Source organism: Nilaparvata lugens, chromosome 5 (genome assembly GCF_014356525.2).
Source record: "Nilaparvata lugens isolate BPH chromosome 5, ASM1435652v1, whole genome shotgun sequence".
NCBI lineage: Eukaryota > Metazoa > Arthropoda > Insecta > Hemiptera > Delphacidae > Nilaparvata > Nilaparvata lugens.
The window spans coordinates 59313429-59385517 of record NC_052508.1 but is presented as its reverse complement, the minus strand read 5'-3'; the positions used below and the strand labels follow the sequence as shown (position 1 = coordinate 59385517).

General features: G+C 33.5%; 4 protein-coding genes and 3 non-coding genes across 7 annotated transcripts in view; 3 read left to right on the top strand and 4 right to left on the bottom strand.

The window, feature by feature from the left end:
- Positions 1 to 14484: 14484 nt before the first annotated feature.
- Positions 14485 to 22152, bottom strand: LOC111051579 (netrin-1-like). The gene is made up of 2 exons (XM_039428923.1): positions 21508 to 22152; positions 14485 to 15126 (listed from the first exon to the last, which is right to left on the bottom strand). The coding sequence occupies exons 1-2, from the start codon at positions 22054 to 22056 to the stop codon at positions 14485 to 14487; spliced, it is 1191 nt and encodes a 396-aa protein (XP_039284857.1). The 5' UTR covers positions 22057 to 22152.
- Positions 22153 to 26129: 3977 nt separating this feature from the next.
- LOC111061863 (cilia- and flagella-associated protein 70) lies at positions 26130 to 38654 on the bottom strand. The gene is made up of 11 exons (XM_039428922.1): positions 38536 to 38654; positions 37656 to 37826; positions 36743 to 36943; positions 36253 to 36386; positions 32783 to 32955; positions 31370 to 31770; positions 30694 to 30849; positions 29396 to 29532; positions 28807 to 28927; positions 27391 to 27540; positions 26130 to 26317 (listed from the first exon to the last, which is right to left on the bottom strand). The coding sequence occupies exons 2-11, from the start codon at positions 37791 to 37793 to the stop codon at positions 26198 to 26200; spliced, it is 1731 nt and encodes a 576-aa protein (XP_039284856.1). The 5' UTR covers positions 37794 to 37826; positions 38536 to 38654; the 3' UTR covers positions 26130 to 26197.
- Positions 38655 to 39363: 709 nt separating this feature from the next.
- Positions 39364 to 53550, bottom strand: LOC111058094 (cilia- and flagella-associated protein 70-like). The gene is made up of 10 exons (XM_039429563.1): positions 53326 to 53550; positions 52046 to 52226; positions 50971 to 51126; positions 47952 to 48199; positions 46630 to 46754; positions 45737 to 45892; positions 43561 to 43703; positions 41878 to 42074; positions 40715 to 40857; positions 39364 to 39508 (listed from the first exon to the last, which is right to left on the bottom strand). Exons 1-10 carry the CDS (start codon positions 53440 to 53442, stop codon positions 39364 to 39366), a joined length of 1611 nt encoding a protein of 536 aa, XP_039285497.1. The 5' UTR covers positions 53443 to 53550.
- On the bottom strand, positions 43937 to 44055 carry LOC120351726. The gene has a single exon (XR_005571500.1). It is a non-coding gene; the product is annotated as a 5S ribosomal RNA (ribosomal RNA).
- On the top strand, positions 45146 to 45264 carry LOC120351715. The gene has a single exon (XR_005571491.1). It is a non-coding gene; the product is annotated as a 5S ribosomal RNA (ribosomal RNA).
- On the top strand, positions 49884 to 50002 carry LOC120351716. Its single transcript, XR_005571492.1, has one exon. It is a non-coding gene; the product is annotated as a 5S ribosomal RNA (ribosomal RNA).
- A 4615-nt stretch (positions 53551 to 58165) lies between the features above and the next one.
- The window catches only part of LOC111052297 (chitin deacetylase 1), a 47041-nt gene continuing 33117 nt past the window's right edge, over positions 58166 to 72089 (top strand). Inside the window, exon 1 of the mRNA XM_039428921.1 lies at positions 58166 to 58411. Within this exon, the coding sequence (XP_039284855.1) occupies positions 58348 to 58411 (64 nt within the window). The 5' untranslated portion in view covers positions 58166 to 58347. The remainder of the gene's footprint in view (positions 58412 to 72089) is intronic.

Sequence of the window (72089 nt, the reverse complement as noted above, 5' to 3'; positions counted from 1 at the left end):
CCATTGAAGCAATGCAGGTAGTTCGGAATCAATCTCACTTTAGTTCACCGTATTATATCAGCAGCTACACCCACACTTATGTCAGTCATGATCTCACGTGTGAAGGAATAAGCTATCAGTCGACTCTCTTATTAGTCAACCCCTCCCACTTCCTAGTAATCTCTTCATCCCTAATCCTTCTCTTCCTCTTCTTCCTGCTTCTCCAAGTATTCTTCCTCTCCAGCATTGTACTACATTCGTAGCAACAATTGTTATGACACGCTCCAGTGATTACGGGATCAGGAGTGAAAGAGAGAGAACGAAAAAGAGATAACAAGAGAGAGTGTGAGAGAGAGAGAGAGGAGAGAGAAAGAGATGAATAGAGGGGGACATGATAAAAAAAGGAAAAATGTTAACTGTACCACATCGTGTCTACAGCTCACACCAAACGTTATTCAGGATAACATCTTTATTTCCTTTATGATGCAGCATATCGTTTAACATAGAATATAGTGATATTCTGTTCAAACTTTCATCATTCCACATTGATAACATCAACGTTTCTCATTTAACCGATGCTGACAATTCGTAGTGAATCTTACAAGAGTAGTTCCCAAATAACTAGGCAGCAATCAGGTGAAGATGTAACGTATCTTCCTGTATTTTCTATACACTGTCTAATTTATGTGAATCAATCTATAAAGCGCATCGAGTTACAATCAATAATTATACGGTAAATTGAGATAGATAACTTATCATCATAATTGTATGTAACATGTATACAGTTAAATTATGGAAATTCTATGAGTAGTATGTAATTATGTTTCACCTAAACTGTGAGTAGAGATTATTGGTGTGAAAGACTTGTAAAATATTAGTGAGATCGAAGATTGATAGAGCAATATAATTGAGTGAAAGTGGTAACTTTACTGATAGATGAACTGTTAAAACTGGATAGAGGAATTGTATTGAAGATAATTCTTGAAAACTGAGCTATACTTGGAAATATTTCTTGTAGAGTTTCACCCAATTCTATGGTTAGTTTTCAAATATCAGACTTGAGGAATGATGCTTTTGGATGAAATCGTTCTGTGTTCAATGATAAATTTCACTTGACAGAAAAAATAAATGATTAATTGTATGAAAATTCATTTTTGAAGTAAACTACGGTTGACTTAAATATTATTATGCTAACGGAGCCTCTATATTATTTTGATGTTTATTCACACCGTTATATTCTCACCGGTCACAGCCTATTGAATTCTTGAAAAGCACGCTGCCTGTTGTAAATCGTGGAATATTGTAAAGCATTTTGAAAACTCTAAGCAAAATTTATATAAAGCATTTTTCATGGTTGATGTACGTAACTTATGCATGGAGAATGGTTCTTGATGTTGGACTATAGAATTAAATATGAAGTAAAAACTCGTATAAAGTCATTCAACTCTGCCTCTAGTATTGCTTGCCTCTCTTAATTATTTGAATGACAGAATGATGATTATTTTCAATTGTCATACATGCAGGCATAGCTTAGATTATTTGTCTCTGATTTCAACTACTATACTACGAGACTTTACTGAAAATGATATATTTTTTGTATCACTCCCCTCTAACTTGCCTTTTTCTTATTTTCTATGCGAATAGCTAAGAACTATTTGCTATGTTTTTGTGAGAAAGGAATCAATAAATTTCATTTCATTTTTCACTAGCTAGGAACTAGCTATTCGAATCGAAAATAAGCAAAAGGCGAGTTGAAAGGGTTTTTGATTCAATATTGTGATATTTTAGCTCTCAGTATCTTTCAGAGGTCTTCATCATTTTTATCATAATAAATTTCAAATTCATTTGAAAAAATTTCCAATAAAACTCTAGAAGGCCTAGAAGTATCACGAATTTATTGAAAATTTACATACATGTTTCAATTCCTATGATGGCATCTTCAGTGTTTCGACACCATAAGTAGTGTTGAAGCAAATATGTAAATTTTCAATAATTACTTAATAATAAAAACAATATTTCTAGACAATATTTTAGTGTTTTATCATGGATAATTATCACTAAATCTCACTAACAACAGTATCTGAAGGATTTTCTTTCGATGTCTGAACACTCCCATAAGAATCAACGCCTGACTGGGCTAAATCTATGAAAAATCAACCCTTCAGTATGCATAATACTGAATTTTCCTACAGAAAACAAAATCCATACACCCAGATTCCCAAATAAATTTCCACCACCACTCGATTTTCGAACATTTAGTCAATCCTTCGATTCAACCGACAACCTGCACTCACTGAGATTCAATACTTTGAACTGTATTCCTCGCATGTTACATCGGTGCAACCCCTTTAACCAATGCTGACAGTGTTAAGTGAAATGAGTGTAGTAATTATCGGAATCGGTTTCTGATTTGGGAGGCAGTGATTTGTCACTACAAACAATACTTTTCACGCAGATCATTTCGGCTCCAACCTTTTTCTTTTTCCCAGGAGAGAAGTCGGCAATACAAGTTGCTGTTGTAGCGATTTGTGGCCTAAAGAGAGAGCCTGTGCGTGAGTGAGTCGAAGGAATAGAGAGGGAAAGAGAGAGGGAGTGATAGACAAAGGGTGATAGAGAATATGTGTTTTCTCATCTTAGAAAATGCGTGTGACTCCCCTGGCTAGGCTGCAGTGATTGATGTCCTTCCGAAATTTACAATATCTTCTTCCTATATCGCCTTTTCCTAAAAATCTCTTACTTCTCCTTCTTCTTCTTTTTCTTCTTCTTCTCCTTCATTTTCTTCTTCTTTGATACCGTATTCTTTCTTGTCTTCATCACTGTCTTCTTTCTAGTCTTCTCTGATGAAATTTCTCTCACATGATTCCTCCTTCTAGTTTTTATCCTCATCTTCTTATATTATTTTTTCCACTAATCCTTTTCCTTCTCTACATTCAACTTCTTCCTGTCTCTTTCCATCTCCCTTGCCATTCTCTGGAGTTTCTTATCTTCTTCATCCGTTTTTGCCTTCCATGTTCTACCTCACTACCGTTCTCATTCTTCTTATTGATTATACTCTTCAAACATTCTTTTCTTCCTTCTCTCCTTCCATTTTCCTGTCCCTTCTCGTTTGAGACTTCTTCATCCCTTTCCTTGTTACCATCCTCATTTTCTTATTTAAATATTCATTTCCCGATTCTCTTGTTACTCTTCCTAATGAAAAAACAGGCTGTAAACTCCATCGATCTATCTGTCACCCAGTCCTATGTATAACTCTCATTCGCTGTTCCACCAGTCACTTTTTCTGTCTTTATCTTCTCCCCTATCCTCTTCCTTCTGTCTTCTTTTCATCTTAATTCTCATATTTTCAAATGGAAAATGGGGAAAATATGAGAATTAAGATGAAAAGAAGGCAGAAGGAAGAGGATAGGGAAGAAGATAAAGACAGAAAAAGTGACTGGTGGAACAGCGAATGAGAGTTATACATAGGACTGGGTGACAGATAGATCGATGGAGTTTACAGCCTGTTTTTTCATTAGGAAGAGTAACAAGAGAATCGGGAAATGAATATTTAAATAAGAAAATGAGGATGGTAACAAGGAAAGGGATGAAGAAGTCTCAAACGAGAAGGGACAGGAAAATGGAAGGAGAGAAGGAAGAAAAGAATGTTTGAAGAGTATAATCAATAAGAAGAATGAGAACGGTAGTGAGGTAGAACATGGAAGGCAAAAACGGATGAAGAAGATAAGAAACTTCAGAGAATGGCAAGGGAGATGGAAAGAGACAGGAAGAAGTTGAATGTAGAGAAGGAAAAGGATTAGTGGAAAAAATAATATAAGAAGATGAGGATAAAAACTAGAAGGAGGAATCATGTGAGAGAAATTGCATCAGAGAAGACTAGAAAGAAGACAGTGATGAAGACAAGAAAGAATACGGTATCAAAGAAGAAGAAAATGAAGGAGAAGAAGAAGAAAAAGAAGAAGAAGGAGAAGTAAGAGATTTTTAGGAAAAGGCGATATAGGAAGAAGATATTGTAAATTTCGGAAGGACATCAATCACTGCAGCCTAGCCAGGGGAGTCACACGCATTTTCTAAGATGAGAAAACACATATTCTCTATCACCCTTTGTCCGTCGCTCCCTCTCTCTCTCTCCCTTCGACTCACTCACGCACAGGCTCTCTCTTTAGACCACAAATCGCTACAACAGCAACTTGTATTGCCGACTTCTCTCCTGGGAAAAAGAAAAAGGTTGGAGCCGAAACGATCTGCGTGAAAAGTATTGTTTGTAGTGACAAATCACTGCCTCCCAAATCAGAAACCGATTCCGATAATTACTACACTCATTTCACTTAACACTGTCAGCATTGGTTAAATGGGAAGCGCCCGATGTAACATGCGAGGAATACAGTTCAAAGTATTGAATCTCAGTGAGTGCAGGTTGTCGGTTGAATCGAAGGATTGACAAAATGTTCGAAAATCGAGTGTTGGTGGAAATTTATTTGGGAATCTGGGTGTATGGATTTATTTTCCTTGGGAAAATTCAGTATTATGCATACTGAAGGGTTGATTTTTCATAGATTTAGCCCAGTCAGGCGTTGATTCTTATGGGAGTGTTCAGACATCGAAAGAAAATCCTTCAGATACTGTTGTTAGTGAGATTTAGTGATATTTATCCAAAATAGAACACTAGAATGTTGTTTAGAAATATCACTAATTATTGGAAATTTACATAAATTTTCCAACACCTGTGGTGTCGAAGCACTGAAGATGACATCAAAGGCCTTTGATGTCATCTTCAGTGCTTCGACACCACAGGTGTTGGAAAATTTATTTAAATTTCCAATAATTAGTGTTGTTTCAATGTGTTAGTGTTGCAACTTTATTTGTCTTTTGTTTGTCGCTCGCACACGCATTTAGCAGCCGTATAATTCTTTATCCCGGCCACGCATCGCTTCATTCGTCCCTCTGTGACTAATGTGATTGTTTTAGTTCTGAACTTTTGCTTCTCTTCTCGAGACTGGGTGGCTATTCGCCGTGAAAAATAGGAGGAGGAAATCGAGGAAAGAGGAAAAGAAGACGTAGAAGTGAAGTAGACGTAAAGGAGAAGAAGGGGAAAAAGAAAAGGAAAGGAAGGGTTGTAAGGAGGAGGAGGAGGAGGAAGAGGATGATGATGTGATGAGGAAGAGGAAGAGGAGGAGGGGTAAGGAGGAGCATGAGGAGGAGGATGAGGAAGAGGAGGTGGAGGAGGAGTATGAGGAAGACAGAGTAACTGGAAATACAGGAGGGTGAAAAAGATGAGGAATCGAAATAAATGGAATGTGTAGAAGCATGAAGAACAGAATAAAAGTGAATAGGAAGAGATGAAAGATAGGATAACTTGAGGGGTTGAGGGAGACAATAGAGCATAATGCACTTGAGCTGAGCTGAGAAAAAATAAAACGTGACGAGAAATGCGTCAAAAAGTGTTCATTAATAACAGTTAAACAGGTGTGACACCTCTGGCTTGGACCCTCTTGTTTTATTATGTTACTTGCAGTTCGGCATCTTTTTGTGTTTAGGTCATAATTTTTCGACACCAACCGACAAGTTTTTTCTCATCCTCTCACTCTTCCACCTCTCCTCACGTGTGGAAGACTTCGTCTTCTTCAACTCGTACTCCTCCATCACAAGTTTTTCTCGAATCAAGCCGACAGGCATTGTATTTCAGCATGTATTTTCGGTTCAAGACATCGCCGAGTGTAATATTGAGAAGGCACTGCAAGTATTGTCTCCTTTTTCTCCTCTTTTCGTTTCTCTCTCTCACACACACCCACCCGCTCTCTCTCACACCCTTTCTCTCTCTTTCTTTGTTTTTTCTCTCTCATGATTGTTTCTCTTCCTTACTATATCTTCGGAGCTCACTTCTTTTAACTTCTTATATATTATCGTATAACTTCTTCATATCTCCACAGCCGAAGTCTATGTTTTGTCTAAAGTTTTGGAAGTCTCGTTCATTCTCTTTCCTCTTTGTCTACTCTTCTCAAACCATTCAATTCATTGTCTTATATATCTCTCTTCTTCCTCAACATTCTTCTCATCAACTTCTCATTCCTCTGCATCACCCCTTTCTCCAGCGTCCCCTCCCCTGATTCTCATTTCCTCTCAATACATCAATCAACATGAGTTTTTTATCTCCTTTCTTGATTAATTCATGCATTACACAACAATCAGCCTATCCATTCTCTCTTGATCTTCTCATTCTCTGCTCCAATCTGAGTTTTCTTCTGATCCTTCCATTTCTCTCATTCATTATACTTGATCTACTAACACTGTTTATTTCTTATGAAGAGTTTAATAGTTACCTATCCTAAAAAGGTAAACGGTACCTATTAAAATTTAACTGAGCGAAGGTCTATAGTGAGTGTCAGCATAGGTTGAATGGGGAGCATAGATATCGTATATGAGATATGCTGACAATTTGGAGTGAATATCACTTTAGAGTACCGGAGGCAGGAACGGAAATCATAATTACAGAAGTTAGACGCTCACGAAAAAGTCAGAAGTTACGCAGCTTTGTTGGTGTGCTTAGGTTGAGGTTCTTAATCACCTGTTAGTGGGAGGAGATTCTATAATTATTATGAGTCCATGAATGGATTTAATGAATGGGAGGATCCACATTGAATTTGAAGAAGTGGGTGATTATTGTTTTAGATTGTAATGCAGGGATAAGATTAGATCACTTCTTATTTGTAGATTACAATATATTCAGGCATTATGAGACTAATAATTCACAATATTTGATAATTTAGCTAAATATTCTTTGCGCTTTCTTATCAAGTATTTTTAATTAGCTTAATTTCTCATAGTTATGATCTGGAGGATTACTGAACTGTATGGAGATGAAATACAATTTGCAAATTTGCACAATTTGAAATGCAATGTGATATTGTAATCATGTACTTATTACAATAATGTAAAATTGTGCTTCAACTAACAAAGCTCGGCGGAGTTCGACAGATAACCGTGCATTCTTGGAAAGGGATATTCAAGAATATAGATCATATAAACACTGAAACATGGAAATGACTTGAACATCTGTGACATAGTCCACTACCTCCGTAAACAAAGCCATAGAGCATTCTGGTGACGTCAGCGCAGGTAGGGTTCCTACACCAATAAAAATTTGTTGATTTCATGTGATCTATATCAGCTAATGTTTTTATTGGTGTAGGAGCCCTACCTGTGCTGACGTCACCATCAACAACCTGTCATGCACTATGGCTTTGTTTACGGAGGGAGTGCGTAGTCCTGGTTGCACAAAAACCGGTTGAAATTTAATCGTGATTAATTGCATGAGAACCAATCACAGAAGCCTTTTTTCGAAAAAAAACCTTCTCTGATTGGCTCTCGTGAAATATGATCACGGTTAAAATTCAACCTGCTTTTGTGCAACCGGGTCATAGAGTTCTTCATTGTTCAGTTGTAGTGTCGTTCTAATTAGAGTTTATGATTTCTCGAATAAATGTTTTGAATAAATTAGTGGTTAACCAAGATTAAAATTTAAAATTCAACCTGCTTTTGTGCAACCGGGCCATAGAGTTCTTCATTGTTCAGTTGTAGTGTCGTTCCCTGAATTTGAAGTTTACAATTTTACAAATAAATTAGTGGTTGTGACAGTTTGAAGTCCTCTTATTAATCAAACATACGCTATCACAAACCCCACTGGACCTATTTCCAAGCTACTTTCGAAACTAAGTGGCTCACTGAACCACACGTTCAAATTAGTCCTAAATCACAATCAATTAGTAACCATTAACACAGCCCAATATAGAGAAAAAATCAATTCCCGTTATAGTGGGACTATTAAACGCTTCACACCTTCAGTGAAATTCACTTTGAATCGTCAGAATTTATCATAGATAACACCAGCGCTTTCCTTAAAACCAATGGTGACAATTCAAAGTCAATCTCACTCCATCGATAATACGTGTTTAATGGCTCGTATTTTATGCCTTGTTGAAAAGATGTGCAGCTATAGTGAGATTCACTTAAAACTGTCAGAATTTCTTATAAACAAAACCAGATCTTAAATTTGAACAATGCTGACTGTTTGAAAACACATTGACATAGTGGATATCCACTTTGAACTGTCAGTATTCTCCAATGATAACACCAAGGCTCACCTTCTAACCAATGCTGACATCCTGCCAAGTGAATCACACTGTAATTCCTGTCGTGAGATTCATTTTATACTGTCAGAATTGGTAGAATGGGAAGCGCTGGTACTACTAATAGGGAATGCTGAAAGATTAAAGTGAATCTGACAATAATATTCCTAATTGTGTCTGTTAATGGTGGCATCTTGCTATTTTATAGCCGTGAACGGGTACTCTTCTTTGGAGCGTTTTTATGATAGCTGCTACAAATTAGTGGAATAAACAATTAGTTGCCAGCCAAAAGCAACAGATGCTGGATTCTTTATCACTTGGTCTTTTCTCTCCGCAAGAGATTGCTTCACTTTTTATCATCACTTTCCTTGATTTCATTTCAAATTTATGCATAATATGGTATAGTCGTTCGTTTCAGTTCTTTAGAGGTTTACTTTCTCTAGTTATTCTTCCTCCTCAGGAATGGTATTTTCTGTTTCATTTCCTTTCCAATCACGAACGATTATCTAGATTATTCTTGGAATGAATAGTTTCTAGTATATAGAGACTATATAGTATACACTATATGGGGCACGTTAAATCGTCAGTCCCGGCTGCCTAAAAAGCAGTCGTTAGGTCATGTCGGAGACTCCGAAATTGATCAGTTGCGATCTGAAAACTATGACACCAGACCTGAGCCAGCCAGGTCACTTGATATTATTATTAGTATAATAGAGATTAAGGCAAGTGAGATTGGTGATTGAATATCAAGAAAGAGTAAAAACTAAAAAAAAAAAAACAATAATTCTGTTAAATAGTATTTATCAAAAACTAACTTGTTAACTGGGTTTACTGAGGATTGGTAATAAATTATAAATGATAAAATGCCTAATAGTTATTATTATTTAGTGAGTTTCAGTGAGGTTTTGATGGTGTGTGACAACCAAAACTAGTTTATCATTTTTTTCCAGACGTTGAAACAATTTGAAGTAGTTTTATCCAGTATGGGTACCTACCCGTCACATATATTATTCTATTACACAAAAAATGCAGAACATTTCTTTGATCTCGAAAAAATATATCATTCATAAAGGTGTTCATTTCTCAACGTTTATTTAACATACATTATTATTTCTCATGAGAATATCGGAATAATTCCATTGTATTCTATGAAGCCTTTTCCACAACTACCATTGCAGGATAATTGAAGTTTGCTGCAATCTAGTGGGATGAGTATCCAAATAAATTGGAAAACTAAACTCTCGACAAGTTCTACCCTGTGTCACTTTGAAGGTATAATTTGGGGGTGTCACTCTGAAACCCTACCACTCTGACAGCTATATAGTGAGATTCATTTTAGACTGTCAGCATTGGTTGAATTGTAAGCATAATGCTATGCGATGTGAGGAATGCTGGCATTATGAAGTGAGAAGTATCTGTTTACAACAGTCATGCAAGCCACCCTTAACTGAGAGCTACCCCTAACCGTGTTTATTACACAGCTGATTGATAGTTTTCAGCCCCGTATAGCGTGCCGATAAAATCGTGTTACAAATAATGTTATTTAGCTCAGCACGATAGTGTTCCACCAAAGCCCCGAGTGTGGGATGACAGATTACTTTGTATTTCGATTAAACGTTTCTCTAATTTGCTTTGATTTGAGGAGCGATGAGAATTGGACCTCTTCGTGACAAGTTCTGCTGAAAATGAAAGATAATCCTCATGAAAATCTTATGAATCAATACAAACTTCATCGTAGACTTGATAGTTACCTCATTCTCATTCATATTCCATGGTGAACACGTTATCGGAAAAACAAATATTTCTATAGTAGTTGACCCAAAATAGAGGCTTAACCGATAGACCACCCAACACATCAATAAACACGGTCATCAAGAATCAAGACCGGTTATTTCGGAAATACTTTTCCGTTTCTTCTGAATAATTAATGCTGAATAGCTTCCACACCATTAATAATGCATGATAGTGATGCACGTTCATAGTAAATCATTATTTCTATAGTCAGATTTATCAACCTATCTGCATTGGTCAAATAGGATCGTATTGATGAGGAATACTGACAGATTGAAGTGAATGTACACTAGCTATCTCACTGCAATATATCACCAACTTGTCAGTTGAGAGATGCCAATACGGGAAGCGTGTGGCGAAATATGATGATGAGTGTGAAAAAGATTGATTTACGACTGTGACTCAGTTATTTGAAAGATCCCAAAAAGCAAATTGTTCGGTTTGTGAGTTTTCCAAGTATTTTGAAATCTTGAAGCCAAGTTTTAAAAGTTTTGCCAACTTCAAAATATTTGGAACTGGAGTAAATGGAGTAAAACCAAGTTCCTAAAAATTAGAGTTAGTAAGTAGGGTGATTAAGTAAGTTAGTTGAGCGATTGTTAGACGGGAAAGTAAAGATATCAAACTACTGGCTCTTCATTACAAATTTCCCGCCAATATCCATTCATCCAATACCATCTATATCTGCGATGTCAATTTGTCTATTTGTCTGCAGTGTCAATTTACCGAGCACCTGTATCTAGAATGGAAATTGATGGAGAACAACGTTATGAAAAGCACTGGCGGCAATGGCTTGCCGTCCTCCTCTTCTTGTATTAAACCGCTCAAGTATAGCATGGGTAGTATATATTATTAGGAGTAAATAAGGAATACCTGAGCTATTCAAGCAATATTACATCGATTAGCATAAAGTGAGTACAGTAATTATTGATTAAGTGAGTAAATAAGATAGGAGATAAGAAGGATGAGTGGTAAGTGGAGGAAAAAGTGGGTACGATAGAAGATCAAGTAATAGTAGATCGTACACTTATAATAATCAAGTTAGCCGAGAAAGTACGAGCTAATAATTAAAAACGATTTTAGAATATTTTTCTATTACTCTTAATTTCCATTACTCTTACAAGTAGAGAGGTCATATTGTGTGAGAATACAATTGATAGTAGACAAATTAATAATAATACTTGGAAGTAGTAGTAGTAGTAGTAGTACAATAGAATTGTGGGAGTTATAGTAAAATAGTATATAATGTAGTAATAGTAGTATAGTAAGCAGTTTTGCAAACGGTTCATGAGTAGTCTTTGACCTTGTTTCCATTTATCTGGGGTATTGTTCTCCAAAGTGAAACGCATTAATTTATTAATAAATTTATCGATCAATGACCTAATAGACGTAGACATAATATCTGCTCATTACGCATGAATAATTTCTAACTCTGATTATTGAATGATATCTGTTCTATCCGGGGTATACTTTGGATTGAGAAACTATGCTATGAATTATGGCACATTAATCCAGTGTAATATCCAAACTATCAGGTAAACTATTAATACTATCTTTTCGTTCAACAAGATTTTTTTAGTTACTAATTTTTTCTTGTTGACAAAAATTTAAATTTGTTATATTGAAACTATACTAAGAACTATATTATAGGAGCTCAAGAGTATCATTCAAAGCTATTATCTGAGTATCTAAAGTGTAGCTTTAGTGGGATTTACTTCGAAGTTTCAGCATTAGTTGGATGGAACGCATAATAATTGTTATACATAAGGAATGCCAGGATTGACTGTTTGGAAAGTTAATTCCAAACAGTAATACTTGGATGAAACGAATTTTCTTTTCATCTCCTGAATTTCTCTCAAAGAAGGCTCCACTCTTGAAGGAGGTCTTCAAGATTCTTGATCTTAAAGAGCCTTCTCTTCGAAGAGGTTCACATAGAATTTATTCTCTATTGCTTTTCTGTTTATCAATTCTACATTACTATCATTTTTTTATCTCATACATAAGTTCTAGTTTGTTCCCTTCGTAGTTGTATTAAGTGGTAGAGTGGACATTATTGTTCAAACTTCGGCACGTCAACAAATTTAATAAAAAGGCATTCTATTTTATTACTCATTGGCGCTACAGCTCATTCAGAGCCTTGACCTCCTTCAAAAAACCTCTCCATTCGTCTCTATCGGCAGCCTTACTTCTCCATCCCCTGACACCCAGCTTCCTAATGTCGTCCTCCACATCTTCCAGCCAACGCTTTCTCGGACGTCCTCTCAGCTTTCTCCCTCCTGGGTTGTTCCTGAAGACCTTTTTTTACAATTCTTGAGTCACTCATCCTCTCAACGTGTCCCAGCCAACTCAAACGCCTCAGTTTGATCTCGTCAACAATTTGACATTTCTGGTACAGATCACGCAGCTCTTGATTTGATCGTATTCGCCTTTCATCATTAACATATACAGGGCCAAATAATATATTTTTCAAAACCTTTCGCTCCCAAATATTTAATAGATCCTCATCCTTAATTTTCAAAACTCATGTCTCTGCTCCATACAAAACAATTGGCTTTATGACTGTCTCATATATTATTTGTATTTTCACTCTCCTGGACAGGGTTTTGGATCTCAAATATTGAGTCAGAGCATAATAGCATCTGTTTGCGGCAGCTAGTTTTGCTTTTATGTCAGTCTCAACATTATTGTCGTCTGTTATGATAGAACCATTCTATTCTATACATAGTGTGTTATGTAGATCCTTATGTGTTATATACCATATTCCTATTCCACTTTTTTACTGTACAACGTTGGTGGGAAATAGCGTGATTGAAGACACGGTACATGTTAAAAATGAACACGCAAAACCCTTGAATGATGCAACCCGATCCATTGACTGTCCCAACCAATCCAAAATCACACATCAAGCAATTTATTTTTACTTGACGCCAGGAAGAAGACAACTTAAAGCAGGGATGTCCGTACATGTTCGGGTATCAAATTCGCACTAACTTTTGAGGGTGCTGTACTATAGTGAGATTTACTTTATATTGTCAGCATTGCTTGAATGGGATTAATTGACTTTTTAGGAGGAATGAGGGAAGTATCAAGTGAATCTCACCAATGCGCTGTTTATATACTACCATACTATGTATACTTATACTGTAATATAGCATAACATAGGGTCCGTCCTATAAATAGCCTACATACTGTAGGTAAAGGTCCACAATTTGTCATATTATATTAAAGAGTTGTTCAGGATATTTAAGGCATTTAGTTTCAACGTTGAGAAGAGCTACATAATCAGTGAGATTTACATGGAAGTAATCGATACATGTGATATGAGAATCGAGACACCTGGCTTGGTGTCGTTATGAATTAAAAGTTGAGAAGAGTGTCGAAAGGACCTTGAATGTGTTCATTCATGATTTTGTGGCAGATTTCCATTTTTGTGAGCTGATCATTCAAAATTGAATCGATGTCAACAAAACATTGAAATCTGATCACACACGTGATTTGTAATGAAATATCGCTATTTTTCATATGCATTCTGAGTATATCTTGTAATCTTAGATGAGAACGATGAAGTGAATCAATTCCATTGGCGATCTTGATCTATATAGAATGGTATCAAGAATTTGTAATCAAAATTTGACGTCGATTGATCACAGACTTAATAATTTATTGCCAAATCCTTGTGTCTTACACGAATTCACTATCCTCGTTCAAAATCTGAATATATACAATAAACCATAAAACATCATTGGCAAGTAGATAAATCATAAGAAAGGGTATGCTGTGCCGCTTTATTCTATACATTCAAACTGGTTGTCCATAAGCTATGGTTCTGTGTCTTCATGCAAGTGACGCTTCAAGTCTAGCCGTTCAGAAACATAGTATCTATCAGGAGGTAGTCAGACGGAATAAGCTAACAATTTCTAGTTTTAAGCAATTTTGAAGCGAATGCTAGAATTCGCACTTCAACCATCAAGAGCAAAATCAAGTTGGAAGACGTCATTGTAACTATAAGAAGACTGAAGTGGAAATGGGCAGGACACGTTTCGCGACTACAAGACGGAACATGGACGAAGAAAGTGACTGAATGGGAGCCATCGTGGAGGAAGAGGAACGTCGGCCGACCAAGAGTGAGATGGAAGGATGACATCGTCGGAATAGCAGGAATCAACTGGATGGTAGCAACCAGAGATCGACAGAGATGGATCAACCTGGGGGAGGCCTATGCTCGGTGACGGGCTTAGTTTCCAAAACAAAACATAAAAAAGACTATTGATTGTTTTAAAGGAAATTGATTTCAAAAGTATTTTGAAGTACTTCAGTAATATAACTTATGTGTGTTTTGGACAAAAATAAAGGCTTTATTTATTTTATTATTATTATTGTATGATCGTATTGTATAGCTAGAACAAGTGACTAGTTGCTAGTCACTAGATTCTAGTTTTAATACAATCGGCCCAATAGGTGACGCTGACAACAGTTCAAATTCCGCCAAATCATCCAATAACATGACAATGAACTTACTGTCTTTGTGTCTTGCACTGCTTCTTCTATGATTCCAGATTCAACTCACTATCAAAATGCAATAATACACTGATCACTAACCTTTGCATTCGTTAGCATCCCGTGCCGTGGCTCGTCCCCAGGGCCTGTCAAAGTGGAACGGCTTGCAGCGTTCACAATCGCGTCCGGCAGTGTTGTGCTTGCAGTCACACACCAACTGTGCACCGGGCCCGGCCGGCAGGCACCGGGAAGCATGTCCGTTGCACTTGCACCGGCCTCCCACGGACAGATCCGACACGGCGTAGTGGTAGGTGATGGGAGCGGGCGCCGTCACAGGCGACTGGGTTGTAGTTGTCTGCATTCTGGGAGCATTATCCAAACTGTTGTCGGGTCCATCGGCGGACAGAACGCTCGCCACGAACTGATCCTCCTCCTCGTCTGTTGTGTTCTCTTTTTCACGGGGGGAGGACGGCTGTGGAGCCGGGTTGTTCCTCACATACTCTTTTGGTTCGTCAAAGTGCAGCCGGTTGAAGACGACGCGGATGTCGGTGGCTGTGACCCAGTCCTGGAGCACGGGACTGTTGTCGAAGTCCGGGGCACTGGGCCGGCCTTCCAGGGTGCTGAATGCCACGCGGGACATGGACGGGGGCTCTCCGGCGGCGAACCGGTGCGAGTCGGTGCAAAGAGCCTCTTGCTCGTTGGCCTTGGTGATGGTGGCGCGGTTTGGGCGGCCGTAAACCTGCAACAAGATGAAAGCAATATGGTTTAGGGTCATATAGACCATTTAAAGCTTCGATTACAAGAAAATTTGACAACATTCATTACAATGTGTCACATTTAAAGGATTCACATGAGGATTTAAGATCGCTTTCATTACAATGTGTCACATTTAAAGAATTCACATGAGGATTTAAGATCGCTTTCATTACAATATGTCAAATCCAAGTTTAAACCTTCGTACCTCCTACCTTCGTTTAAACTGAGATTAAAGCGTTTGAGCAGAAACAAGTAGGCTAAAATTCATTGAGTACTGCTTTTCATGCAATCACTGCCACCTCTGATGAATGTCATACCCAATAAGTTGACTACAATGTAAGGTGGGTTTGTGATGTGCAATGCACAACTCACTGCATTTCCACCTATCGCAGACTTTCCACTGGTTTTCGATTGCTTTTAAATTGGGTTGACAAGTTGAATGAAGGAATCAACCTTCTATGCAATTTCTTATTCTCCCTTGGACACAGCCATTTCTTATATGTGGCTGTGATGCAATACTTGCTTCCAGGTGAACGTAGACCTATGATTGTAGCGTTACCAGAATTCAACCAGGGGAGACTGGGATATGGATGATAAGGATACTGATGTATGTTGAAGAGTGTCCACCATGAGAACAACTGAGTACAAATGAGGATCTCCGTATGTAAAGGTGCGTACAGATATACGCGCCGCGAACATGAGCAATTCACTTTTAATCAGCTGATGTCAAGCTTTTTATAACTGTATCTTACCTTTCCTGTAAAAATACAGATATAGTCAGCTGATTAAAAGTGAATTGCTCATGTTCGCGGCGCGTATATCTGTACGCACCTTAATAAGTAGAATAATGCAGTGTTAATTACTATTTCGAATGAGCTGATTATATGGATTCTTAGACACTGGAAGCCGGTTCTATTGCAAATAATTATAATTTGAAATAAAATGGGAAGAAATGAGATTTGATGAAGTACCGTATTATAATTCCAGTATAGTTTTATAGTATTATATATGTTTTTGAATCATGATCTGCAAAACCAGATCATTAATATATTAGGGCTTGACACGACATGAGGTTCTGAGTTGGAACGTTCATATTGTTTTAATTAATATGGATTTTAGCCATGAAAAAAGTGTGACCATAGAGAAAAGGATACTGTAAGTAATATCTTATTACTGGTATGAATGTACATGAAGTGGCATAAAAGTTGAAACGTGTAGTAAAAAATACCAGATAAAATGTGAAAAAGAGTAGAGTACCTATATTACAATATTTTATACCAAGCACGTCTGAAGATATGACTGTACTATGTTGTGTTTGGGTTTGAAGTGGTTACAATATTCCAATGGTTTGAATCAGGTATAGCTTTACCTATCAGCCCTTCAGTTCCAATGGCTTCACACCCTTTAAACTGTTTAAACCCTCAATTTGCATAGTCCTTGTCCTACCACACCTGGCTTGTTCTATGTTGATTCCAAATAAGAGTACACCACTAAAGCCATGTTTCACAATGAATCTCTGTTCTGCTCTGCCATTGGCTCTTATGGGAGTATTCACTTATTGGCAGAGTTGGAATGTATGATGCTCTAACAACCGATTTATTTTTTAACAGTTAAGCAGGAATTCATTGGAAATACTCTGCTTTAAGATACATCTCAGGCCACATAGTAAACCAGCAGATTCTCGAGAAAGTGGAATAAATATGCTCCACTCAAGTCAACTATGAACTATGGTCCTATGATGGTGGAAACTATGCTCCATTCAATTGAATAGAAACTAATGAGAATAGAGTTTCTAGAGTTTCTATTTCTAGTGAAGGATTCAGATTTTTATATAATCTTCAAACTCATAGGAAGAGCCGCAAAAGTCAATTTTCCGTTTTTCATTATTCAGATTGACAGGGGGAAGGAAATTTCAGTAACTAGTGATATGCTATTTTCGGTTTACACCAGCTAACTCAGAATAGCTAGTTCAGATAAACTATCAAAGTTAGTAGACTGTCTACTAACGTTGATAAACTATATCCAAGAACGGTTATTTATTCTATTTTATATTTATTTATTCTAAGATTTGATATGAAGAGGAGTAAAACTGTTATTGAAATTGGCTTGTAATTGGGTTGAAGTCTTGTAGACTGATTCACATCTGATTATTTTGTGATTTCAATATTTGGGTTGATAGGTAATGGCACAAATTAGAATTCCCTTTTTCACGAATTTTAAAATTTTCATGTTTCAAAGTTAGTGGAATAAATAGTGCAACATGATTGACGATTCTCTTTTCCAATATCTTCTATAGAAGAGGATGTGGTTGAGGTTATTCCGGTTCAATTGATGTAATAGTAATAATTTATAATTCTAGTTGATACTTGGAACTATCAATTATTGTTGATAATGATTAACTCTATCTATTAAGACAAAGTTAGGACTGAATATGTAAGAGGAACATTTAAAGTTGCTAATATAACTGATAAGCTGAGGGAAAATCGCTTGCGCTGGTACGGGCACGTTATGAGACGCGGTGAGGATCACATGACCAGACTCGTCATGGAAATTGAACAGCCTAGGAGACGCCCTGGTAGACCGCCGCCAACCTGGATGGGTACCATTTCCAAGGATATGAGGACGACGGATTTAGAGCCTGAACTGACTCAACAACGCCCGGAATGGCGGAAAAGGATTAGGAGGGCCGACCCCAAGAGAATGGGACATAGGCTCAGGAGAAGAAGAAGAAGAATGATTAACTCTATCTCAGATATTATGTTTTATTCGTTGAAAAAGTGTATGATTTAATCTCGTAGTTTTTTATAATTATTGTGATAAAATATTTGGTAGTTCATTATGATTCTTTATAGTCAAGAAACGATTTGGCAACAGTGCGAGGGTAGAGAAGGATAGACCTATCTGCTTTGTCCAACGACTGACAAGGAGAGTAGTGAGCTAATGTTATCTGGTTCTGACTTTATTACTTGAATCTGACTTTATCGTTTCGAAGTTTAGGAAAGATACATTGAGGGCAAGAGCATTGCCTACAATGCTAGTCAAAATAGTCAAAATGTGTATCACTAATACAAATAATGTCAATAGATAACTTATTTAAAAACTTTATTTCTCAATTCAGTACGGTATTCTGGTTTCAATCCCATTCTTGGAGTACCACTGGTCTATAAATATTCACGATTGTAATATTATATGAGAGAGAAAAATATTTATTTCGCAGACGATGTTGAGTGTCAACGTTTTTATTGGATTCTAACAGAATTTTCCGGTTTTGATAATCTGATTAAAGAGCTGCTCCTCGTCATTCGAGGAGAAATTGCCAACTCTGTTAATGTAATATAAACATGACACTTGACGCAGCAGTTTTCATCTGAAATATTTTATTTTTGTTATCGAATTTGACCAGCACACATTTAGTGGGGTTTATGCTCTCGAGGAGAGGAAGGAGAAGAGGGAAAAAGAGGAGAAGGAGGATAAGGAAAGAAAACAGTAGAAAAACGGGAAAAACGAGAAGGAGGAGAACAAGGAGAAGAAGAACGAGACGGAGAAGGAGAACAAGGAGAAGAAGGAGAAAAAGGAGAAAAGAAGAAGAACGAGAACAAGGAGAAAAAGGAGAAGTAGGAGAGGAAGGAGGAAAGGAAGAGAAGAAGGAGAAGAACGAAAAGAAGAATGAGGAGGAGAAGGAGGAGGAGAAGGAGGAGGAGGAGGAGGGGGAGGAGGAGGAGGAGGAGGAGGAGGAGGAGGAGGAGAGGAGGAGGAGGAGGAGGAGGAGGAGGAGAATAGAGAGAAGGAGGATTAAAATATGGAATGTGTAGAATAAAAATACGAAGTAACTACTAGCAGGAATTCGACGATCACGATTTATTACTTCATTTTATTCTGTTCAGTTGTATTATTTCTTCAATCATCCTCCTATACAATGCAAAAATATAGTTTGCTTAGAAAAAATCTATTTGCTTGGTAGTAATGCTTAAATAAATTATCCAGGTTGATAGGAGAGTGTCACCCGTATCATCACCCTTGCAAACAACAGCCTCTCATTCAAATAATCCAATTGAAAACACCAAAACAATTGCCATCGCTTTACTCCAATTTCAGAAAAACCTACAGTGAGTTTAACCCCAAATAATTTCCATCACTGGATGGATGAGAAGCATTGGTGATATTCATAGAAAATACTCACTGTTATAAGTGAATCTCACTGTAAAATATTTTATTGTTTATTCATATGGCTTCTATCGGCAGAGAGATACTTTTGGATGTTCTGCCTATATAATGTAATGTAATATATTAATAATTATATATTAATTAGCTTTTGAATAGATGCATTCTCTATTTAATTCCATCTGTAATATAATATATACTATAGGGGACCAGAAGTTGGAACGCTAGCGCATTCATGTTGGAAGTGGTGGGTAGATCAGATGACAGGCTGAGCGCCCACATTCTAATGTACAAAAAATCTCAATTTTGATTAATTTGTATTAAATTTGTCATAATCTTGAACACTAGCGCTTCCATGGAGAATATGAGAGCTTTCAATAGGTAACTTTTGCCACCAGAGATCGCGTAAGTTGATTTTCCAGCCAACTTCTGATCCCCTATATAATATGAAGTTATTGAATCACATACTGAGTCCCAAGTGTATCATATAGGGAGATTATTGCGAGAGAATAGCGAAAGATTCTCTGTTTCTCCCCAACAATCTTCTGGAGAGGTTACTGGATGCGTTATCGTAAGATGATAAAAACACGTAAAGGTGGGTTTTTGTTTGTGCGTATCCGCCCGCGTTCGGCTGCGTAGCGATTAGTCAAAATAGCAACTTTCCCAAACAATAAATCGTATCTATTTGTATCTTGACAAAACAGTCAGAACTGAATACAGATGATTGTTTCTCTCCAATCTCAGTAAAATTTAAGTCAAGTTAAGGTCAATGTTGATTTTAATAAGGGAGGCTGACGGTTTTAAGTGAATCTCATAGACGTACATGATATAGCTTGAACTTCATGGATATTCTATGAAGATTAAATAAACTGTAAGGGAGTTAGCCAGTGATTAGTATCCTACCTAAACGCTCGGATTAGATTAAAAGTGACTTATTCTCCGTACTAGCATCTCGCGATCAGCTCCACTAATTTTTTAACACCACAAATCTCTTATCATCATCATCGATCGCATTATTGTTTGTATAGAAATGCAATAGGTTTTTGTAGACCTGGGATGTGAATAAATGAGTCAATCACTAATAAATAATCAATTATCACTCATCTCATATTACCCAAGCATAAGCCAAGGCTCACTTCAAAGAATTACAGTCAATTTTTCTAAGACTACAAACTGGATATTTAAAATTTTGATAGACAGTAACATGGTCTAAATACTATAATCCAATTCTGAGAATTTGATCCCAATTAGACTATCAGTACAAAAAATATATAAAATGAATATTTTTAGTTTAGAATGATAAGGCTCTGGATTGGAGGGGTTAAATTTCACACTCAACTATTCTCCATCTTCTTCCTGCATTGATAATATAATGAAGATTCGCAATCATCAAGGGTCAAATCTATCTGAACTTCAGAGATGGCTGCTCTAGATATAGTTCACCTGATTTCTTACCGTAACATTCGTTTACATTTTTAGCATTCATGTTCTCCTATAGCCTGCTGGTCTTCTCACTTTGATTCTACTCTGAAGATTCTACTCTTACTTGTATTACAAGTTGGAGCATCATATTTTTCTCAATTCTTATCAAGGCTAGATTTACAATCATTACATATTATGAGCTGAATGAGATTTTTTCACAAATGGGCTGAATGGGAATTGTATGTGGCGATAGTCTTCAAATCCAACCTGGTTCCTTATGTGAGAAAATCGAATCTTTCTGATTTTAATCTTGTAATGATTTTTAATGAAATTTCAGTTTTTAATCAGTCAACATGTCTAGAACCACGGTGTTAAAATTTTTGTCACTCAGTGCTCAGTTTTCTCCTCTTTATCAAACTTGATGAATTAAACTCAGTAGACACACATATCGAAAAATTAAAATTTCATCAAGTTTTGTTTGAATTTTTGTCGTTCAGGGCTGAGTTTTCTCATCTTTTCAAATTCAATGAATTATTACTCAGTGGACACTTTACTTTAGTCATTGGACTAAATAAATACTTTGGAATTCCGCAAGTTACTGCAGGCACAATGAACGTTTAATATAATCAAATATTATCAGATTTACTCATGCGAAAAACGGCTTTTCATAAGCAAATAGCCAGAGCTGACTTCAAAGAGTTCTGTAACTATCTGATAATCCCCTCATCCTTCTACCGCCTTGTAGCTAAAATCTAATAAGTAAATAACAGGATATAATTACCTTGCGACACTGGCTGCTGTAGAACTGGAAGGGCTGCCAAGTCTTGCCATAGTCCATGCTCTTGTAGACGGCAATCGAGTCAGGCTTGGCGGCGCGCGGACAAAACTGCAAACTCACATAGGTCAACTCATACTTCTTGCCCAAGCTCAGCGACAGGGTGACATTATCGGGCGGCGCAGACGGACTAGCGGGGGTGGCGACCGGCTCCGAGCGCCAGCAAGTCACGTTGTTCGGATTGTTGAGATCGGTGAGATGAGCGGGCGGGAACCGGTGTCGGGGGGACGAGTCGTCACAAATGGAGCACGGGCCATCGGGCAGGTCGCAGTAGTGCGAGGGTCTGGGCCCTGCACCGCAAACGGAGGACGCCTCAACCGGGGATCCGAACGCCGCGTTCACAAAGTCGGGGATACACTTGCGGGGACGGTCCTCGTCGTAGCAGGGGTCAGCGTTGTTGTGTTGGCCCGAGAACATCTTCAGATAGCTCTCGGCCTGCACCCCCAAACAACACACCACCACAAATACAAACAACCTCATCGCGCGCCGATGCATCAAGCGCTAAACATCGCACAAAACACGTAGTTCCGACGACCAACGTAACCTCACTTACAAACTCACTGTTCCGCGGTCAGAGCGCGACTGAGGAGAGGAGAGGACCCCGCCGAAGTTGTGCTGCCCCCACCACTCGCAGCCATCGGGTTACCCCCACCACTTTCTTTCTCCACCATCCCTCTCGCGTATAATAGCTGTTATTAGAAGTCGCCCCAACCACGGTGTGAGTGTGATTCGGAGCATTGCTTCCTACCTAATAGACTACTGTGGAATCTCGCACATCATTCATCAACTAGGTGATAGTTCACTTCCTTTTAGACGTCCCGGAAAACCGGGATTGTCCCGGTTTCTTACACAAAGTCCCGTGTCCCAGAAACAATTTTCAATACGTTTAAAGTTATAGGCCCATTCATGAATTAACACAATTTACAAGAAGGTGTGAAATTCAGGGAGGAGGGGGGGATTTGAGAGGTGTAGATGGAAACTTACCCAGTCTTCTAAGAAAATGATCTGGACACCCAATTTTAAGCCCATATTACGCTAAGACACAAATCTGGGACATCAGATGTGTCTTTGTGTAATAGCAGTAGCTCGATTCAATGCTTGCGATGATTCTCGGACACCAGTGACTAAAGGTGTCCCACTAGCATTTCTTGTTCTCAGAGACATGTAAGGACACTGGTGTCCCAACCTGTAGTGCTGGTGAAATACTAGCCTAATCAATGTTGCTTGGTCTCTTTTCTAGTAAAGGTGTAGATTTCGTATCATATTATCAATTAAGAGTAATGGTAGTACACTAAACGATGTTTGATACCAACCACGAGCATTACGTTTCGCCGGATGTTTTCGGCAGTACAGTCGAAAATTGGAATGTTATTTCTGACGCCAGTCGGTTCCGAAACAGCAGGTGTGCAGTGATTCATGCACTCTTGCAGGTCAAAATGAATATTTCCTTATTCGAATTGGATTGCGGAGATAGCTAATAGCTCATAGCATGGAATGAAACAATCTTATAGGATTGTTATAAGTTGAAGAATAGAATTATCTTACAATCGTATAAGAGCACAATGTGCAATAGTATAGCCTACACAGGTGTCACAATGAATGAAAAACTGAATTTACATTAACTGCATGTCCATACCCTATAATGTGAATGTAGTTGAACAATATTTTATCTGAATAGAAAGAATTTATACATGGAAAATGCTGTGTGTATTTACCTTACAGAGGATTGAAAAATCAGGAGATTCTTGAAAAGTGAGGTAATAATAATTATTTTTAGACTGATATAAATAAGTGAACTTTATTGGTCTCTTTCTGTGTTCCTGAGAGCTTGCTCTGCATTCACAAAGAATGATAAGTCAAGAATTTCCCATGAAACTGCAGTTCTAAAGGACAAAATAGAATATAATTGTATTAAGATGAAATCAATAAATATGTCAATTTCCAAGGACTTCGTCAGGAAAATAAAAATTCAAATACAGAATACAAAGTATAGTTGTTCTAAGCCACAGACTGCAACAGCGAAAAACAAACGTAATAGAATGATCCATGTGACCAAGTCCATTTCCTTTTCCTGACTTAATTTAATTCACTCACTGTTCCCATTTCCATCATTGCACACCGAATGTTCAATTGTGTTACTGTGTGTAGTCTGTGAGTGAAGGTCACACATTATTGTGTCGAGGCTGAACACATTCCAGCTTCAAACTGTCAGCATTTGTTGCACAGGAAGCATTGCTATTATTCATGAGGAATCCTGACAGTCATATGGCTTCCATCCGCTTACACATGAAAACATTGCCCAGTGATGCACTCGTGATAATTTATAATGATAACAAAGAGTTTGTATAAAACACATACCGTACAGTATTGGTTTTGCGTACACATTTGAGTGAGGAGCCATTGTGAGGTGTCGTGATGATCGCAACTCTTTGGTGGGAGAAATTCAAGAAAAAGATCTTGGAAAATAAGAGCACAAGTAGTACAGAATCAATCATAAACTGTTTACAATAATAATAATATAACTGTGTTAGTATCATCCATTGAATTATTTTTTTGAAATTTTTGTTTATTTTGCATTGTTACAGGTCTTTTCGTGCATTATTATTTTTCCCATTCCAATTTTTTGTCTGGTGGTATTTTACTGTATCCAAACAAATTTTCTTATGTGTTTTGGGGAGTAAATTTGATTTCATCTAATCTCTAGTATTTTGAACAATTCTCCTTTCACAATGATTATGGTAAACATAATTATCACAACACAGGTGATCTTCATTCCATTATTTCAAAATGAGGATAGCCTTCAGGATATCTCAAGAAAGACACCTTTCACGAAATAATAGAAATGAATAATAGATAGGAATATAATAAAATTATGTGATTCTATATTTTAGTTTTACAACAAGAGGCTGAAGAGAGGAGAAAAGAGTTGACATACACATAGGGACATACATGTACGGTACCTACAGAAAATTTAATGAATTTGGAGAAAAAATTATTGACTCAATATTATCCGTGATGATAACCACGAACTAAATGAAACTGTGTAGAAAATACTACTGTGTAGAAAACTGTGTGAAAGTGGAGGTACTCAGAGATAAGAGATTGGATTAGATTTCATCATTGATGTTAATTAAAATATATACTGGCTTGAACACTAATTCACAATAAATGATAAAATAGCTAACTATTCAATGCAATTCACAAAGTATGGAGGATTATTGATCAAGATTGAATGAAATTTGAACTTCGATACTATAATCATGTAATGTAACTACATAATATGTAGTATATATTATATGTATGTATATATTATATCGGCAGTGTTTCTACAAATAATTCTCGACTCTAGGAAAAGGATATGAAATAATATCCTTTCCATTAACACACGACCGGAAAAAGAGAGAGAAAGAGAGAGATAGACAGAGTGAGAGAGTGTGTGTGTGAAAGAGAGAGTGAGTGAGTGTGAGAGAATTGAATTGAATCGCTGCCTTTATTAAAAACCTAGGAGGGCGAAGTTAGGGCGCAGTCGGCCCTCTCTTACACTTAACCCTCAAGAGAGAGAGAGAGAGAGAGAGAGAGAGAGAGAGAGTGAGTGTGAGAGATTCAAGAAGGCGACAGAGAAGTGTCAATGTCAACCACTTAGAGGCAGTCTCCTATATAAGTGCATTCCGACCACACGCGCAAAATTGGCCCTTTGCTTCCCTTGATGGCACGAAAATTTGCAGACACTCTGTATTGATCTAACTTAATAACCCACCAAATCGAATTTGGATGCTTGCTTCCATTAGGGATGAACGTGTGCTTTGAAAATGACGTAAATTATTAAACGATTCTTTATTTTTAATTTACTTTAGTACTTTGCAATGTGCAGCATAGCATATTAGTTGTCATTAATAATTATTGTATTCAATTCGAAATGTCACTACCAGTTTCCTCTTTTCTAACATTTTCCTTCATTTGATTAATTTTTTTCAATGCATATAATTAAACCAGCATCTATCCAGATTTTAGTACTTCTCATTAACATGTTTCTTTTCTTGAAAATCTCTCAAGATAGAGTCTATTCGAATCACTTCTTCAGATCAAATAATCTCTGTGCCGGTTGCACAAAAGGCGGTTAAACTTTAATCGTTAAATTCACGAGAACCAATCAGAGAAATCTTCTTTTCTTAAATGTCTTCACTAATTGGTTGTCGTTGAAATTATCGCGATTAAAATTTGACCGCATTTTGTGCAACCGGGATCTTCTAATACAATGCGACAAGACTCAATACATTAATTATTTGTACCAGGAAGTGGAGGTTATAGATTTAACTCCTCCAAAAGTTTTAAGAGAACGTAGAGGTACAACACATTAAAGGTACAACTTACTAAATCACTATATCAATAAATCGCTACTAAGAATTCGTCACAGATTTCATGTTACTATTATTCAACATTCCCAATGACAAGATGAAAGCATAAATTAGAGTTGAGCCTATTGCTTATCTGTGATGAGGGTGTATCTCACCTTCTACGCTCTACAACTGATTATTCCATAGGGTTGAAAATGAAAATCACAATTCAAGAAATTTACAAATTTAACAACAAAATATGTGTTTAAAAAACGAAAAATTGTCAACAAAATCGTCAGACATCAGTCCGGGATATCAACACAATCCATAGTGCTTCTCCTATTGATAAAACAGTTGCTCTCATAGAATGAATAGTAAAGTTGTCCGATCTCATTCCTCAGCATTTCGTTGTTGGATGGGAACTGAAATCAGAATGCTTCATCAGATTGTTTAATTGTAGTGGTACTAAAGATTGCACTACCTTCTGCTATGTTGATTCCACGAGGAAGATTCTAATTCAAAAATAACCACTTTTGAAAAATTAAATTAAGACATAGCAGTCTGATTTTTATAAATAAAAGCTGTTCGATTTTACTCAAGTTTGTGGAGCGCGTTCGGACACTAGGCCCTTTCTCAACACTGGTTCGACACTTTCCAGGGAAATGTAACAAACTCACAAACTTGAGTAGAAGCTAATAGGTTTAATTTGTAAAAATCAAACTACTATGTCATAATTTAAGTACTCATAAGTGATTACTAACAAGCAGTTCGTAATAGAAAGAAAAATTGAAGAGTATCAAAAATAACATCTTTTTCCAAATCAATTCGAGAATTGAGTTTGCTGAAGAGAAGAAAAGAATAATCGATAGCAAATGCATACTGTAGTAAAATGAACAGTAAGTTAATAGGAAATGGTTCAAAACCAAATTTTTTATTTGATCATTCCATTTTTTATATAATATATAAGTACAGTCAAGTTGAATCAGAATTTCGACTTGATGAACTGATTATTTCCAATTTACCTATTAGGTTTCAATTTGAATCGCAGAGAAAAAAATTAAATATTTTTTTCTAAAAAGAGTAGGTCTTTCATACCTCATCAGTTTTTCTTTAATAACTGTTCACCTACAACTGTCATAAATGTTCACCTACACCTGTAATAACTATTCACCTACTGTAATAACTGTATACGTTATTAATAACAAGCTACTATATAGTTCAATAGCTAATTAATTCATTCACTGGTATTATTTTTTCATACTCATATAATTATGATTGATTCATTCTTTCATATGCAAAAGAAAGCTGAACTTCACATGAAATGAAATGCAATTATAATTTTTATTCCAATTATTAAAATAAAAGTACAATGAAAAATAAGCTATTAAAATGCACATGGAATCAAATTCGACTGAACTTCACTACAGTATAACTGACCCTGTTAACTAACTAACTGAATCGTCGAATTTGAACTCAGGATTTTGGAACAACTTACTCGTTTAGTCTGGTTGTAACAATCAAGAAAAACAGCAGGACGATTAAGTTTGTGATTGACCAGTGCCAAGTAACCCCATATTTCGCCATTCTCACAGTCCAACAGATTTGCCTCGCATAGACACCTTTCAGCGTCCAAATATGATTCCAACTGGGAATTATAACTCAATCAATCAATCATCTTCATAGTTCATAGAGATGAAACATTACAATGATGAGATAATCGTCAACATACAATCAAAGCTATCCAACAATGTAATTCTTGAACGAATCTGTGATTAATTATTGTCAATAAATTAATAAATAGAGAGATGAATAATAAATTTAGTAAGCTATTTCAGTCAGTAGATGGAACCTACTGAAATATTTCAGAAAACAATTTTTCAACAGAGGTAGAATGTAACAATGTAATGGAATAATCAACATCTTATAAAAACACTAAAAAACCAATATCAGCTTCTGTCTTATATATAATATTAATGTTTTATATTAATGTTATAATATATAATATTAATCTTCTAAATATAATATTAATGTTTATTATAATGTCACATGCAGAATCACGACACTATAGAAAAAATTTCTCGCCAAATAAAGGTACCGTACCGTACTTGACTAGAAGAACATGGTTCAATATGTATGGATTGAAAACTTTTACGCTCATTCCTCTAAAATTTACAGCCAGTCCATTAAACAATTTCATTGACATTTGCCATCAATTGATATGTGAATTTTTTTGCATATTTTATCATTCAGTAAAATATTATTGAGATAGACCAACTTCAATTAGGCCTATTTGCTGGGATACAATTAATATAATATGCTAGTTGAAAATGTTTTGAATTTTTTCTATTTTTGTGTAGTTGAGAAGTTGATATTGTGGTAATTATTCATATTGAATGTTAAAAAACCACATTTTTATAAAAAATTGTCAAAAAACCATCTTCTAATCTTCCTGGACTAGTTTATTACTATACGCCAGTTTTTTTATTCACAATAAATTATCCTTTTATTACCGTATGTGTTTATATTATTAAATTATAAATACCTGATAGAAAGAATTTATATTGAATGAAAAAGACTAAGAAATTGTCAAAAAAACACAGATTTATTGATACTTGGAAAGTATCTAAGTATCAATAAGTCTCTTATATTTCCAAGTATCAATAAATCTGTGTTTTTTTGACAATTTCTTAGTCTTTTTCATTCAATATAAATTCTTTCTATTAGGTATTTATAATTTAATAATATAAACACATACGGTAATAAAAGGATAATTTATTGTGAATAAAAAAACTGGCGTATAGTAATAAACTAGTCCAGGAAGATTGTGTTTCTTTAAAACACTTTTTTTTAATATCTCTAATAATGAACATTGATATGTTTTGAAGAAATCTTTAATTAACTTAGAGCTCACCATGTAGCAGGATTTAGCCAAGCCAAGCCATGCCAAAGGACTGCAAATTTGCTCACATGATTTGAAATAGAATTCGCTGCTATCTCTGAATTTTTCTTGCATGAATTTTGCATTACCAAGCCTGGAAAATTAATAATCTTATTTCGAAATCAATCAATATTTATAGATTAATTTGATCTTATTAATATTAATAGGTGGTAAATTTACTTATACTGCTATTTAAAATCGGAATTATCTCAATATTTATGGAATTGGAATAGTTTTGGGCTTTAGCCTGAGGTACTTTTCTAGAAGTTGTATAATTCTGAATGATTGAATAAGTAATAATCGTCAGATTTTAATTCATACAAGAGATTAAAAAACAAGATGAGGATATATTTTAATAATCTTTCAAGTTGAAATCTGAAACAATAAGTACATCTATATATACAGAGACAAATAATGTAGATAAATAATCATGAACAGTATCTTTACTCTATGGTACAATACAGCTACTTTGATAAATTACAATATCTACTAGATTTATACAATACACAGTACTCTTCATTTAACATCTATATACAAATAAGAATAAACAAGTTTCACTAACCTCAAATACATCAAGTGCAGTTGAAAGGCGATCGGTCTTTTTGACACACTCTGTACAAAACTGTAGCTCTCTTCCATTTTTTCAAAATTCTCCATTTTATAGTAACAGTGGCCAGATAGTAGATGTAATGGAGTTGGCTTGAGAAACAGAAATAAACATTATCAAAATAGGTGCTAAATACTAATGAAATCAATAGGTACAATTATTCTTTGGTACAAGATGAAAAATATTTATTCAATATATGCTAATTCGTTAAATAAATGTATGCCAATTCGTTTAAATATTTCAGTAATTTGAGAGTAATTATTTGAAAAAATAAGTAATTATTAAAAAATAGAGAAAAATCAAAATGTTACCAGTAAAATGTTATCAATAGCCTGTTGCATTTGCAACATGTGTCAACATGTTGTCGATGGATATCGACACTTGCTACTCCTAATTTAGAAGTGGAATTACAAAATATTGGAATAATTGAAAATTTTTCAGTTGGGAAAGTAGCACTATATAGTGAGATCTCTTCTAACTGTTATCATTGTTTGGATAGGAAGCATAATGTATTCGTTATTATATTGATAACGTTATTATATTAATAACGTTATTATACACCGTGATTCAAAAAGAATACAACAACTTTGAAAATTTATAACTCTGCAAAGAATAAACGGAGAGTAAAGCACTATCTGTCATCGACTTGAGGAAGCTCTGAAGATTTTTTAGTTCCTTATTTAGTCCCATTGGCACTCATCTGTCCGTGCCTATTTGAATGAAAACTATCCGAGGCAATGGATCGGCTGCTAAGCAGCTCGAGACAGAGCACTTCATCACTGGCCTCCAAGAAGCCCTGAGCTCACCCCCTCCGATTTTTTTTCTGTGGGGGTACGTTGAAGATAAAGTGTATCAACCTCCTCCACCAGCTAACATTGAGGAGCTCAAACAAGAAAAAACAGCGGCTATACAAACTGTTACACCCGATATGCTACTGAGGGTGTGCAAGTATCGTAAGTTTGTTCGAGTATCGTATTGATATCACTCGATTGTCTGGAGGGGGTTACATTGAACATTTGTAAACTTGTTTTCTAGAGCTGAAAAACTTATTTTAATACTCTTCATTTTGATTTACAACCCAAGTTTCTATTATTTCTCCTTGATTAAATACAGATTTTCAAAGTTGTGGTATTCTTTTTGAATCACGGTGTATTATACCTATTAATATAATAACAGGTATAAAATATATAAGCATAACGATATAATTCATAAGAAATGCCAACAGTGGCCTATAAAATGAATTTAGAACTCACTTGAATGTTGAAACGTAGAGCAGCATTAAAATGTTGGAGAGCATTCTCAGGCCGATGTTGGAGATAATCACAGCAGGCCAATAAATATTCGACAATAACTGCTATTTCGTCATTGGTCGACAACTGACGAACTTTATTCAGAGACATTTCAGCAAACTGAAATTTAAAAGTCAATTTTTCATTATATTTTAAAATATTAATGGGAATAAATTAAATTATCAATAGAAACAAATGTTGGCATAAAGCATATATATCAAAACAATCAAGACATGAAATCAAAACGAATAAAAATCGTTTATTGTTATTAAAAAACATGATGTCATAACAAGCATTGTTTTTTAATGACAATAGACGATTTTTATTTGATTTGAAACATGAATTATCAAAACATATATCAGCAATGGCAATAATAGATTGTGAATATACCCCACAAAGTGACAGTCTGAATATGAGAGGAGATTATTCCAAGAATTCAACAAGTCAACAATACTGTAATCAGACAGAATAAGAGACGATTTCCTTTAACTTGATTTTAAAATAATCCCAAGTTTATCAAAATTATTAAACTTAGGATTAGGACTATCAAAATATAATCCTAAATTTATATTTGATTATCCAATTTTAAACACTGATGAATCATATTCAAATTACCAATGCAGTTTTACACTATATTTACCATGAAACATCTGAGAGTCAACAGAAATATGGCTGTTTTCAAAAATGTTGCATAATCATCATCACAAATTTCAGGAAACCACGAGAGTATAGGCTCCAACACATCATTATCCACATAACTCATGACATCCAATCTTTTTATAACTGGATTTTCACTCATGGCATCCAATGTTTTTGACTCTGTATTTTCAGAGCTCAATCCCAAATTATCGGAATTCAATTGCGGATTGCTGTCGATTTTTTCGTCAATTGTTTGCTCCTCTACTTTCGCACTGTTGAGATTTTTATCGTCAATAACAATAACATCAATAATGCCTGTCGAATTGTTCTTTGATTCTTCGATTTCTTCAATCACTGGTTGATTCTCGGTTTTTGAAGGGAGGGAGAACATGAGTTTATCCACTGCAAATAACCACAGAGTGAAATTATTATTATCACCAATAGTTGAGAATAATTTTGATTCTCAATTTAATTTTTGATCTCTCTACAATAAGTTTTCAGTAGATTCAATGTACAAGTATTTTCAATTTTAAATTAATAAGTATTTTCATCCTCTATCATCTCAATCTTAATGAATTATTAATTTTCGGTAAATAAATTACATTTACAATACAATTATTACATTACATACATTTCCTGTATTAACATTTTTCGACAAAGAATTTTGATGAAAATTTGACCTTTTTAACTATTTTTGACTATTATATTAACCTTTTTTGACTATTTTAAGATTGATATTTTATGTTATTATGTTATTTATCTGTGACGTTTTTCAACTGTATTACATTGTTTTTGTTATACTTTTGTTGAGAATAAAATATCATTATTATTATTATTATTATTATTATTATTATTATTATTATATTATTATTATTATTATTATTATTATTATTATATTATTATTATTATTATTATTATTATTACCTAAAAGAAGAGCTCATTTTGAACTCCACTTCAGTTTTAGCCCTATTTTGAACTATTTTAATTTGAGAGAGTGGTAGTTGAAGTTCCACCTGTTTTTATTGTTTATGGAGTAATTAAGGGTTCATCGATTTTATTTGCTAAATATGGTTCACCATTTCAATACAATGAACTTGTGAATACTGTAATAATAAACAAAACTTAAAAAGGTTTATGAAGTTATGGGTTGTTAATAAATTCAAGTGCAAAATAATTGAATCTATGATAAACAATTGAGAATACTATTTTTGGTATTTTTGTCTTACTGGGTTGAGAATCAAAATAGCTTCTCGTTACTGGCCTACACATATTTAGAGTTTCAGAACCAGGCCACAGAAAAGTCCTGCTTCACAATGATGAATGTTTGCTCTGCTGAGCAATAAGAGAATACTACTTTAACTATCCGACTATTCACTATTGGAAGTTTCATTGTAAATAATGAAACATCACTCACCGTGACTCATAATTATTCTAGCTTCCTCAAACATTTGGAAGTGCCAGTAGAAGAAGTAGAAAGCGATCCAAGCCTCAACAAAGTTGGGATGAAAGGTTGTGACTGCATGCAAAAATAATTCCGAAGTATTAAAGTCTTCCTTCAGGAATAAAATTACGGCATACAGTAATAGCCTGTTGAGATGTATGATAATAAGAGTTAAAATACTTGATATCAAATGAATTTGACACAAATTCATACAATATGCAAACGCACTCAATATTTATTTATTTATTAGGTTAGCACAAACAATACAATGATCGGAAAAGAAAAAACAGTAGGCTATTGCCCAAAACTTCTTCAATTTCCTAATTTAGTTCTAAATTATCCAAATATTAGGCCTATACATAGGTTATGTCCATTTCAATTTCTACATCAAATTGAGGCTATGATCTAACAAAAGCACATATTATCATCTTAACATATTTTAAGCACATATAGCTAAAATTATCATAACACGAAAACCTAACTAGCCTGAAAAAACGAAGCACTTCTTTCTAGGATGATAACTTGAATATCATTGATAGGTGAACATCAAAAAAATAAACTCAGGTAAATTGAGATGAAATTTTGCTCCATAAAAATTGATAATTAATATTCAGTCTCATCAAATACATTGAGAAGATTCAATGATAATGTATCAACAAGTGTGAGAGAAGGAGAATTACACATTTCAATTCAATATCCTTTTCACACTTTAACAAGTTCACACTTGAAACAAGCATAAAAAAAATTGATTTGTATTTTCCAATATGAATGCCATGATTGAAGATACTTGAAATATTGTCAAAAATCCATTCTATTTAAATAAAAATTAATATTTTACAGGAACATGCTTTCGTGTGTGCTCACACATCATCAGCTGTAAGTTACAATACTCTTACAGTAGCCTACTCTTTACAGTTGGTACTGTAACTTACAGCTGATGAGCACACACGAAAGCATGCTCCTGTAAAATATTAATTTTTATTCAAATAGAATGGATTTTTGACAATATTTCAAGTATCTTTAATTATGGAAAAGTTCCACAACATCAACATTCACGCTACAAACTTAATGAATGCCATGAATAGTTTTTAAATGAATAAACTGGAACGTTTCTAGTTTTCTTTTTGAAGACACCACATGTCTCGGCTATGATGGCTTTTTCTAGTGTCAAATAAACAAGATTCAATGTTTCAAAAAAGTGCTAATTATTTCAATCATTCAAATAATATTAAGTAGGGAGTAAGCCCGTAAAAATACGTTATGATTAATCACAATATTATTTGTTCATGACTCGATTAATGGTTGGTCCAAATCTGAAGAAGCGATAACATAGAACACTTTTGCTTGAGAATCATGTTATATGATTATTATAGTTGTTATCAGTTTATAGGATACCTGATGAATGTTATTAACCATTAAACCTATAAATTTAATATAGTTTGAATAATGACCCATTAGATTTGTTAGTGTCGTATGAACTGGGCCTATATTGTGTATCAAAATTCAGGAAAGGAATAGTTTTGGGGTCTTCCTGCTCTTTTCAATCACTTCTATTATCTGCTTAACTATTGGTAAATTAAACATCTTGAAAAGAGAACCTTTGGACAGTGTTTTATGGAAATCGAGGCTGGGCTACAGTACTTTATTCTGAAATTCTATTGAACTGTACAGGGAAAATCATTAATGGTGCAACTCACCCTATAGGATGCCTGGTATCTATGGATATAACTTCCTTAGTGTAGGTTTCAGCTTCGTCAATGTTATTTTCTTGCAGCATTAGAATCGCCATTTTGATGAATGGAGCTGGACTCTCATAATCCATATCAATCATCTAAAAATTGAAGAAAAAATGTGTTCATCACAAATTCAGATGAGAAATATTTACATTTCTGACACGGGTTTTGAAAATATATTGCTATAATGAATTTGAATAAATACTATTTATCAAAAACTTCAATTTTCTACAGATATTAAAATTACTATTCTACAATACGGTGATTTAATTTTTGATTGGGGGTGAGGTCTATTCATAAAAACTGGACGTGAGGCTGAATTCATCTCACTATTTCAACAAATTCATGAAAAATATGGTTAGTCTTTTTCAGGAATATGTGTGTATACTCTCATAAGAAACAATGGTAGTCTTCCTCAGAAATCTATGGGAAAGTGTGTTTTAAGCGAAAAATACCTTCAATAAGAGGGACTTGGCCTTGTCTTTGTCATTTTCTTCAGCAGCTTCACATGCGAAAATATGAAGCGCATTTGCGTCCACTTCTGAGGGGTAGTTGCAGATTATTGATCGTTCAGAGTTGATCTTCCCTGAATGCCTGTTTGTGACCGTCAGTCGCATATCTTCCACTAGTTTGATGTAAGACTTTGCTAGAAAATCCTGGAAATAACAAAGAACAAGAGGATAGAGAGAACAAACAATGGAGGTAGAAAGGAAAATTAATATACTACATTGGCCTAGAAATGAATATTGTATATGATCAAGCTTGCTGCATTCTTTTTGTATATTGTCACAATATTCTATAAATAGAACGTGCAATAAAATCCTATGAGAAGCTGGAATTATGGGAATGTTGTATCAGCATTGTGCTGGTGTTTTAAGAAATGCTGACAATTTGAAGTGAATTGTACTGGAGAAAAATATAGGCTACAGTATTTATGTAAATGATTATACTGATTGAAATGAAATCACCCCTACAATAGTTACGGTATAAAACTGTCCTTGTAAAATGTTAAAATTGGTAGATTAAATACAATTTGAATAGCATTGCTTCCAGCTCCAATATATGAATAGTATGACTATGGAGATTAAATAATAATTGGTTTGATTAAACAGTCTCTGTAGTAATGACTTCAAACTTTGATTACTGTCAGCATTGGTTATATGAGAAGCAATGATGTTATAAGGAATTCTCACAGTGGAGAAAGATGTTATAGTCTATGCAGGCACGGCCCTAGGGACTTTGCCGCCCTGGGCGAGATCGGCAACTGCCGCCCCCCCCCCTGGTAGCCCGTCTTTAGTTGTTAATCCCGGTTTCCACCCCTCCTTGAGCTATCGCCTAACGCCGGTTACATATTGGGCGGTTTCTGCCGGGGTAGTAATTTCGCCGTCGCCGCCGTTCGAGCAGTAGTCTATGGACTTGAATGGAAGCTTACACACTGGGCGGCAGAAACGCCGCGCGGCTATATTGCCGTTGGCGGCAGCTGTGCAGCCGTCCACTGCCACTGCGGCTGGCGGTGTTTTTGCCGTTCTTGTCTACGCAGTGACCAAATGGGCGTTAACACATTTGGCGGTTGTCTACCGTCGCCGCTGATCAGTCGTCTTTCCCAGTTGCTCCAAGTCAGAGGTCTTTGGAAATCGAGGCTGGGCTACAGTACTTTATTCTGAAATTCTATTGAACTGTACAGGGAAAATCATTAATGGTGCAACTCACCCTATAGGATGCCTGGTATCTATGGATATAACTTCCTTAGTGTAGGTTTCAGCTTCGTCAATGTTATTTTCTTGCAGCATTAGAATCGCCATTTTGATGAATGGAGCTGGACTCTCATAATCCATATCAATCATCTAAAAATTGAAGAAAAAATGTGTTCATCACAAATTCAGATGAGAAATATTTACATTTCTGACACGGGTTTTGAAAATATATTGCTATAATGAATTTGAATAAATGCTATTTATCAAAAACTTCAATTTTCTACAGATAATAAAATTACTATTCTACAATACGGTGATTTAATTTTTGATTGGGGTGAGGTCTATTTATAAAAACTGGACGTGAGGCTGAACTCATCTCACTATTTCAACAAATTCATGAAAAATATGGTTAGTCTTTTTCAGGAATATGTGTGTATACTCTCATAAGAAACAATGGTAGTCTTCCTCAGAAATCTATGGGAAAGTGTGTTTTAAGCGAAAAATACCTTCAATAAGAGGGACTTGGCCTTGTCTTTGTCATTTTCTTCAGCAGCTTCACATGCGAAAATATGAAGCGCATTTGCGTCCACTTCTGAGGGGTAGTTGCAGATTATTGATCGTTCAGAGTTGATCTTCCCTGAATGCCTGTTTGTGACCGTCAGTCGCATATCTTCCACTAGTTTGATGTAAGACTTTGCTAGAAAATCCTGGAAATAACAAAGAACAAGAGGATAGAGAGAACAAACAATGGAGGTAGAAAGGAAAATTAATATACTACATTGGCCTAGAAATGAATATTGTATATGATCAAGCTTGCTGCATTCTTTTTGTCTATTGTCACAATATTCTATAAATAGAACGTGCAATAAAATCCTATGAGAAGCTGGAATTATGGGAATGTTGTATCAGCATTGTGCTGGTGTTTTAAGAAATGCTGACAATTTGAAGTGAATTGTACTGGAGAAAAATATAGGCTACAGTATTTATGTAAATGATTATACTGATTGAAATGAAATCACCCCTACAATAGTTACGGTATAAAACTGTCCTTGTAAAATGTTAAAATTGGTAGATTAAATACAATTTGAATAGCATTGCTTCCAGCTCCAATATATGAATAGTATGACTATGGAGATTAAATAATAATTAGTTTGATTAAACAGTCTCTGTAGTAATGACTTCAAACTGTGATTACTGTCAGCATTGGTTATATGAGAAGCAATTATGTTATAAGGAATTCTCACAGTGGAGAAAGCTGTTATAGTCTATGTCTTGAGTAAGGAATGTATTTTAGCTTTTGCTAATTTTGACTTTGTTTGTTGAGATACGAATTTTTTTCTATAGCACCAACATATTTTAGATGAAATAATATGGCTGAACTAGTACAAATAATGATTGACAAATTTTGTTGATGAATACCTGAAGAGCACTTTCCTTGTCAATCTTCGATGGTAGACCGATTTTGAATATCATATAATCCAGAACTGTTTCTCTAAGATGAGCCTTGATTTTTGAAATCAATCCTGTGTCCTCAAGATATTTTGCAAAAAGGTCCATTTTCAGATTTCTCGCACATTTTGTAGCGTATTCCTGTGATAAAGGCAACAAAAAATACATCGTTTTGTATATAATTTATCATAATGAAGGATAAAGTAGTTTTAAAATATAGAAAATGTCTACAATCAATACTCCAATGGTAAATAATCATAATAGAAAATTTAAAAGATCTCATAGAAGAATATTACAATATGATTGCTACAAGATAATACTATATATCGTTGTCAAACCATTAAATGAAAAATTATCAGCTACAGTTTTATTATTGTCAGTTTCATCTTATATTATGCAATAAATTTATTCTTTTTCTATTATCCATATAACGTGAAGAGTTTTCTAAGTATGATGATGGATTCTCTATTTATTAGATATTGCAGTTTAACCAACTGCTGAAATAATATTACTACTACATAGTAATTCCAAATATCCAATGAAGCTATATTAATAGATCTAAAGGACTTCTGCTACTGCAATTTTCGGGTAGTTTCACTCTTCAAATTTCCTTCTGCTATTTAGTTCCTTGATCAATATTTGTAGTAGCAGAAGTCCTTAGTTCTATTTATATAGCTCTCATTGGATATTTGAAATAATTATCATATCAGATAAATAAATTAATAAGAAACTTTAAATATAATCTGAACATGTGAATTAAAAATGTGAGAATTGTAATTGTGAGGAAAGAAATATGTACTTAGAATTTTTAAAATTATTTAATTACTTTTTAAAAATTATATGTATTCACCCGATAAGATTCTGCAATAATTTGATGTGCCTCCTTTATAGCTGAGCAGTAGTCATTGTAAGCCTTTTCAGCATTTTTTATATTTATTGGTTTTTCAACTCTTTTTGGTATAAGGCTTTGCAAACTGTAAAGAATAAAAGTTTGAAAATTGAAATACAATAAAATAAAATGTAAAGATGGCATTTGGAAAGTGAGAAAACAATAGAAGATAATATAAAATAAATTACATTCTCTAATACTCCAATGGTAAATAATCATAATAGAAAATTTAAAAGATCTCATAGAAGAATATTACAATATGATTGCTACAAGATAATACTATATATCGTTGTCAAACCATTAAATGAAAAATTATCAGCTACAGTTTTATTATTGTCAGTTTCATCTTATATTATGCAATAAATTTATTCTTTTTCTATTATCCATATAACGTGAAGAGTTTTCTAAGTATGATGATGGATTCTCTATTTATTAGATATTGCAGTTTAACCAACTGCTGAAATAATATTACTACTACATAGTAATTCCAAATATCCAATGAAGCTATATTAATAGATCTAAAGGACTTCTGCTACTTCAATTTTCGGGTAGTTTCACTCTTCAAATTTCCTTCTGCTATTTAGTTCCTTGATCAATATTTGTAGTAGCAGAAGTCCTTAGTTCTATTTATATAGCTCTCATTGGATATTTGAAATAATTATCATATCAGATAAATAAATTAATAAGAAACTTTAAATATAATCTGAACATGTGAATTGAAAATGTGGGAATTGTAATTGTGAGGAAAGAAATATGTACTTAGAATTTTTAAAATTATTTAATTACTTTTTAAAAATTATATGTATTCACCCGATAAAATTCTGCAATAATTTTATGTGCCTCCTTTATAGCTGAGCAGTAGTCATTGTAAGCCTTTTCAGCATTTTTTATATTTATTGGTTTTTCAACTCTTTTTGGTATAAGGCTTTGCAAACTGTAAAGAATAAAAGTTTGAAAATTGAAATACAATAAAATAAAATGTAAAGATGGCATTTGGAAAGTGAGAAAACAATAGAAGATAATATAAAATAAATTACATTCTCTAATATTCAAAAAGATTGGAAATTTATTTACAAGAGAATAAAATGTATAGATGGCGTTTGAAATATGGGAAATCAGTAAAATATAATATAAACCAAATTACATTCTGACATTTCAAGAGAAAGTGTAATGAACAGTTGCTATTTACTGTCAATATACTACTTACTTTGAATTACAATCATTATAATACATATTACCTATAATTCAAAAATTAATCATTTCTAATTTTTATGCCCCATACCAAAATAATTCGATGTAATTTTCTGCTGTACCTTATCTAACAGCCACTTCATAATGTTTAAACACAAATACTGTTCTCACTCTAGTAGGCCTAATAATTTACAACAAAAAACATACTTTGATATTATAATATGAAATTATTTATTCCAAAGATAAATGTACAGTTTATCAGAGATTGACAATGGTGTATTAATAACCGAAACCGGTCTTTCTAAGTATCAATAAATCTGTGGTTTTTGACAATTTCTTAGTATTTTTCATTTAAAATAAATGTACTTGAAAGAACTGATTAAATTTTGAAGACGCTCCCTCAACTCGAAGAATTCAAAACTTGTTTTGATTGACTCATTTACTGTGTAATAAGTTATGCACAAATCAAATACAATCAATTCAATTCGTATCAGATTCATAAAATCAATCTCCATACTATTAAACTATGTAGCTTGTTATTATGTAACAATAGTTACCTTCTTTATTCATGATCATATCTGATTGTGCTGAACATATCCCTTATTCAACAGAACAATATGATTGTTGTTAATCAGCCATATTTCCTAAATACTACTCTCCTGATTTTTGTTTGTATTGTTCTCTGAGAAACAAATTCTATGAAATCCGAGAAATATGCCTATTTATATAGTGATGGATGCTATCCATATTCTCTTAAATTTTAAAGCAAGTTTTATCCATAGCCACTAACAAAAGGCTACAGTATTACGGTACGGTACTAAGAAAGATTTTTAAGCTAGATTTTCAAATTCCCAATAAACCACTGTAGCTAATAGCTATATCAACTTAATAATTATTTGAAGAGTTTACAATAAAGTTGATGTGTCGGAGAGTTGGAATCTTATCTTACTCGAATATGAATTCATCTTCAGTTTTCTTGGGAATTAGAGGTTTATGAAGAGATATTTGCATGACTACAAAAACAGGAAGACCATCTTTGGTTTGAAGAGGGACACTCTCCTCTTCAGGGATCACCTCTTCAGCTTCAGTTGTCTGAAAATTTCAGTCCAATTTAGAAGTTGGCAATGAAGGCAACCTACTTATCAACATTGAACTGTCAGAACTGTTCAAATAGGAATTATTGATGTTCTTCATCAGGTAAGCTGACACTTTCAATTAAATTTCATTATGGGAGCAAATACTCAATCTAAAGTTCAGTAACGATCTTTTTCAGTTATAGAGAGCAGTAAAAATTCTGAAGACAAACAGTGGAATTAGACTTGAATTATTGTGCAATTGAGTCTATTTTTTATTAATTTTATTTTTATAAAGAAATGCAGATCGGGAAAGAATATCTAGTTTGGATACGGCTCATTGTACTATTTCTCTCCCAAATTATCAGCAATAAGTTATTAATCAATATACTGATACATATACATATAGATATACAGTGTTTACGAGTTTGTGTTTCTTGAATAGTTCCAAATTTCTTAAATAACTCAATATTATTCGTTACAAGTGGTAATTGAGTGGAATATTTCTAATTAATTCATCAATTTAAGCCATCTAGATTCAAAATTTATAGTTCTAATGTTTTTTGTACCAAAATTTTATAAAAATTGTACACGTGAAATTCTAACCTTATCTTGGACTTTGTCACCTATAAATTTGGAAGAAAAATAGCACAAGGACTAGCTTATTATTTTATCTTTCAATGTTATTACATTAGTGTTATTTGCATTGTAAATAAATAAATAAATAGATAATTAGATATAAGACATAACAATCATCCAATGTATCAATAAGAAGCAGTTGTACATAGAATTTTCTCTTATTATGAAAACTTCCAATTTGAAACCTTCATTCTAATGTGGCAGCAGTCACATTGTTTCTACAGTGAGGTTAGCTTTGAACTGCCAGTATTCCCCATAAATAGTATTGATGCTTCTTATTTAACTCATACTCATAACCAGATATGGATCTCACTCTGATAATATTCAACGGATGAGAAATTTTGTATTATGTTCGTTAGTGAAATAAATGAAGTGACTGATTGATTGATGTATCAGTTACCTTGCTACTAGCAGTAGCAGCTTTTGAAGACGGCTTTCCTTTGGATTTCTTGTGGCTCGCATCTTTTCCAGGGCGTGGTAACAATGGTTCTTTGGCCACTTTAGTCTCAAAAATAGATGCACTTCTGTCTCCAGATCGTTCAACAAAGTTGTTCTTAGTGAACGTGTGAATTTGGGTCACCAATCTGATGCTTGCAACTAAAATAGAACTCGCATTATACATTAATCATACCAACCGCATATAATAACTTATACTTGATTATTTCATTAAAACTGTATTTTTAATACAGATAATAATGACGTTATTGGAGAGTATATTGTATACTTAATTCTAAATTGACATCACTTGTAAATAATTCTCAAGGAGTTTTCTCGGACCAGAAATGTGGAGTGAGTGACATCAATATTATCTTTTGGACTTCATTAGCCTACCATTTAAATTTGAAAGAGAAATAGTACAAGCTGAACTCAGTTTTCCTCTTCCAAATTATGAAAATTTATATTATTTTAGATCATTGTGATATTTGTATTGATAAATAAATAATTGATTGAAAAAAGTGCTTATCCTAGAATCTAGATTATCCAAATGAGAGGACACAATTATTGCACTTGGTTTGGCAATTACTGATCAATTAGGTAACTACTATAATCTACTGATAACATAACTACTGAAATATAATAATAATAAGAGTTAGTTGATCATATGATATATGTGGGCTCTATCCAAATAATATAGTCATTATCAAGCACAATATCAGTCTTACTGATAATTTTCTTCCAATACAATAATTAATTCGGTTTTTTTATTTTACCTCATAATATCCATCACTGAATAGACTAGTATTAGATAGTAAAATAGACTTATTTATTTCACTTGTTTAGAGCAGGTAGAATTCACTTCTAGCTTCAAGTCGAATAAAAATCAGATATATATCATTTATTTATAGTGATATATCAGATATAATAATAATAAAAAAATTTATTTCCATTAATATTCAAATAAGCAATCCAATCAATAAAATGTACATAATATTGAAAAATACAATATTTTTAATTTACTACAAATATATAAATTGCATTTTTCTGAAATTAACCTACTCAACTATGGGAAACCCATTTTCTAGAGCAGGTGTAGTAGTAATACAATTAAATTTAGAGTGGGGTGCAAATACATTGTAAGTGAGCACACATATTGTTCGAAATTATGTTTTCTATAAATTATGTCTTCCAGTTGTTGTGATCCAATTCTTAACGGCGCATTAAAATTTTCTTGAGTTTTCCATTATCTTGATGTGTTCAGCAATTAAATTGTAGAGTTTTGGTGCTAGGTGGTTGAAGTGTCGTTGGTATGTTGCCTTCCTATAGTAAGGTCCACGTTATAATGACAGTATTTGATCAACTTTGGTTTTGCTATCCTTGTCTAACATTCGACAAAGCCGGAGTTACTATCCTTTTCTAGGTCCACAACGGTGCCAATTATGTTTTTGACAGTGTAGAAATATGATTAATCAATGCAGAGAATCAGCATCGCTATTCTTCTATCTTTATCCACTGTCATTATAACGTGGACCTCACTATAGCCACATTCTATTCGGCAGCTCGGAATAAATCGAGAAACATATTTATATAATTTATTATAAGGAATGCTGACGGTTCAAAGTAAATCTCACTATCAGGATCTTACCTCCTGGAAACATGAGTCTTGATAAATCAGCATAAGCCACCAGATGCTCCTTGTGGATATCCACAGTTTCTTTGGATCTATTCTTCAATTTCAAATTCATCTCATCACTTGTCAGCATGAATTCCACTGGTACAGTTTTATACCTGTAAAAGTACATTAAAAAATATTATTATAGCTACGATTAATAAATCATTATGCATAATTATGACTTAATATATTGAAAAATCAGGAATCTCCAATAAATCTTGGAAACGATAAACAATAATAAATTGAGATAGAGAAGCATGGCTTATCGAATAATATGTACATTTTTCAATGATTTAATATTGAGAAACGTTTATCAAAAAGGAACTAGAAAATGAAAAATATAAAAAAATGCCAACAGCACGTGGTGTTCCCAAGCGGTCACCCATCCAAGTACTGACCACGCCCGACGTTGCTTAACTTCGGTGATCGGACGAGAACCGGTGTATTCAACGTGGTATGGCCGTTGGCGAGATATGATGCTTTAAAACTAGAATACAACATACAGTAAGACGTTCTTGAATCTGTCAGCTTTTATGTAGAGTAAATCAATAATTATTGATCTTAGAAAGAATTATTCTTCCTATTCACCCAATGCTGACAAGATGTAGTGAATGTGCCCCTTCAAATTGAAAAAATTATCAATTATTATTTAAAATTCATTAATTATTTAATTACAAACTTGCTATCATGGGTTTGGAAGGGTTAATGTCTATAATGTGTAATACGGGTGGCCTACCTAGCTCCTTTTTGTCCTATGATTTAGAGAAATAAACATGAATAGCATACTTTTAATAATATTGTAGCTCTGCTTCTCGTTTCATAGCAAAAATTCTCTTTTGAAGAAACTAGATGATTTTTTTGTGAAGAAATCACCAAATTATCACCAACTTGCATTTATAATTTAATTTTGAAAATTGTATTGTGCAAAGAAAGCAAAATGAGTTTTTAACTGTTGCTCCCATTGATAAAAAACGTATTCGAAATTATTGAATCAAGAAAATTATAATTAAAATTAAGTGGGATTTAAGAAAACTTAAATTTAAGGAAACTTGACTAATGACCCTTGTCCCACTTTTTCATGAATGAGGCATTAATTTATTCAATAGAGGAATATCATCATCAACTTATACTTTTAATAATAATTATTCAATTCAATCTCAGATCATGAGTTTATTAGTGCATTTATGCTTACAGCCTCCTTATTATGCTTCGAGCTCTATAGTGAGGTCCACGTTATAATGACAGTGAATAAAGATAGAAGAATAGCGATGCCGATTCTCTGCATTAATTAATCATATTTTTACACTGTCAAAAACATAATTGGCACCGTTGTGGACCTAGAAAAGGATACCTAGTACGTACCACCGGCTTTGTCGAAAGATTAAGGATAGCAAAACCAAAGTTGATCAAATACTCTCATTATAACGTGGACCTCACTATAGCATAATAATGATACCCTTCATTATGCAACATGTTCATTATAGTTCATAAGCTCATAAATTTATTCAGCTTTAGGTAGAATTTACAGGCAGGGGGAGGTTTGAAAGCAACTCTCCTCGCCAACGGCCATACCACGTTGAATACACCGGTTCTCGTCCGATCACCGAAGTTAAGCAACGTCGGGCGTGGTCAGTACTTGGATGGGTGACCGCTTGGGAACACCACGTGCTGTTGGCATTTTTTTATATATTATATTTTATATGTACAATTTTGTAATCTTGCATACAGGATTTGCAACTATAAGATTTGAGCTTTTCCAAGTTTTCAACGATAATATATTTTATGAAAATCGCTTCACATTCCTTAGATGATACAATTGTGTGAATAGTGAAAAATCTATTCAAAGTCAATCAATCAATCAATTTTATTGGAGAAATATTTTTACATTGTTGGGTCCTGCTAAACCCGTGGGTTATAATAAAAATATGAAACAATTTCTTTGGATTTCGTTGAAATTCCACAACAAAAATTACTCTTACCAAACTTTTAATAATATTGTTGGAAATTTTCAGTTATAGTTCTCCATAATAAACATTATAGTAGGCTTCTTTATTACTAATACTATTGGCATACTATTACTCCATTGTTATCATTATCACTCAAGTGTTTCATCTTCTGGAAATAGATAATACTGGCAAATATTATATACCTTGCAATTTGGTTCTGCACATACTGTTGACAGTATGGACTCAGCAAGCATCTATGGACTCTGTTCCATTCTAAGCGCGGCGCTATACCAATTTTCTGCAACTCGTTTTCACTGATATCCATGACATTCGAAATGTCGCCAGTATCTTCAAATATCCTTGAAGAACAAGTGAAGTTTTTTCAGTAAATAAATTGAAGTTCAATCAGAATCATTGTAATAATTTCAGTATCAAGGTGGAATTGAAGATCTGTTGTCAGTTTCATTTCACCTTGATATCAAGAAATACCACATCTCTGATTCTAGTGTGAATTTTGATTTGAGAAACTTCAAAATGGAAGGTGGAGTATCAGGTAAGGGCATCACTATACACAGGGCCCTATCATTACACAGTCATATCAATCATCATAAATCAAAATATATATATTTTACCAACCTTAATCGAATATTTGATTCCCTATTAGACCTGTGTTACGACCATCATACATTATATTTGATGATAAATAAAACTAGAAATTCAAGTATCCTTTTTAAAATTGTTTACTCACAACATGTTTCGGCTATATGATAATGACATCAAAAAAGACAATTATATTTGATGACTATGGAACATGGAATAAAAAGTGATCCTTTTTTCATGATTATGACGCTTTTCTATGACAATATATAAGCATTCATTTATATTCATTCAAATATAGTATAATAAGAGAAATAATAGCAAATGAGAATCGAAATAATTCGTGGGAAAACCCATAACTACAAATCAAATTGAATTGCAGTTCTTTATTCAATGTATTATTAGTTTTCAGCTGTATTTTGCACTTCAATGTGTATTTTACCTTATATTTCATTATTCAAGTTATTGTTATTCTGTATTATTTTTATAATATACTCACTCGTATTCCGAGTTAGCGGCGCACCCTTCTACAGAGGGAACCATATTGGCCCATTTGAATTTCCTTCCTTCATTTGGTCGGTCAACCCATTTCATCGATTGGTACAGGAAATTTTCATGCTGTGCCTAAAGCAGTAGAAAAATTACAAATTAGATTAGAAATGTTCCAATTAATGGTGATTTGAATTTGATATTTTTGTTTTTTATTCTGTTTTTAACCATCAAAATTTAAAACTCTTAGTTCTCGTTGTTTTTTTAGTGAAAATGGACTAAATTTTGGAAAAGTGAAACCATTACCCTATCTTGGACTTTTAAAATGTTATCTAAATTTGGGGGGAAAATGGTACAAGGAGTATCCTTAGTTTTTCTCTCCCAATCAGTGCTACTTTGTAAAAATTATAAATAAATCAATGTATTCAGAAAATATTAGAAGATATTTCAACAAAATAGGGATCATATTCTATGAATTGGAATATGAGCTCACAATTTAAAAATACCAAGTCTACTCACAAAGAATATAGATTCTGTTAACATGTAACCAAATACCTCAGAATTCATCGGAGACAAGTTTCTAAAACAATAAAATAAAATTGGAATGAACAGGGGCAAGTCCAAAATATAAAATAGTAATTTTCAATCAATGTTCACTACTATGATTAATTTTGTTTTATAAAAAGTGGTAACTTTATGCAAATAAAAAATCTTTTAAATAATGGGAGTGGAATATTACTCATTGAGTTACTTTATCAAACATTGATTGAATTTTATTTATAATCATTATTATTCCCACTACTGAAAAACTCAGTTTCCATAAATACACTATGGTGTCCCCATCAGGTACTACACAAACTTCAATATTCAACCAACTATTGAAAGCCCATTTAGTCGTACTAAAGACCATTTTAAATTTATATTTGAATATTTCCTATTCCAATAGTATTATTGACAAGTCTAATAAAAAGATGTTGCTTACTAGGCATTTACGTTTATAATAATTCAAAGTACTGATTCATGAATTATTATTACAATGAAATTACTTAGAATTCACCAACTTTTTCATAGGCCTAGTGAGATTCACTTCATACTGTCCGAGAGGGTAAAATAATCTACGTTTTAGACATATTTCTATCAAAATTCGGAAAGGGAAATTCTTTTTCCGATTATATATTTGACTGATGTATTATGGAATGAATAAGAAAAATTGATTAAATAGATAGAATTTGATGTTGCAATTTTTCTTCAGTAAGAAGGGCTGACAAATTATAGTGAATATATTACCCGTGCATATATCTCGATAGACTATTTTATAATTAGAAAGCTCACCTCATTATTTTGAAAAATTGGTAGAGCTAGCCCTCCCACTACCGACCCGGATGAACATTTCATATTGTAAATTGCTTCCAAGCCGATTGTCATATAATTTCCAGGCAAACTGTATTCTTCCGAATTGAAATCCAACAATGGTTGTACCGTCAAATTGATGTATGGTAGATTTGGCCACGATACTATTTCTGAACCAAAAAGTTGCCTCTCACTCTGTAGAGGGAGAACTTTTTCTAGTGAATCGGATCCTGTGAATTGAATATATCAATTATTCGGCATATGCATTTTTCAAAAACTCATAAATAGCCTAGTACTGATTCACCTCAAAATGTGCACCAGTATTATATTTGAATAGAAGCCGTTAATGTAATTTGTAAGGAGTGCCACCAGATAGAACTAGAAGTGAAAGGTGAATCGCACTGCATATCTATTATTTTTGCTATATGTATAGTACCAAATGTTGAATATTAATTCAATCTATGAATGATGAATCGCACTGCATATCTATTATTTTTGCTATATGTATTGTACCAAATGTTGAATATTAATTCAATCTATGAATTCATCTCTTGAATAGGCTCTCAATGGTCGTATGACAAGGTTAATTAAACAAGTCCTGAAATTAAGCCCATATGCCACATAATTTTGAATGGTGAATTGCACCACAGATTTATTGTTTGCTATGTAAAATGATAGTCCAAAATGTTGGATAATTATCTATTCAATCTATAAATTTATCTCTTGAAAAGGTCCACCAAATATCCGTATGGCAACAGGTTAACACATATCCTGAAATGTGGGCCCATGCCCACATAATTCATGACAATAAAAATATGTTACATTTTTTAAAATATATGGAGTTTCCTAGTCTATATTATAGGCCTACAGTACATATTTTTGCGCTTTGATTATAGTGTCAATATATGAAATAAAACAATGATCAAATTATTCCTCACTACACATAACGTTTTAGCTTTTTTAATCCTTTCAATTAAAATATCTATATAAATAAAAATCGAGCCTCAAATTTTGACATTCAATAACGTTTCTATGTGTGCACCGAATTTGATGATTTTTTCTTAGTATTGTTCGTTATGTCCAGGACCAGGTTTATGGCCTATGGAATTTATAATCCGTCTTAAAAGGGCTCTTTCCTACGGTTCTTCAAAGTTTGCATGTAATCCTTATGGGAGAAGATTTGTGAACTGGCCACACACAGAAATAAAAATCAGCTGTTATAATCATTGCGTCATCCAGCATCCGTCGGTAGATCTGTTTTTAAATTTTCTTTCTACTGATTAACGAAATTTTAATTCTTAATAATGCCGCGGTACGAACGACATCTAAACTTGGGTCGTAGAACTCGAAATGCTGTGAATTTAGAATATGCACGGGAAAATCAGCAGCAAGGAGATATACCTTTCAATTCCCAGCAAGCTGTATTCAACTATAACTAAAAATACAAACTGCTGCACAACTAACTAAGCACATAGGAAGACCATATTGAGATTCAAATGTAAATACTGATTGTTGGATAATTTTCATAAAAATATAGTGAATCAGATTAAGCTAAGGCTAAGCACACCTGAGGAGGCGCGGCTTGGTGATACAAAATGTTGATCTTACAAGATAACAACTTGTAAGATAACACTTAACACACCGTTCAACACCATGCTCGATTCAGTGTGTGTGAGTTCTTCCATTCAAACCAATAAGCAAGAAGCAACTGGATGCAAAATGCTGCATCGCGCCTCCTCAGGTGTGCATTCAACTGAAGTTTGTCATGAGATACATTAACAACTACCGTACTGTATTTGGCGGTACGAAGTTCGCCGGGCCAGCTAGTTATTAATATTATTGGATTTATCAATTTAATAATATTTGGTATACAATTTTTGAAAATCAGGATGTGGTTCAGAAGCAACACCATTCGCCAACGGCCATACCACGTTGAATACACCGGTTCTCGTCCGATCACCGAAGTTAAGCAACGTCGGGCGTGGTCAGTACTTGGATGGTTGACCGCTTGGGAACACCACGTTCTGTTGGCATTCTCTTTTTGATAGATAATATTCCTGAATTTGTAATTTTCGAAAATCAATCATTACTTTGATCAGTCATTTTCATATGATTCTCTCTTTACAATTATTATATATTTTTCTCTTTACTAGTATTATTTTTGTTATACAATAATTATTTCACAACAATAATATTAAATGATCACTATATATTTTCCAGAATTTGTTATTCTCCAAAATCAATAATTGATTTGATCACTCATTTCTATATTATATTCTTTCTATATAATTTTAATTTCGCAAGAACTATGGTGACTGGGTTGAATCAGAGACAAGAAATATAGACTTACTTATCCTTCATCTATGGTTGAATCTAAGCTCTGGAAACCCAGTACTGTGTATCTAGCCCTATTGAAGTGTTTCTTTATGATTCTTTTGAACTGTCGATAATTATCATACATTTTTCCATAAATAGATTATTAAATAGATCTCAGAGAATAAGATTAGAGTTCTTTATTCATATTAGTTACAACATATGCTGGCTTATACACTAATTGACAGTAAATGACAATATAAAGCTTATTTCTGATTATTCAACGAATTTTACAAAATAAATGAAAGATTATTATTAACCCGAATGAGGATTGCATGCAATCTGAATTTAGATAATATAATATTGTAATGTAGTTACGGTAACTACATAGATCAGCGGTTTTCAAACAAAAAATTGTCGAGTCTCTGAGAAGGATATCAAATAATATTATTCTTCCTGTCAACACAATATCAGAGTAAAATGAATGGAAGAGAACTCAAAGATCGTAAATACCCCTCATAGCCTCATTTGTTAGTGTTGATTTGAACATGGAACTATAGTCCTGGAAAAAAATTGATAAAGTGTAATTATTCTCAATACCAAGATAATTGTAATAGTGATACAATACCAATATCCCATTATAGATTCGGAATGGATCTAAACATTCTGAATGGATTTAAAAACTCACCCATTAGAATGGGAAGAACATCAAGACAGGATCCTCCAATGACTGTCTCTGTTGGAATAGCTGATCTCTTTTTTCCAGCTGATTTTGTTCCAGCGGTCGATCTTTTACTTTTCTTCGATGTGGAGGTGAGACTTGGAGGTAGACCCAACACCACAACTGCAAAAATCAGTTTCAACTGTCAGTATCCCTCATAAATAATACCATAACTTCTCATTCAACCAACGCTGACTATAGAATGTGCACACTATGTTGAGATTCGCTTTAAAATATCAGCCTGTCCTCATAAAAAAACATAAAAAAATATAAAATCGAAACTCATTACCAGAAATACTTTCCTGAAGACTGCAAATATTACCTTCTAGCTGTTCTCTCAGTGATCAATCTTATTTTACAGTAGTTAAGATAGTTGATAGCAATATTAGATTTCATTTTTGATCCAATATTATCAAGTAATCACATCTTTCGAAAGATGTATCAGGAGCCCCCATAGACAAATACACAACAAATTGAAGAAACTCAAATAGAGTTAGCTTGGATTAGGAATAGCATTCACCATTTTACTGATAATAATTATTCACTTCATCCTTGATAAACTTGGTTACATTTCCTACAATTGTATTTTGAAAAGTGAAAGTGACATAACCAACATTTTGATTTGGACAGTATAGTATAAATTGGAAATGGGACAGTTTTGGGCATGAGCCTGTTGTGCCTTAATGTGATAAATAAATGAATATCAGTAATAGTCCAGGCAATGGATGCTCTAAAAAGGGTATAGAGGGAAAAATTTGGAAGACAATATTTTTGACCCCGCAGTTCTGATTAGGGTAGTAAGGAGGTAAACATATCAAAAGTCCCCACCCACAACTGCGGGTCAAAAATTGTCTTCCAAACTTTTTCCTCTATAACACTTTGTTGACTGGGCTATAAACTAAATACTGTAAACGATTACTTGTTCTTATCGAGTGGATTGCTTTGAATCTCATGAAGTTACCTGTTGAAAGAGAACAATCACTGAATTATGGAGATTTAATTCAAAAAGATGGCATTTGTCATCTAGGAAGATTTCACTTACTATACACAGGATTATCGAGAAACTGTTGATGGAGTGCATTTTTGCTGATGGAAGATTGGATGACTACATTGAAACTCAAATCAACATCTCCTTCTGTTTCAACAGAGAATTTCTCACTTTCAAATCGCTGATTCATCCAATCAAGTCTGATTTGTGCGTTGAATGGAAGGCTAAAATTTTTCTAAAACATTAAAAAACATCCAGTTTATTAGAAAAGTCTATTTGGATGAAATCATAATCAAATTTATAGGTTTCAGTGGAACAGGTACCGTATGAAATTCAAATGTGAAAATTAACTCTTTCTAAATTAATGTAAATTTAGTTAATGCTTTTTAAAGCTTTTGTTTTGAATTCATTTATTTAGTTTCTCATACAGATGGTATACCTTTGAGCTTTATTGTTCTGAATAACAATAATTTATAATATTTTTTAAATTGTTTATTTATTAGGTGAACTTATGGAATAGTTAAAAGAAGTTTCAAAATCAATCAATATTACATATATGACAAGTGATGCTTCTCTGAAACAAAGGGCGAACATCGAGATGAACAAATTTATTTAAATTAAATAGTAAATTTATATTATTTACTATTTAAATAATAGTTTAAATTATTTAATAATATTATTAAATATAATAGATTAATTTTATCAAATTTAATTTGTAGCTTCTAGTAAATTTATTACCTAATTTAAATTCAATAGGTAATACATTTTATTTGAAGGTGATATATTATGTAATATTTGAAAAAATATATTAGTGAGAAGTTCATTTGGTGTAGAAATAAAATCTGTCCAAATATAATTATATAAGGACTAATAAGATTTGAAATGATATTGTATAATATTGTTAACTGATTCATTTTAAAAACTCGTACTTTTTGTTGTTACATTATTATCAATATTTAATGTTGCAAATATTATAGTAAGTGGTTTACTAGAAATTGATAATGATGCAAGAACTGATTGCAGTTTTCAAAGTTTTTCAATATGGCTGTAGCAAATAAGTTTTTTTATTCAATATATGGATATCGGATAGCTACCACAACATTAGGTACTAAATATTTTCAAAACAGTAAGGTAATACTGTTATTATGATAGAAGTTGAATAATTCAATTCAACAATTTTTAATATTTATCAATTATTGATATATAATAAATAAAGTTAAACTCTTTATCCACAAGGAAGTTAAAGTGTATTTTATCCAAATAGAGTTATGGAAATTTATTTCAAAGATAAGTGGAAATAATAGTACGGTATTGAAAAACGAATTTTAACTCACGAAATTTCCAATGCGATTTATTGAGATTCTGATTATATCTTGTTGAGTATTTTCAGGAGTTTTCAGTTCATTGGAGGGTTTTAAAACATCATTAATTGGATGTGAATTCTTCTCCATTCTATAAACTAGATGAAAGTTTAATATTTAGAAAACTCAAAGCGTAACTTTTGATATTTAATAATATTATTGTCAGCTACGCTCAAAGGTGGGTAATTTTTTTTTAGGTTCGAAAGATAAACAGCTGTTGGATTATTTAAAATTAATCCACACAGGAGAAAACAAACATTATCTATATATAAATATAAAAGCGAAATGGCACTCACTCACTGACTGACTGACTGACTCACTCACTCACTCACTCACTCACTCGCATAACTAAAAATCTACCGGACCAAAAACGTTCAAATTTGTTAGGTATGTTCAGTTGGCCCTTTAGAGGCGCACTAAGAAATTTTTTAGCAATATTTTAACTCTAAGGTTTGTTTCTAAGGGTTTAAAGTTCGTCTTTTAGCATGTATATTCTTCTTCTTCCAATCTCTTAATTATAATTGAAATTTCCATATCATACGTTACTATAGAACTATAATCTAGATAGAGTACCTCTTCGAAACAGTTGTTAACTGGCAACTAAATTAATAATTTTGTCAGGTTGGCATCAAGTTGAGTTGACTTTGTTAGGTTAGCACCAAGTTGAAGATTTAAATGCATTTATCGCGGAAAAATTGATTGGGCACTGCTACTTCAATCCTGGGAATATTATATTACTAGCCGTCAGGCTCGCTTCGCTCGCCATATCCGTTTAGCCAGACGTTTAGTCTGGACCCCCGACTGGATTGTTCTAACATATGATAAAAATGCTCAAATAAAAAATGCAGGCGAGCGAAGTGAGCCTGCTGATCTCATTCTTGGATGATCCAGTCGGGGGTCCAGGGGGCAGAGTCCCCTGGCTAGACGGATATGGCGAGCGAAGCGAGCCTGACGGCTAGTCGTGATATATACTAACGCCATTAAGCACATAACGTCTATTTTCTATAGACGTTATCTTTCATTATGTTTCTGTACCTTCTATAAAATATCCTGGGATTTGTGGGATGTCTAGGAGGCCTATAATGGCATTATTTCTGGGAAAAAGTTTAAACTGACAAGAAATTAATTTTCTTTCTTCATATTGTCAGAAATGGCCCACGTTTGTAGGTCATAGATGAAGAATTTTCGAGCCAAGAAGATAGCCTCTCATAGAGTCACTTATAATCTATGAAATAAAAAATTCCTTTTAGAGATTCTGATCAACGTTTTAATTCAATTTTATAATCAGGGTGTGGATGTTTTGAATAAGTTTGATAATTTATTGCACTTTCAAGCCTTCATGAAATTAATTGAATGTTCTTTCCAAGGGTGTTCTTATGAATTTCTCAATTTACTATGGATATTTTATCAATATGACCTGGTTTGTTTGAGCGATCGGGTTCAGCATAGAGGTCGTCTTTTGGCCGTGGTTGTCGGTGATGCCCTCAGCGGCGGAGTTGGTCCAGTCATGCAGCGTCGTCCTGGTCCCCGTGTAGGCTCCGTCCGTGGTTCAGCACGCAGCGGTCCTCTTCACCGTTGTTTGATGCGCTCGTTGTCCGTTGTCCGTCTCGCCTCTCAGCCCAAGCACACTGCAAAGTTTTTCGGGCAGCTTCAGTGCGATTTATGACAGGGCAACAGTTATTCAACAAATTAACAAGCACTCCTAATCCGGTCTATAATAACTTGAAAATTTAAATAATAAACTGTGAGCTACCTAGAGTGAATTCAAAAATTATCTTGGCTATTGACTACATTGGCACACAGAAAACACTTATAACATGAATGGTCTGGAGATTCAGAAATTTGGCTGCTGACTGTCTCGAGCTGACGTCTCCACAGGTATTTATAGTGTGCCGCCATTTTGACTAACTTTTGGAGTTCATAAACATTTTAAGTTTTGAATCTCCATCACAATAATTCAGTTCACTATTTCAAATTTTAAGTTAGATTAAACTATTCCCACAGAAACTAACAGAGAGTAGATTCTTATTTTATTTAAACAAAAGGATGTGCAGGCTGCTTGAGTCAAGCTCCACTCAACATGTCTCGAACACAAAAAACTACAAATACACTTTTTTGGAGCTCAGGAATTTGAAATTTACAGGTAATGTACATCAAAATTCCTTCTTTCATGTGTGGTAATTTGTTTTGTAAGAATTTCTGTATTTTTAGAAATATAAGTGTTTGAAAATTGTGATTTTTCCACGTGGTCTTCAAAGTTTTTCAGATCAATTTAATATATTTAATATGTTAAAAAGTGAGATTTATGAGCTTGATCTCATTACAAAATAGTGCTCTGCAACTTCTGTTAATATAGAAATAGAAGTTTTACAATGATTAATTACTTTTCCGTAGTGGTATGCAAGTGTTGGAGGTTAGGCTTCCTCTACCTTGAACTACTTTACTTTGAATATTTGCTAAAATAAATTAGTAAAATATAATTAAGCTCTCAAATAATAATCCAGATAGTTTGTTTTTATAGAATGATAATTAATTTCTTTCGGAATTGCGTTATTGATAAAGATTTTCCAAGATTTCCACTAATGTGTTTGGTGAGGCTAGTTTTTCTTTTTTAATTTCCATTTTCCTCTCCATAATCATGATTTTCCAAGGAAATATTGAGCTAGTCGTGACAATATGGATGAAGAGCAAACAAATCAATGCTCTTTTTGTGGATGGATCCTCATGTACTGTAAAAACTATAGGATATCCATAATTCTTTCTATATCCATATTATTCCTATATCCATAATCATTCCTAACAGAAAGTTGTAAGATGCCGACATGCCATGAAACAAATTAGAATATTTAAGTTGTGATCACTGAGCAGATCGGAGGATGATAATAAGATAGCATAAGACTCTTCTGCCTTTGTGTTACGTCTTCTGTCTTTCTTCAAGACTAACTTTTCCTTGACCCGGCGACGGCATTGCCAGTAAGTGTGCGTGCGAGAGTCTGTTCAGTCGTGGCTTGTATCTGTGTAAGGCGGGTTAAACACTGTACTCTGTACATTGCGACTTGTCAGTAGCACATGTATTATGAAAATATTAGAAAGACCAAGCTGGGTTCGATAATACAAAGACACAGCACAGTGATGACAATATTAAGAAAGAAATTCAAATGTAGGTAGCCTAATTGAATTTTTAATAGAATCTACAATTCAATTCAATTTCTATCAACAAAATACATGAATAGAACATTTACATTACAATTCAATACATATTATCTGGAAATAAATCTTCCCCCATAGATTACCTGTATTGGTCCGTTTGTAGGGGAAGAATTCCTGTCTATAATTTCAACTGGGAAGTGAAAACTCCTGCAGGATTCTCACTTCATATTATTCTTACTTATAATTACAATATTGGAAATGCAGATAATGAAATATAAATTATAAATAGTTTAATTTTTCATGAACAGAGGATGGTGTCGTGAGTTTTTTATTATAATTAAATTTTTATACATATCTAACTATGTATAGAACAAGTATAAATAGGCTAGAATATGTGTGATGGGATATAAAATATGTGTAGCCTTATTAGAAAAATTGTGTAATTAATGTATTTATTGTTCTTTGTGTCTTCGTATATGACTGTATATATTAAAATTAACAAATAAAATTGACTGTATATATTAAAATTAACAACTCTGAATAGGAGAATCTTTGTATAATCAGCTGCTATTCAATAAATGAATCTGGTACATCCATTTCAAGGTCCTTCAGCATGTTATCCCAGAGATAAGACCTGGTTCAAAAAATAACCAATGCTGCATCATGAATTTTTCATATTCCAAATACCATCAATCAAATCAATCAATCATTTATTTCTTTCCAAAACATACATGAAAATGTACATGAAAAAGTCAAAAAACTAAAAACTAACTTAAAGCTAAAAAGAAATTAGTGACTGTATGAAATTAATTTTTTTACAGTAAACTCGTCTATACTGTAGAAATTCAATATGCTCTCAGCAATTCCTTAAATTTTTGATCTATCAGGTTCATGTCTTATGCAACCTGGGAGACAACCAATAAATTTTATTCCCATGTACGTTGGACTTTGTTTATATTTTTCCTTATTGTGTTTCTTTATTGTAAAATTATTTTTATTTCTTGTGTTGTAATTATGTATATCTACTTGCCGTGGGAATCTAGATTCGTTAGTTTTTATATATAATATTGTCCTATAAATGTACAGGCTGTACACCGTAATGAACTTTAACTTACTGAAGAATGGCTTGCATGATCGCTCTCTATCAAGATTTATAATTATTCTTACTGCTTCTTTTTGTAATAGGAGTATTTTATTTAAGTTTGAGATGCTTGTTCTCCGTATATTTCAACTCCATATGAAATGTGGGAGTGGATCATTGCAAAGATTCCATAAAACTCGTTTAATCGAATTGCAATCTATCAAAAATATTGGTACAATCACACAAATAGAAATTGCTCACTCAATAGAGTATGATGAGTTGAATCAACAAGTGGCAAGGAACCGAAGCCGACAACAAGCTGCAACAAGTAACCGTCCAGTGTAGACTCCGCCTTCCCTTCTCTCAACCGTCAGCATTCCTCATGAATGCTTCTCAATCAACCAATCCTGACAGTTTGAAGTGATCAAACAATAGCATCGTCGAAGAAAGTGGCCTCTCCTTACTCTCTCACTCTCACTAAGACGCTCTTATTTTATCTCTTTAATTTTATCTTTCTACCACTCTCTCTCACTCCCCACCCCCTGATCCTTGATCCTCAGCATCGCTCACCTTTCCTAGTTGAGCGCAGAGCGCTTCAGTCTGTGACAGACACCCGTGAGAGAAGGACGCGTTTCCAGCCACCATGTCCAATCGGTCGTCATCAGTCAGCTAATCACTCTCCGTACTGTGCTCTCTCTCTGTTTCGTTGAACCTGTATCTATCCATCTCTTTCATTAGCGCTGATTGCAGCGTCACAGCATAGAATGTCACAGCCTAGGATAAGGGCGGCCTGCACTGTACTCTGTTTAGCACTCTGCTTCCTGCTGGGTGAGTAGGCTACACTGTACTGTTTTTTGAAAACTACTACCGCAAAAGAAGGATTCCACAGATGAAGGAGAGTTGTTCTTTACATTGTGCTACTGCTATGATACTTGAAACATCATACGGATATAGGGCGACATATACGTAATTCGTTACCGTACACCTTGAGTTTGAACCAATGAGTTCCACCGATCACATGCAGCATCCAAGTTTGGATGGAGTTCGATCTGCTGTTAGTTCAAACTAGAGTTATTATAATTATATTAGGTATATTAGAGCATTATAATAAATTCCACCATCTGGACCTAGTCTAACAAACTAAATTCATCCCTAATCGTAGATTACCACTAAACTTGGATTGCGCATATGGCCCTTAGGCCTGTATACACCATATCACTCCAAACGAATATTGTTAAGATGTTCGAGCTTTAAATATAATGCAATTTATTTCATACGCACAATCCTAGGTTGACGCCACAGAGATGTAAAGTGTTTCCTTATTATGTGTTAGGACTGTAGTAGGTCTAAATAAATGTCGATTATCAGGCGTGCTGAACATAAATTACAAGTTTAAACCAACGGCTGATCTATATCAGGGGAACAAACTAAACTGAGGTAGTGCATATAGGTACCGTATTGCATAAATCAGATATTGTTGCCTCATATCAAGATGAAGTGTTGCTTTACAAGTTTTGTGATTCAGTTATTCCTCATCTACATGTTTGTAATAAATGTATGCAATAGTGTCCCATATATCCTTTATAATGAAACTTCGTTAGCTTTTCAACAACTGTTCAACTCGTAGAATGCGGCGGTAGTGTTTTACACCGATGCGTATTCTAATTTGTAGTCAGATTTCGACCTGAATGCGGTAACAAATAACTTTTGACTCATAATATTCTATTCACCTGGCTCCAATTTGCAACGAACCAGTATCATTGACATTAATGAAGTAGAAATGAATTGTTGAGATAGTAGGTTATAAATAAATAATAGTAGGTTATAGAATGATAAATTAATTCGGTCAAGAGCAAAAACATACCGTAGGCTAACTTATTAATTTATAATCTCGTATCCAGGTATACATTAGTATAATATTGCGAAATTTGCAAATCTACAGGATCAGCATTGAATTATTATTAGAGGAAACGTAAGGAATCTACAGGGATTAAAGATCCAATTTAGAACTTTAATAAAACCAATATAGAAATAGCTATAGAGAGATTCACTTCAAACTGTCAGAGTTCCTAATGAATAACATGAAAGCTTCTCGTGCAACCGGTGCTGACAAATTAAAGTGAATATCATCACCGTACAAAGTATACACAGAAAAGTTGTTATTCAATGCAGTAACAAATTAGTGCGCCGGGTGTGACGAAATTGTTCATTAATCTCGTTCAAAACCTGATTTAGATTGATCTGCCGTGGGCTTTAAGCGCATAGATTGGCAGGTTGACAAACAAGGGCACTAAATAAAGCTGAATAGTTGAATAATATTATTTGACAAGAATACTACACAAAAATTATTCAATTAGCCTATAGGAGACGACATAATTTACTTCACCTTAGATATTATTCTTGACAAACAAGTAGAAAATCGGTTTACCTCTGAATAAAACCGAATAGTTGAATAATAATTTGCACGAATACTCACCACTTTTTGTGTAGTTGAGAATTTGATATTGTGGTAATTATTCATATTGAATGAAAAAGACTAAGAAATTGTCAAAAACCACAGATTTATTGATACTTGGAAAGACCGGTTCCGGTTATTACACCATTGTCAATCTCTGATAAACAAGATTGAATACTCACCACTTTTGAGGGAGATGTTCTATCAATAAAAACAATACACTTCTACGAATACAATATTCTTGAAGGAAACTATGAAATTTAATTTAGATTTCATGTTCATCTGGTTTTATTGGAGTTTGTATCATGCAAAAATCTGCCATTATCCAATTCAAGTCAATACATTTCAGTCGTTTTTGAATAGTGAAAAAATACTCACCACTTTTGAGGGAGATGTTCTCTCAATAAAAACAATACACTTCTACAAATACAATATTTATTCTTGAAGCAAACTATGAAATTGAATTCAAATTGTATGTTTATCTAGTTTTATTCGAATTTATATCATGCAAAAATCTGCCATTATTTCAATTCAAGTCAATATATTTCAGTCGTTTTTGGAAGTGGAAAAATGTAGTATAATATTGTCTCTTGAAATTTATGTTCATTCCCTGTGAGTATAGGTCTATTCTATGTGGACTCATCATAAGCTATTGGTTTAAATCATTATCATCAATGATAATTGTATATTATTCAATGTTTAATTGTTATAGAAATAATTAGTACCCTCTTTTCACTTTTTTATATTAACACAACTAGTTTCGAGCACTCAAGTGTTCTAGTAATCTCTGTAATAATTAAACAACTCAGGTAGCCATACTAAAATATTTTATTATAGCCCAATGTATATTGTTCATAATCAGATAACCCTTGATGAGTTTGATATCAAAATTCGTCACCTTGATGCTACGATACTGACTCATTGATATGCTGCAGAAATCTAAAACAAAAATTGAAAATTGATTGAAACAGTTCATTGAAATAATGGACTTTATTATTAAAAATACTTTATTTTTTATTTAAAATCAGGTAAATAAGAAATTCATAAACTGAAGGAGATTAGATAAACATGTAAACTACAAAATGCTGTTCTATAAGTTTTTCTCAAAAAATGATCTTATATTAATAATAATAATAATAATAATAATAATAATAATAATAATACGTAGTAATTTTTTTCTTTTTTTTCCTTTTTCCTTCGTCCTGGTACCCCCAGGAGAAGGGAGTTTATTATAGAAAATATAACAAACAAAAATGAAAAATACACTTATAAAAAGAAATCTTACAAACAAAACAAATGAAGAATAAAAAAAAAGCAAGAATGACAAAAGATAAGAAGATTTCCTTTCAGTAGAACATTTCAAATATTATAAACCAGACGAATTATAAATTCTCCAAAACCTTCTAAAGAAGGTTTGACTGATTATTATATTATAAAAATATAATATTATTTATATTAATTGAAAATAATAATAATAATATAATAATAATAATACGTAATAATGATAATAATTTTATTAATGGAGACAACAGGATAAACCCATTTTGCCTCCTTCACACAATACATTATTTTCAACACATTATACAATTTGAAATACAAGAAGATAAAAAATGAAGAAATATACAATTAATATGAAAGAATTCAAATAATCATTGAAGTAATCGTAAACAATAATAATTGATTATAAGAATAATTATTAAACAAAATAGAATCAAATAATAATAAAAGAGAGAAAAATAAGAAGAAAGAATGAAGAGAGAAAGGATGTCTGTGTAAAACCAAGAATGGGAGGAAATGATTAATCAAATGAATAATAATAGAAATTTTATAAAATTAGTACACCAATCACAAAAAGACAGATCACATGCTACCCAACCAAGTTATATGAGATCTTACGGAATTATTGAAATATTCCTACGATAATAATAATACAACAAATAAGAAGATTAAAATCATACTAAATAATTATAGTAATTATAGCATTGACATACGAGTTTTGGTTTTATTGAACAACCAAATAAGCCAAACTAATAATCTGTTCCACTCTGTATATTAGTCCTATTTTAATCCTAGTGACAAAAAACTGCTACACTACCATACCGGTTTGCTACTCTACTGCTTCACATTCACTTTGAGCTATGCTAAAAAATGTAGCTCTACCACCTCCACTCGACCTCTCGCCTAAGCCTTTAGCGCACTGCTGCATTGTTGCAGTTGATGACGATTATAATGGCTCGACGTCAATGGAGCTGATAGAACAGTAGTACCTATTCTAAGGCAGATCTGGCCGTTACATAAAAAGAGAAAACTTTCACATTTCCGTTTAAACGAGCTGGATGATACGCTTTGCTAGCATTGTCTTCAACGCTGTCAACATTAATATTTGGTGAAAATAATCAATATATTGAATCTAAATTTATATGAACCCAAATTTATTTATTTCAAAAAATATAAAGACTAATTTGTCACCAGGAATTGATTTCTCACTACTAGCGCGTTCAATGAATAAGAATACAATATTTATTGACCGAGCGAAGTGAGGTCTAAGATTCAAGTCGACGGTTTTGCATTTCTCTTTATGTTTATTTATATTTATATGTTCCGCATTTACGGCGAAACGCGGCAATAGATTTACATGAAATTTGAAATGTATGTGTTCCTTTTTGAATTTCGCGTGACGTTTTTGAAAATTGACACGACATACAGACAGGATTCACTCTGATGGACAGTATAAGAGGAGGCTGTGATTTATAACTGCGTGAGGTCTACTGTTCACAGAACTACTATTCTATATAAAAAAACAATTAATTGTTTTCAGTGGACGAGATGATCACAATCACAAAACTCATGAAAACAAAATTATATTCACGGTACGATAACACAGACGTAAACTTTTGACAAACTTTATGTTTGAAATCTATGTTCTCAACAAACATTATTATAGAAACAGAGTTTTCTTAGAGAATATGAGATGAGTTATTGTATAAACAAATGAATGAGAATATATTTATTTGATGAAGAGTAATTTTGAACTAAAAATGGTGTGGACTAGTACTTTTCTTGTAGATTGTTGTCTAGGTAGGTAACCTGAAGGATAAGGAATGCATAATGTTCCAGTCATCTATAAAATAGTGAAAGCAATTGATTGTACGAAGAAAGTTGTTTTTTTTAAGATACGTCTGGAGGCAATAAACTAAGATAGCCTACCAACAGTAATGAACTTCGTCCATGAAAATACTTGAAAACGTGACTTGTATTGAAAAGTGCCTGATTATTACTGTGAATGGATTCACATATTAGCAAGATTCATTTCAAACTGACAGCATTGTTGCAATGGGAAGCATTGATGCTACTCATAGACCGAAATGCTGATAGTGAGCTATGAACTGAATCTCAAGATTTTACTATCAATCAATGGTTGAATAGACATCTAGGCATCTTAGGTTGAAAGACATCTAGGCATCTTAGGTTGAATAGGCATCTTAGTGATTTGAAGCTATACAAATGAGGAAAAGAGTGGAATTCAAGCTAAAAGTGATGCAAGCAAGTTGAGTGGCGGGTGTCTGTATCCACCATCAGAGAGTATAGAATTCAACAGTTACATTCTATATAGAATTTAATATATAATAGAATATTCTATATAATAGTAATAGAATATAATTACATTCTATCCTCATGCACTGTCCACCATTGTATGGGTGACTGCTTGTTGATCAGAATCTCTACAAAATCTACTAAATCTACTTGTTGGTCAGTATCTACGAAACTTTCCGATTGATAATCACTTCTCACAGTCTATGAATAAACAGAAACCGGATCAAGAACAGGGAAAATAAAGATGCATAGTGCTAGGCTACTGTATTTCATTAGCCCTTCGAGTTGATGTAGTGCTAGTGAAGTGAAAAAGTATAGGCCTACAGTATTGAATAAGAGTGTGGTGAAAGAATTTAAAATAGTGAAATTATATAGATTGGATCTGTAGTCTTCACTGGAAGACTATAGCAATAAAATTTATATTTTAGGATAAGAAATAAGAGGACGAAATTAATGGTTAGTCCTAGTGATTAGTTTTAATAGAAATAATAATGAAAAAAAACTGTATTTGATATTTTTTGCAAATTTCCCATTCTACATCTTTCCATTGATGCTAATTTCTTACTTGAAAATTCAACTACAATGATTATTCACTATTTATCTGTTGGCAAATTATTCGAATTAGAATGGAATCTAAATATATAATGGGATTGTGATCTGAAGTAGGCTGGGAGCGAAATAATTATTATTAGGCTAAACAATCCTTGATCAGCCACTGACACCTCCTACCTTAGCGAGATTAACTTCAAAACTGTTAGAATTCCTCGGAAATATTACCAAAGCTTTCCATTGAGCTGTTTGCTGACAGTTTGCAGTGAATCTCCCTTTAGTTCACTGGGATAATGTTAGATAAGACTCGTCTTTGTTGAGGCATTACAAGGCTGTTGCAAGACTACTCTGTTGTGTCAAGGATTCTAACACGCTAAGAAGCAGTCTTTAGCTAACGGAACACTGTAATTGCCAATTAATTTACAAGCTGGTTGAAAATATTATTATTGAGAGTGGATTAGCTCTATTTGGACACTAGAAAACTGGATACAGTATTGTAATGAGATAAATAATGCAGTCAATTTCCTCTGTCATAACTCTGAATAATGTTCCTGATAAAGAGAAAAGAGGAGACAGAATAGTAAACAGAAGGAGGAGAAATACGTAATTTTACTATTTTATAGAGAGAAAAATACAGGAGAAATGAAGAAGCGAGGATAAATAAATTGGACACCAAGCTGGCTCAGATCTTTGTTTGTAAGTGGACTTGAGATGAGCGGGAACACTAGCGTCAGGTGATCAATTTTCATAACGGCAAGGAAAGTTGTGTGAGTGTGCCACACCAGATTTTTGTATGTAGATATTGGAAATAATCAAGAGTGGATTTTATTGGAAATATTATTATTGAGTGTGGAGTTATTTGGACACTTGAAAACTAGATACAGTATTGTATGATTATTATGTGAATTGGTTCGATTACTGAAAAACTAGATATTCAGGTAATCTCTTAAGATAAGTTATATCCCTCCTACCCATCAATTTACACTATTATGTTTAATAATAATTTTGAATGTGTGACAAGGTCTTTCAGAATTGATTTTTGCATTGTATTTTTCATATAGGCTACTGTTCAGAAGTTATTGAGAGTGGCTCAGTTTAATCACTAGAAAAACTGGATATTGGGATGGACTCTTGAGATTTGTCCTTCTACACATCAATGTTGAATCCTATAATATATGATCGAGGAGTGAGTTAACCGGTCTTTCCTGAGACAAAACTGTCTTAACTTCTTGATTACTGGTACGCCCATTTATGAATAAAAAACATGGAATTTTGAACACACACCGTAGGCTAGTTGGTAACATTTATTTTACCAAATTTCAAATATTGTGAGATTCTATTCTCTCAGTTTCGCCCACAAAATTTGTAATTTATAGAGTAAAAATTTATAAATTTATTCATATCTGTAACATGGGATTCCATCAATGGGCACCATCCTCAGTAAAAAAATTAAATGAGTATAAGTATGGCATCTTTGCTATATGGATGTTTGAGGCTTTCAAACTTAGATTATTTCACTCTGGCTCTCTAACATTTTTCCTCTCTTTTCAGACGACAGATAATAACTACTGTCAGCCGACTGCATCAATGAATAATTAAAATATGGTTATAATATGATAAATTAATAAAACTCATTTTATCTGAAATGGTATACCAACTGAGATTATAGATTATAGTAACCAGTTCAGTCGTGATCTTCTACAGAAAGTTTGATTTCGTTCAACAACTAGACACTGAATAACTAAGGAAAAATTGTTTTCCTCTTGTAAGGTGATTACGCTGGATTTGTTCTCAACAGTTTACCAACCTTGATTGCTTGTTTATATGAACAAATACAAGAAATTGCCTAATAAGGAACCTGCAAAAGTTGTTGTTTTATGACAAATATCCTCTTAAGTTCTAAGGTTTTATTTCGATTCCATTTAATTCACCAATTTATACTCTGAAATATATATTGAACATATTCAACAATATTAAAAAATTGATATAGAATCGATGCTCATATGAAATACTCACTGTAGGCCTACATTCTTTAGTGCTGCAAACTAATTTTTCTGCAGCCTCTATAATCATCTATAGGCTATGCTTTACATTCAACGGTAGATTTCAGGAATACCTTTAGAAAATGTATTTGACAATAATTTTAATTGTGAAATACCGATATGTTATTGTTATTATAACATTGAAATATTCAATTTTATTCAATATATTCAATTTTTAGGGGTTTTCCCATCTCATTTTCATAACTACTACATTTTTTCCAACTATGGCCATTGTCTTATATTAGCCGATAATTTATCAAGTTCTTAGACAATATCGATACTTAATTTAAAATTTTTTCTTATCGTTTATTTATTCTATGATCCATATAATTCTATTGGCAACTAACATTGATAAGTTAGCAATTTATGAAAATACCCGAATAAAAAATAATATTTTGAAGAGAATTTGGAATGTTTGAGTTTAAAGAAGGATGCTTAATTTAAGTTCAGCATGTGAATATAAGAAGTGAAAGTAGTAAGCAATGCAGTAGGCTGCTTGGCCCAGTTATGCAGTTTACATGCTATATTGAGATTAACTCCAAACTGTCAGCATTTTCTTATCAACAGCATCAACGATTTCCATTCAACCAATGCTGTCATTATGAATTGAGTCTCATTATGGTGTTCCTGCTAAAGCTTGGCCTGACATGCTGTGATTTTTGTACTTTTCACTAATTCAATTATCAAACTAATAATAAACTGATTGCATTTTCACAACAGTGTACTGTACCTATAGTATTTTAGTACAAAAACTAGCTACTTTCAAGATTATCAGCTAACAGTTGACCTGAGGATGAAAACTTCAATACGAGTCAATCCCTATTGAAATTTGACATCATAATAGAGATTATCGATAGGGATAGGCAATAGAGATTATTAGAGAAACGACTGTATTCATGCAAATGCTATAATACTGTAGTAGTGAGATACACTTTAAATTATCAGCTTTCCTCATCTAAAGCAGGGCTCTCTAACTTACGGCCCGCGGATAGATTTTGTGCGGCCCGCCAAGAGTTATTGCAACAAATTTTTAAAAATATATATTTACACAAAGAAGGTAACCTACAGCCATTTTACAGTTCTCTCCCAGAAAAAGACTTTAAAAACAAAACAAAACCATGATGAAGCTATATGTTTTCTCTTTTTGGATCTCCCTACAAGTGTGAGCAGACATTTTCGAAAATGAAGTTTGTTAAATCCAAATACAAATCGTCCTTATCAGATGAACATTTGAAATACATTTTAATGATTGGAACCACAAAGTTTGATCCTAAATGAGCGGACATTTTGAGTGGAAAACAAATGCAATATTCTCACTAAAAATAAGTATTCTCTTTTAGCTTGGTAACTTTTTGTAAATTCGTGTATTGTCAAGTTGTCTTATTACTATTGAAAAAAAGTGATCATATTTTGTTTAACTTGCAAAACTCATGCATTCTCAAGTTTTCTTAAGACCTTTTTACTCTCAATAAATTTGACTTTGTATTTAAATGAAACGAATTGGTTTGTTCCTTCCTGTGTTTTAATTAAACCTACTTGAAACTCCTCATATTATTGTAATGGAAATATAATAATTTTACACCCCCCAAATCCACCATCGTTTGTGGCCCACAAGTCAAATTCCAAGTACATCCTTTTTATTGGCCCTCTAAGCCTCCCTAGAATCAACTTATTGCTGGTGACAGTAGAGTATGAAGTGGGTCTCATTATGATAGTTTTGCTGCTGAACTTGGCCTGATGTTCAGACTTTGTCTGGTAGGTAATAAGTTCAATTATCAAGCTTTTTAAGTGACTTATTTAATTTTAACAACTATAAACAATAGCCTACCAAATAAGTAGGCAGCCTACTTATTTAATATTCAAAGAATAAATTTGGTGATTATCGGGAAACAGTTCAAGCTGGGATGAAAGCTTCAAAAGAAATTAATTAATCTCTATATAAAAATTTTACATTATAATATTAAATCACATCAAGAAGAGTTTGACAATAAAAGACTATTTGAGAGATTTACATCTAATCTTCAACGACAGGGGTCGCCTACCCTCTCCCCTAGATTATCCCAATTTCTAGTACAACCCCCCCCTTCCCTGAAAAATTCATCCTTGTAAAGGTAGTTACCGTAGGCCTATATTAGATACAAATAATCAACCTCATTTAGCGGTATCTTAAACCTATATATTTCACAGAAGATCCTGATTAAACACTACTCAAACAATATTGACCTTTTTTTGGGACTCCCCCCCACAAAGATGGTTTTTGAGATTTGAAACTCCTTTTACAACACAAGAATTTCATGTACGTCTGGGCGTCTCTGCTAACAAAATCATGAGAAATCTACATTTTAAAATGAAAACTATGTTTTCGCCACACTTGGATGTAATGAGCTGGTTTACGTGCGTCATATGGAGGCCGAAAGTGATTGTTTTCCGACCAGGCCGGTAAAACTTTACGGCCCTAGGGCTGTAAAATGACCTTGAATAACAGCTGATCGTGTCCGATCTCACAAAAATCATAGAGATAATCTCATAACGACTGTAATAATCTATATAATTATGTATCGTGAATCGCGGTATCATGTCTATAATATATTTTATGAATTACTGTTTCATAATTTAATATTTATTATTGTGTTTTTGATATCAAACAATAGAATACGATGATATCTCCATAGCCTCAACAATATAATGTTGGCTGCATTGTCCATTGTCAGAAAGGTAAGTACGGTATCGCAAGTCTTTAAAAGTGAAGAATCGAATTTGAAATCAAAGTACAATAATTGTATCAATATTTAAAAGTGAGGTAGAGTAATAATTGTTTCTTTTTTATTATCGAATTCCACTTCTTAATGCAATACAATCAACAATAATAATAGGAAAATACAGCAGAGATCTAAAGTTTAAGGTAAGCCTACTGGTGAAACTCAGCCTTGACTGAAAGATTCCTAGTAATTTTTCCGTAATTCATTATTAAAACTTTTAGATAATTTTTCTTCAATATCAAACCATATAGAGGAAACATTAGGCCCACTCAAGATTGAATCTTCGAATGTTTTCTCTATGATTTAACTATTTTCAGAGCAATATTTTGTTGTGAAAATGCCGGCAAACCGGCTTCAAGTTTGCCGCTATAAGCCTACACTATATTATAGTAGCCTACATACGTTACCTGACTTACAGGCATTTCAATCAAAAATATGCTATGGCCGAGAGCATAAAGGCGTAATACATCAAAGCTCAGAGAATTACAAACATGATCTAGGTTCGAACCTCGGTCAGTGACATTTTTTTTTTGTCAATGAATTTCGACTTTTATTAGCTATTTTTTATATTAGTTACCGTAATTTGAATTTCAATCAATTTTTTAGATATATTTTGAGACAAAACTGTGAAATATGCAATTATATTAATTTTTTAATCACATTATTTCAAAATAGTAATGAAAATTCTATTCATCCATCTATCCATGAGATATTGCACCAGGCGCAAAGCGCGAGCTATAAAAATTCAAACAATTATTCGAAATATTAATAGTATAAAAATATTGTCACTATTGTAAATTATTAATTAGTAATATTGAAATTAATTGACAGTGAAAGTTGTCATAACCAAGATTCAAACTATCAAAATAGGCTGTTTGAATTTTATTTATTTTTCAATTTCTTATATTGGGAAGTTTTTTTTTGGTGTGGCGAAAAATAGCGTTCGCACCATGGGCAAAAATGTATTTCCGGCTCTCAATCTTTTCTAGTCCTCGGCCTACGGCCTCGGACTTAAAAACCGATTTCGAGCCGGAAATATCTCATTTTCGGCCCTAGGTGCGAAATATACTATTCCATAGTTGCATTTATTTCCAAGTGATTGCACTTAAAAATGAGGCAGTATAGTATCATCAGAGATTTTGTGAAGGCTTTAATATTGTCCTAGTTATTTATCCTATCCACTTTTAACTGTAAACATTAGTTGAGGATGCACTGATTTTGTTACGTATATAAGGAAAATGCTAAAAAATGCTAAAAAACAGTTCGAATATCTCACTGTATAAACACAGAGTTATCGGTGTGATCTTTCCGTTATGAGCAGATGGAGTTTGCAATTCGACGAATAATCTCCCACAAAACCGGTATCTACGTCACTTTCGATTTTTCACTGTGTGTAACCTGAGTTATGTAAACAAGTTTTAGAAACGCTGACCTTTGCCTGCTGCTCTTGGATTTCTTTTTTCAAATTAGATACTTGAGTCAAGGCTATTTTGTTGATAATGAAGGGTTGTTTTGTGAAAATATCTATGAAATCTGGGTGATTCACTTTGATATTATACACAATTTAAGGATACTTTGCAGTAGAAAGTAGTGTTTACTAGCTTACGTAGCCTCGTAGCCTACTGTTTATTGGGACTGTCTAATCTGATCCAAGAGTGCCCATGTGCCCATAGGAGGCAAGCACCTTTTTTGCATCTCATTTGTGGGGAGTGTGTAGTGAGGTCCACATTATAACGGCAGTGGAGAAAGATAGGAGAGCAACGTTGCCGATCCTCACTGTCTTGTCAATGCCTTCTTGACGGTAGCTGATACAGGTTTATTAATGTAATATTAATTGTTCATCCTCGTTTAAAATAATAAATTATATTTTATTGAGCAAGAAATTATATTTTTCAATAATTTTATAATGAATTTTCATAATTAAGATGATATATTTTGTAAATTATTTATTATTTCTACATTGTTAAAAGCCGATCTGGCAACAGAGCAAAGCGAGAGAGAAATAGCGCTATCCGCTTTGTTGGATGATAGACAAGGGACAAGGATAGCAATACCATTGCTAATCAAACACTGCCATTATAACGTGGACCTCACTATAGTATCAAATTTGTGATAATTAGGGGGGAGGGGAGGTGCGTCATTGGCCCTGGGAAGGGGCTATGCATCCCTGAATAATCTTTCACAATATTCTACAGTAAGATGAAGAAGGAATCAAAAACGCCATATTTTGCTTTGTAGCCTATTTGATAATATTTCTAAGCAAGTTAATCATGTCCAAAAAAATTACCTAGATTTAATGTGAGAATTTTCATTGAACTAGGCGTCAAATATAAAGGGTTCAATTTTGTCACAGATACAGATGGCTGGACCAAAGATACCGAAGTGCTGGATTCAATTCCTGTACCAGCAAATATTGTTTGAATAGTAGCTCTCATAGAATTTCCTTCTAGCTGTTCTTCCGGAAGAAATTTATTACTGTCATGGAATTCTTCAGGGTGATTGATATAACAATACTTGTTTCGATTCCTGTTCTAATAATCGGTTTGGAGTTGCATAATTGATTCAATAACTAGCTATAATTTCTTTGTAAGAATTTTGAGTCCTGTATGAATGCTGATGGAATATTGTCAACCATCTATTTATAATAGCATGTATTTTGTTTTAAAGTTTTGAGATTTGATAAAATTTCAATATGAGAATTACTGTTGATGTGATATTGTGATTAATTTGACAGACTCTGTTTTCTCACAGAACAATTGGATCAATATAATAGGAAGATAGTATTAAAAAATATTATTGCATTATAATTATGTATTTAACAATTCATTTTAGTTGATCATTTTCAATACACGGTATAATATTCACAAAAGAATACAATGATATAGCTTATTTAAATTTGATTCAGTGAGTATGGAATACAATCGGGTGGAATTGAGATACTAAACACACAACTAAGTAGTAACTTCCATTTCAAAATATTAGAGAGTTTGTACTGGAAAAATATATGTATGTTTATTGCCTGTACTATCCTAGCAAACAGCGTTAATCCTTTCGGTGGCTTGAATCATTGAAAAAGTGCTACATTCCTCAATACTTGTTTTTTTCTA

Excerpts from the sequence above, each read along its gene's own strand:
- LOC111058094 (XM_039429563.1), bottom strand. The coding sequence starts at position 53,442 with ATGGAGAAGAATTCACATCCAATTAATGATGTTTTAAAACCCTCCAAT. Across the intron at positions 52,227-53,325 it reads TAAATCGCATTGGAAATTTC|AAAAATTTTAGCCTTCCATT; the intron begins GTGAGTTAAAAT and ends TTAATGTTTTAG. Across the intron at positions 40,858-41,877 it reads CTGCTACTGCTAGTAGCAAG|ACAACTGAAGCTGAAGAGGT; the intron begins GTAACTGATACA and ends TGAAATTTTCAG.
- LOC111051579 (XM_039428923.1), bottom strand. The coding sequence starts at position 22,056 with ATGCATCGGCGCGCGATGAGGTTGTTTGTATTTGTGGTGGTGTGTTGT. Across the intron at positions 15,127-21,507 it reads ACAGCAGCCAGTGTCGCAAG|GTTTACGGCCGCCCAAACCG; the intron begins GTAATTATATCC and ends ATCTTGTTGCAG.
- LOC111061863 (XM_039428922.1), bottom strand. The coding sequence starts at position 37,793 with ATGGACCTTTTTGCAAAATATCTTGAGGACACAGGATTGATTTCAAAA. Across the intron at positions 30,850-31,369 it reads TGACTCTCAGATGTTTCATG|TTTGCTGAAATGTCTCTGAA; the intron begins GTAAATATAGTG and ends TTTAAATTTCAG. Across the intron at positions 29,533-30,693 it reads CTCTACGTTTCAACATTCAA|CCAACTCCATTACATCTACT; the intron begins GTGAGTTCTAAA and ends CTGTTTCTCAAG.